We start from the raw sequence: 72,089 nt of genomic DNA, 5'->3' as shown, positions 1-72,089 counted from the left end.
AGCAAGTATGTTGATCAAAGAGAATAGGCCACTCATAACACCGAATCCCAAACCGGAAACAAAAGACAACATATGTTTGTTGTTGGACACCAATGAATGTACTACAAACCGTTTAAGTCCGCGTTCCGCTTTCCGCAATAGCAGATATAAAAAGTAACGGAAGAGTTCTTGTACTAATACAGATACGAGCACTCCAAACCAAACCTGTTGTTTGTTGGGGAAGACGAACCATACTATTGATGAAAGTAGTAGACTGAGCAGCCAGAAAAACGAGCTGGCTATCAATATGATGACACGTACAGGATCATTCATGATGGTCAAAATGAACATTGACAACGCTGGACCAAATGCAGTCAGCGCACAACCAGTAAACTCCAATAATGTCATTGTGGATTGGCGTAGCAGCTGAAGGTTCCGTAATAAATTAATTAATCAAAAAACGTCAACACTGAACAGTACGCGCGCACATTTCTTTGACAAAAGCGAACAATGATTAATATCTCTAATTGTAAATATTTTCGTTTATAGTCGATTGATCGTTAATAAAAAAAAGTCGTTTCGCACCAGAGTATAACAATAAAAGACGTAACATAAACTGCGGGTTTTTTTATTATTATAATAAAATATACGAGTTGTGTACAAAGTCTGGCTTACCGGTTTAATTTTGATTGTGCGGCTTACATCAAAGTTCACAGTTTCAAACAGCAAAAAAAAAAACAATCTATGACCGAAAGTGGATCCCGGTTGCAATGATATTGACGATATCCTTTTGTTTGGAGTGGGTGAGATATTATACTATATACGTTATTATAACTTGCAATCCGGTAATCGATGTCCGAGTATTCAATTTACACTTGACAATAGCAGAAAATCTGAACGGAGCACCATGTAAGTGTAATTAGACATAAATTACTGTTTAGTGTTTAGCTCATGTTTAAAGATTTTAATAAATATAAAATACAATAAATTTATTAACTATACATTTTTTATCATTAATCATGATCCAAAATCCAAGCGAATTTAACTTTTTACTGTACGGTACACAACTCGGTTAACCAGTAAGCTTCTTGAAACTGGTAAGTGATCAATGTAATACATAACCATGGTAGTGGAATCATTCTATAGTATAACAACTATGGTTAGACATTTGTTATAACTCGTCGCCGACGTTGCCAATAAGAATACTTTATAGTTTAAGTTTTAAATATTTTTCGCGCGTGATTCGTCGAATTTCGAAGACAGTAGTAATAACTAATTGTAGAATATAGTGTTAAGTCGATAACTACTAACTTGGAATAAGTGACAAGTATACAATATGCATTTTATTTTTATAATAATATATACCTATAAAAGTATTATAACGTGGTTAATAATTGTTACAGTATAAACTAAGTTAATATTTCTATAAAATTACAGAACACTTGAAACATTTAACGTATGTCGACATTTCGTATATTATTATATTTTATAGTTTATACACACAAATACATAATAACATTTTCTAATGCAATGTTTTCGGTAAAAATTAATTCAACACACCGTATAATTTATAGCGAAATAATTAAATTTAGTAAATATATAAATAGGTATATGATTAAATATACTTAGTAATACAGGAGAACAGACCGTCTGCTCAAAATTATTTTTTGAGTACATTATGTACAATGATTTATTATTGGATCCAAATTGAATACATACTTCATAGTAACTTGCATAATTATGAGGCACACTCTACTGGCCACTACGGCTTCTGTACAGCATAGCAGTTATCTACTTATTCTACTTACTCCCTTTTTTCCACCGACCCCTTCAATATAAAAATTATTTATCCCACTAGCTGGATTATACCTACTAAGTACATTATGTTAGTTGTTACTATTGTTAAACATACAATTTTTTGCTTGACTATTGATATCGACTTTTTGAAAATGCCAGAGGCAATGCAACATACAGTCTCTCAGTCTTTTTAGACCTAGCAAACAAATATAAGAACATTTTACATTTTTACGTATGTTAAATGTATGTATATACACCAACAAACGTATAGATTACGTACATAACGCATTTATTAGAGTAATATTTATCGTTTATTATTGGATCAAAAGATCACTATTTCACAAATATTCAACGAATAATAAAAAAATAAATATATACATCTTTCTCGTATAGAAAACGTTTAAATAAAGGATATTATGTGTATATTTTTGGTGTATGATTGACACATTTTACCTATATTTTTTGGCAACAATGATTATAATTCCATTGACTATCAATAGTATAGATCAGTAGTGCACAACTTACATGATACATACATGTATCAATGTATCTGTATGCAGTGTGGATACTCATTAGTTTTTATAATTATTTCTTTCAACCTTTGTTTTCATGCCTAAACAATTAATGTTCCTCACAGCTCACACTGTTAAAAAAATAAAATATTCATATAAATAATCAAAATGTATAAATATTAAATTATCAAATCAGGATTAATTGACCATGTGAAATGTGTATTGTGCATATGATGTGTAATTATTTGTAATAAACCATTTCAAACATGTAATGCCGGGTTAACTTCTCCATAGTTAAACTTTAAAATCAAAAAATGCTCACAAATAGAATGAATAAAAAGTAAATAAAAACAAGGTAAAATAATTTATTTTATTCTTTTATTGTAGTAAATAACAGAATATAATTATTAGATAAAAATGAAAATTACTAAAATTATAAGTTGTTATACAATTCAGTCAATTCAAAGTTCTAAAACTACTTGATTTGATTAAATCATTATTAAAAAATAAAAATACTTTTAAAATTAAATTTTAACTTAATTTAATATATAAATAGTTATAACTCATTAACTGTTTTAATGTTATTGAAAACAACAATTAAACATGTAATATTACAGTGAGAAAGAATTTCAGTACTTTAGTAGCTATCATACTTATGGCCCAACTCATGTTCAGTAGTAGGCTGTTATAAAGTAACTTTATATTTCAAATGATCCCATGGACAAATTAACATAAAATAACATGATTTAATTACAATAATTTCTGCGTTGAAAATAAATTTAATAAGGCGTTTTATAATTATAATATACATTGTTAAGAATATTAATTATTCACAGTTTATTTGGTTTTGTAAAGATATAAAACAATTTTTACCAGTTGTACAATATCTTTTGAAAACAAGTTATTTAACATGGCAATTATATACAATTTAAGATAAGAGCAGAAATACATTAGTTTAATCTAATGTTATAACACATAAAACTGATCTTGATTTATCTTTTTCTTGATGTCTATTACTTCTACTACTTCCAGAGCTACTTGCTACACTATTATTGGACCCTGGGATAGAAATACTTGGGAGATAACAATTATTTAACATACGGGATGATTCACTAAATGAATCAAGTTCATCACTTATTATAACTGGTTCATACTTTGAATCGGTTGAAGTTGATGGATTAGAATCGTCATTTAACGTAATAATTGGTTCATACTTAGAACTACTTGAAGCTGACAATGTTGAATTATTTTTAAGACTCAAATCTAATATAAGATCACTTTCAGAAGGACTTGTGATATTTTCAGTTTCATCAATATGCTCAGATTTTATTACAGATTCTTCAAATTTTGGTGAATTACATTTTAAACGTTTTGATTTTGGTAAAATCTCTTCATCATCATCATCATCATCATCAGAATCTGACAATGTAAACACTTCTATATTATTTGTAGATCGACAGTTGTTTGCTCTAGAATTGTTTGAAAATTCTTTATTTTTTCTCTCAGACCATGTCCCATCTTTTAATAAAATAACATTTTCACATTCTTCACTTAAATTTGGACTTTCAAGCATATTTAAAAAAAATTCATCAACTTCAATGTTTTCAAATTTAATCTTTTTCTTGCACAATGGGCATGTCCAGGTTTGCTTTTGTTCATTCATTTGTAAGAATTGTATTGCATCAAAACACTGTAAATGTATACAGTCTACACCTCGAGCAGGAAGTTTCATTCTTAGTTTAGTTAATGGATCCTTAACAGTAGCAAACATGGAATCTACGCCCATATCGGCATCATTTTCCATAGATTTTTTAATGAGTTCTTTAGTTTTATTAGAGGGACGTACTGGTCTTTTTTTAAGTTCAACAAGAAGATCATTCCAAGTTAGTTTTTGAGCCACATAAACACCAGCTAAATATTCGTGTGGTTCTTCTGACCATGTAATTTTTAATGTGTTCTGTAAACAGTTTCTTAAATCAGTTTGCTGAGTAATATCTATAGGAACATTGCATCGCCATGGTGTGATTCCAGCTTTTGTAGGGATGTTCAATGTAGGCAACTTACATTGACGATCATTTACAGAAACTGTAATATTGTAAGGTAAACGTTCAGTAACATTTTCATTAAGTCCAACTTGTACTAATCTTAAAATTATTTGGATTTTGTATTCTTGTCTGGAAATATTCCATGACTTAACAATAGAATGTCTTATATTATCAGTTAAATAAAATAGTCCAGTAAAATTAGCAGATTCAATATTAGTCTGGCAGTACATAGGCATTAATAATGTTTGTACTGTTTTAAAGAATGGTAAGTCTTCAAATTCTTGTTGTGGGATAGCTGGATTTGGAGCTTCGACAAAAGGTTGAACGGGATTTAGTCTCGGTGTTGTAAAAGATTGACTATGAGGCGTTTGCCGTGAAAACCGTTGAAATACATCATGCGGTTGTACAACTGGCGTCTGCGGAGATAATTGTGGTGGTCGATTTTGTTGTGGTCTAGAGTTGTAGACTTGTACAATTTTTTGTTTCAAAACTTTTGTTTTTGATGTAGGAGCAGTTAATAAGTTTAAAACACGCTTACGTAAAGATTGTTTGCTACCAGATTTGTTTTGCTTAACAGCTTCCAAAATTTGTTGTAATTCATTTAATTTTAAATCATATACCAACTGGTGAATATATTCAATATCTGCCTAAAGCCAAAAAAAACAAAACAAATTTTAATTTATTAAGCAGGTAATTAACTATGAAATAGTTGGTATAAACAATTAAACAGTTTGTTCAATAATTTGTTATGAAACAAGAGTTTGAAATATTAATTTATTATTTCATATTACTTATTATTTAATTACTTCTAATAAATTTCATACCTATTTTAAATAGGTAATACAAACAATAACATCAATTTGGCATTATGTCACTACACTATATTCTGTGTTCAAAATTTTCTTGTTGTTCATAATATGATTTATGGTTTATACAAAATACGGTGTTATTGAAAAATCGCAAATACATCAAATATACCTCCATTCATAATTTTTTATTAATTAATTTACAATAGGTATAATCTTTCAATCTTTATGAGTTCTTAGAAAGTATTTAAATATATAAATTTATTAACAAGTTAGCTTTTACTACAGTGGTGTCTAATCAATACTTGATAGAACCAGACCCCACCTGAATCACTGAGTTTAAATAAAATATAACAGCAATCAACAGCATGGGTACTTTTCGAAAAAACAGGCAATATGCTATCTTTTCTAAAAATTCTTATGCTATGTAGAAAAAGTTTACTAAGAATAAATGAGAATACATATATATTATATATTTATAATACATACATGTATAATTAATAAATGACCTAATATTTGATTTAATTCTTTTTTCTAAACATTACATTTGTACAATTATGTTTGAATTTCCGTTGACTATTAGCATGATAAATCAATAACAATAATTTTAATAGACTACATTAACATTAAACTTGTAGTAAAAATGATTTTGATAATTTAATTAAGTACTTAACACCTTAGATCACATATGATCCAAGCCTAACACCAACTAAATATTAGGTATGTGATGATTGCAGTGTATAATTGAACATAGTAGATATTGTATTTACAAGTTAAATTGAAAAAATTTGTTTGAGTTTAGTATGTATACCCTACAGATGTATAACAAGACTAACATTTTAACATCTACTGTAGTAGAATTAGTTTAGTGTACTTAATAGAATAAATAAAATAATATGGATAGATAATACTTACAATCAAATGACTTATCGATTTCGCCATTTTAGATGGATTTTTTCAATAATGATCAAGAACCTCTGATTATTTCATGTACAAATTTTCAATAAACAATCATCGAGTTGTTTTTTGTCTAAACCATCAATAAGTAAACAATTAGTAATGAATATTGAATAGTGTTAATTCAAAGACGGATGCTATAATTAAAATATTAATTATTAACCAACGTTTGTGATAAATAAGCGATCAGTATGAAAAAACCAAATGTCGCTGTTAAATTACTTAAATGTATAATTTCCATCTATAATACACTGATAACATAAAAAGTTTTGGATTTCTGTAGTTCTGCAATCGTATACAGTGTATACACTATATAGTTCAATAGTTGAAAAATAATGAGCGTATAATATAGTACATATATACTACTCTGATTCGGTTGTAGCCATTGTCGAGTGTTGAAAGCATCCGACAGTTCTTCCCAAAAGATAACAGTTCATGGCCCAGAAATAATCTCCTGGCAGAAACGACAAAATCAAGGCACATAAATCATAGATTATATAGAATATATTTAAAATTCATAATTTAGATTATGAACAACAGAAACAAAAAACTAAGACGAAGACACAAATATCTATATCTCTGATAGTAGTAGAGTTATGAGTAATATTTTCTTTTTTTTACAGCTTTAGTGCTATCCATTGATCGATGTCGGGAACGCTAGTGCTACGAAAAAGAAAAAAAACCTCCCGTAATTTTATCACTGTACACATTTTGAGAGAAATACTGTACAAAATTTAAGTGCCCACTGTCCAGCTACTTATATCGTACTCGTGTTCAGAAGTCATGGAAAATATTAAGATATGTATTATTTATGGGTCTTTTTTACGAGAAAAGTGTAAAGGTAAGCTTGAGTTCAGCTGAACTGCTGAACCTCGGTTATCAACTACTAACTCCTAGGTTAACTTATTGCCACTTGCCAGTATTACAAACGTCGATTTGGTTCAGTTCAGTTAAACTGTGGTTAACCGTTTATTTTTGCAATACGACTGGTACCACTGTTTCTCTGTACAATAAACAGAAAACCCAGGTAATTATGGTGTTTTTATAAGATAACTTATAATTTATTGGGCACATCACTCATGTAAACACACTTAACATTTTGCAAATTCATTGAAAACTATTTTGCTACTATATTACACTTATGTAAGTCGTAAATTCCCCTAATTTTCCAGTTTTATTGTTTAATATGCACTAATACTCTAATAATATATAATAATTTGACGTTACCATAATATGGTAAACGAACGATGTATACCTAGGTAATCTAAAAATCGAATGATGCGTAAATATTTTTTTGTTTTACAAATAAAGGTAGAAATGAATAATAATCGATGTGCATGTGCAAGTAATGTATGGTCTATATCCATAGGGGTAACTAGTCCTTTAAGTTAATAAATAATAAATTTAAACTTGAAAGAATATTTTACATTTTTAAGGACATGAAACATCGTTTATTGGGTATTTTAAAAGAATATTAAAAGAATATATTATCTATTTTAAACGACATAAAAATATCATATTTTAAGGATTTTAAGAGAAAATAAATTCTACTTCTAATCATAATTTATCGATCAAGCAGATTAAATAACCTTTGTTTAAGAAATTTGTATTTTCTATATGGCCTTTAAATGCAATTCCTTGACGAGATAATAGTAATATAATATCAATTAACTTTTTCATGTAAAAACGATTATTTTAAACATTTTGTTTGTAGGCAGTTGATAGCTGTTTAAATTACACTTCCTGTACTTTTAGTTGAATAATATCCAGTCATTTTTGATAAATTAGTAAGATGCTCTATACTTAGTGCATGACTAACAAGCTTGGATTGTTTACTATTAGAACCACTAATCTATAAATTATAATAAAATGTTTAAATAATATTGATACCGATCTAGTATAATGTGTAACAGTTTGTAACTATTATTTATTAAGCACATGCTTTTAAACCGAATTTTTTTCATTAAATTTAATATGTAATATATTATATTACTCAGTAAATTACTTGGCCACTTGTCCCCTTTCTAAGCCCACTAAATTTTTTAATATAAACTTTTTTTCCAGTTTTTAAATCCTAATTTTGTGAACACATCATCATTATTTTTTCCAAATAATCGACAGTAAAAGCAAAATATAGAATCTCATTTGACACTGTATTCCAACCATGTATAATGTACCTATTATATAGCTTAAAAAAAATTGATGAAAATGATCTATTTTGTTTACCAAATAAGGTTTTTGGATAATCCTTAAAATATTTGAAAAATTATTACAATAATAAATAATTATGTCTAAATTATTTAATTACTTATTTTATTTTATCATGATAATAATACCTAATAATATTTTAACTTTTTATTTAAAACATTACCTTTAAAATGAACTGGCATGGACCCAAAATAATATCTTCTAAGTCATCCAGTTCAACATTAACACAAATATCATTTTTTTGTATTTTAGATATATTATTACTACAATTGTTATTGAGTAAGCCAGGATCATCTTCTGTATCACTTGATGTAACATTGTTACAAGTATTAGGAGTTTTTTTATGTTGAAAATACTAAATACATTTTTTCTAAAAGAATCCATTATTATATTTAATTAGGTGCTTTTAAGTAAGAAATTATCAATTCTGAGTCTTCGACCTCTGGATTAAAGTAACGTTTTTTTTTACACTAACATTGACTAGTGACTACTATTCGTTATAAAATATACACAAATTGTTTCTCTGGGATTTTTATAGCTTTATAAATTAAATAATTATAAATCTAATGCCTACATTATCGTGTATATATATCTTATTATCATGGGTATAGTCTAAAAAAAATTTCTCTTCACACGTCTATTTAATAATGCATGTTTATAAACAGATTTAAATAAATAATGTAAATTCAATGTTTTAAAAATAAATCATAAATATATGTTTTATGTCTTATATAGTGTTATTGATAAAAATATAAGTGAACAAATATATTGAATGTTAAACCGATAATATAATAAATTAATAAATAACAATGACAACTAATAAACACAGAATTTAATATTACTTTTATTTTTATTAGATAATTATTCGTTTATATGAAACATTATATTTTTTTATATTGAGAATAAAAATAAAATTAATACTAATATATTTATAGGCATATGCATTTACTTAAAAATTCTGAAGGCCGAAGGGGCTTTAAAAAATTCTGGGGGGCTGAAGCCCACCTAATCCCCCCCTTAGTTACGCCTATATCTATATCAAATTTTAGTTCATTAATTTGTTCATGCTTATCTAAACTTTTAATATTTATAACAATTATAACATATAAATAACAACTCATTAAAAATGTGATTTTTATACTTTTTTAACTAATTATATATACCTATTTGACATTTTCATTTTTTTCTTAATCGATAATACATTTTTTACCCAGTCAAAAAGCTTAAAATTATAAGGTTTCTAATAATTTGTTAATATACCATTTAAATTTTTAAGGATACATAGGTATTAAGGTATTTAGTATTTTGTATATATAATTATTTCCATTTCAATTTTTAACGAAATTAGATATTTAAACAAAGAGTAATGATTATAGTCATTTTGTTATAAATTAAAAATATTATTTGTAAATACTAAGTAGGTACTTAAAACTTCAAACGTATATCATTCTTTTTTATAACTTGAAAACATTTATAAATGGAATATTTTCAGCAAAAATTAATATGACCTAATGTATTGTATTATTAATAGTAAAATAAATTCCTTAATAAATAAATAAATTACAGCATTTTAAATATATTATATAAGTATACAACTGTAATAACATTAATAACTAATAAAATAATTAATGATGACGTACATTAGTGAATTTGGCTCTTATTGATCTACTTTAGAATAGAACTAGGTACTTATATTATAGTACTTCCTCCTTTTTAACTAATAATTTTTAATAATTGATCTCTTTTTTTTTTAATTCTAATAAATACAATTAAGAGCATTTGAACATGTGTATAATACAAAAAGATAAATAATATTGTTTTCGATTAATGATCAAGAAATAAGAAATTCAGAATAAAGTTCTTCGAAAATTTTTTTTAGATAATTTGACATCATTACCTAGACAACAAAATTTTTGAAAAAAGTTATATTTTTTTTATCATTACAATTATTTTAAGTATTTTTGCTCTTTGAATGACAGCATAGTATACATTTTTAATTTTATAAATATAATTGAAATATTTGTCTGAGATTGTATTTTAGTACCTATATAGTATTTAATTAGCTATAAATAATAAATATTTATAATTAAAATGAGCTGATATATTAAAATAATTATATTTATAAATTATGGTTGAATATGTTACCATATTTTCAAAAAAATAATCGACGATTTTCGATTTAATAATATAAGGTAGTTTCTTATATTATAAAATTTGTAATTTTTATTTTGAAGACCTAAAAAGTGAATACAAAATTTAATAAATGTAAATGCAAGTCTGTTATTTTTTTGAAAATCGTTTAAACTTAAACTTAAAATTTTCTTTTTTATTTACTACTAATAATATAATTATAATTTTTAATATTATGTTAAAAATGACTATAAAAATAATAATAATAGTTTTATAAAATATCTAGAGATTTATATTGATTATAAATTCGAATGAAATATTTATATTAATCACATTATAGTGATAAAGTGCAAACATTTTTTTTTATATTTTTAGTATATTTAGAAATATTTTATTTCCAAAACCAAGAGTTATAAACTCATAATATTCATAACTTATATTTGTAAGATTCAATCAATTATTAGTTAGATTGATCCTTCTTAGGAGGTATCTTCAATAGACATACAAATGAATTAAATGCTACTATCAAGTATCAGTTAGTTTTTAAAATTAATATTTTTTAAGTCATAGTTCCAATATCTATAAAGATTATGATATAAATAATTTATATACATTATATTAAAAAAAAAAAATTATTTACATTTAATTTTAAAAATATTACTAAAATTTCTTCATATGGATATAATTTTAAAATATATTGTTCTCTAATCAAGAATTAGTTTCATTAAATTTTATGTATGGTTTATAATTTATATTTTGTAAAATTTATACTACACTAAAAAATAATTTATCTTTTTTTTTGATAATAATTCTTGACTTTATATTATTATATAAACGATTTTTTAATACTATACATTTTCTCTTTAAATATGTTTAATTTCGACCTTATGTTTTGTATTTAATAACACTTTTACTTTTATCATGATATTGTATTTTTCATTATGAACTCTTAGTTCCTACTCACATTCCAGCCATATAGGATTTAGTAAGTAGACCATTAGCATATTATTAATTGATATTTTAATTTTAAATCATTGTTATAATTGAATATTGGTGAAATAAAGTTATTTAATACTTTTTTCTAATATATATTGTTTTTAATTATATGCATTAAAAAAGCATATTATAATATATTATGATTGTAGTTTTTTTATAAATATAATATTATGTAATATCATATGCATTATTTATGAATCCGGTTGCGTTTTCCAGTTTCGATATCCACACGTATGGTCCAATATTGGAATTGAATTTCGATTTTTGAGTGGTCAAATATTCAGAAAATAAATGACTATATACATAAGCGAGTAGATAAGTTTATTATATTATATATTTATATATTATTATATTATTGTTTCACTTGTTCTAGTATTTTTCATGTTTTTACTTTATTGACCACAGTTGTTTTGAAGCGATTTTCATTGGTTTTTGTTGGATATTCCTGAGAAAATTAAATTACATTTCTTAGGAACGTAGTAGAGAGTGACAATACAAAAATGCAAAATATGAAATGCACACAAAAAATTATGTTATTTAAGTATTATAAATGTTTTTGACACATGCTTAGAATTACTTCTTACTAAGTAACACGACAAAAACATAAAACACTCAAATCTCAAAAAAAAAAAAAAAAATTAAATCTAAATAAAAGTAAGAAGAAATATTATGTTGTGTAACACTATTGTCTATTACAGTTGTATATTATAATATATATACAAATATTACAGTAACGTCAACGTGTGTCATCTTACATTGGTTCTTTATTATCACAGAGTTCTAATATATAGGTTTATAACTTTTTTGAATAACTTAATAAAATTTGTAATGACAATCCTTTATGAAATTTACGTGTACTCATCTTATTCATCGCTATCAGATCATCAGTAAATATTATGATACAGTTAATATTTATTAACGTTTTATTTCAATATTTATCTATGTATTACTTAGTAGGTATTATAATATCTAAGGTATAGTATTAGTACACAGTCATATTTTTATTTTCTTTCATATTTATCGATTTGATATTAATCTGTAACTGATACACTGTGTGACGATAATAGTGGAAATGGACAATATTATAATTGTTATGATACTATGTAAAAATATTAAGCCATTGTGAATATTGATAGGTTTTCTGTAAATGCGTTGATAAATCTACGATCGGAGTATGGCTTTCTAGTTTAGTGACTTTAAGCATGTTATAATGTGACTTGAAATATATTTACAAATTTAGTAGGTATACTTACACAGATCGATATAGATTATAGAATATTTAACACAAAATCATAATAATTTACCTATCATTAATAAAATTATTAAACATATTTGTACAGATAAATAAGTAACTACAATCTATAATATTTAACCGCATGTTTATATCAATTCAGTATTATATAATATATTACATTATTTTAGTTAGCAATTCGAATAAAATAAGATAAAAATAAATTACCGATATAAAACGTTTTTTAGCTACTTCATTCACGGCACAAACCGTATCAGCTGTGTTTTCGATTATTGTCAGTTAAAATTACGTATGGTACATCTGCTAACAGCAAACCACTTTCACCGGCCAAAAGAGAGTGTGTGGACTAGCGGCTCGCCTTTCGTCTTCACTTCCCGGTCGGTTGCAGTCGTCGTCGCCACCGCCGTCTTTATAGTGTTCCGATAACACACAGACCGGCAAAACGCCAAAAATCGTTCAGCATTAGTTTTGTTTTTAGTAATTTATTTCTTCTATCTGTGTATGAGTTTTTGTTTGAAAACATGTTATGCTGTTTTTTATTTTAAAGTTTCGAAATATTTTACGATAGATAACCAAAAATGTATTGGTATCTGCAGTGTGTGCGAAACATTTGGTGTTTCCATCAGCGGAAAGATCATCACCGGACTTGACAAAACTACAGGGTTGTATACAGATATCAAGTACGTGTTTCCTTCATTATTTTTTATACAGACCGTTGAATGTATACATTACCTAAGTACCAATTTGTACAAAATGCATTTTGTGTTTATATGCATAGTTTAAATAACTATACTACGAAATACTCAAATTACAAATATTTAATTAATAATATTTAAAGAAAACTATTCGTTGAACATAATAGTTAAAATACTTACATTAAATGGAAAATTATGTAAATGTATTTTATTGTATCATTATTCGTCGACCAGAGTTTGTTGTGACTCATATGTAATCGATTTAAATTCTATTTTATTTTTATACACAGAAAAAATGCTATTATTGTGTATATAAAACAAATGTGCATAGATATATAGATATAATGATTTAGATAGAAATGTTTATAAATTTAAATATATAAATATTACTTATTTATTATACGCGCGGTGTAGGTACTAGGTAGTATATGTACCTACCTACCAACTTATATTTGTTATTTAGACGCCTAACCAGAATTTTTTTTTTTTTTTTTGAGAGGGAAATTATGATAATTTGTTATATTGAAGAGGCTTAGCTATAATTACTCATAAATTTGTGAAGCTTATGTTGTAGATGTATAAAATTTTAGACTTTAACTGAAATTTTCTTATAAATTACAATTTAATTTAATATCTTTATGAATATAATTCTATTGTACATGTGTATGTCATTAAACTCTTTCCAAACGGCTGTACCGATTTTGATGAAATTTTGTGTGTGTTTAAGTGAGTCCCTGGATGGTTTTGATTCACAATTGGATCCGGTAGGTTTTGCTGCAATTGAATTCTAGCACATGTGAATCTTAGATACTAGTTATCTTGCAAATAACACATCCGACAGTTATGAATTTTTTTCAAATTAAAGAACATACTATGGAACAGATTTTAAGTGTAAGTTTATGGACCCAATTTCCATTTATGGAATATTGAGCGATAAAATATAAACATATTAGTGACGTCATCTGTCCAGAAGAATAAAATTTAAATTTCATATAAAAATGGTAAAATTATTCCTAGCAAAGTCAAGTTTAATACAACTAGAAAAATTGTTAATATTGTATGATCTTGAACTTTTACAGTTAATTTTAAAATAATAATTATAAAAATCTATTAAAACAATTAACAATTTGCCAATGAACTGATAGAAAACCGCGATACAGCGATGTAACACTGAGCTTTCGAGCAGGTGGAGAAGGTTTTAAGCCTATTTCCAATTTTTTAAGTGAATTAACAATCGAGTTATTAATTTTAAATATAAACAGCAAATACGCAGATAAAGATATGAAAGAAATGCCGTTTGTCTTTAAATGATGAATATATAAATAACAGATTGACAAAGTTTGAACCACATAAGAGATGTAATTTTGATGGGCAACAAAGTGCACGAAACAACTTTTTTTTAAAAACTTTTTTAAAAATTGATAAATAGAAATTTTGAAGAATACTTAAAACATATAAATATTTAATCTGACACCGACCACTCAAAAGAAAAATAATTTTTGAAAAATGTTGCTTTTAAATGATCAACAAATTTGCACGGGGGCAACGCCGAATGGGACAGTTATGTAAAATTGATATGTCAGAAATATCATTCATACACCAAATCAGAAAACTAAAAATATTATTTATCCACATGCGTTACGTTAAATGTTAGCATTAGGCAACCAAATTTATCACGGATGCATTTTTTATGGGAAAAGAAGTGCTCGGGACAATAATTAATCTTACATAATATATTCATAGAACATTGAGATCATATTTACATTTTCTTGAAATTTCGGTCCGATTGCAGTCACCTCAGTTCCACTGATAGCTACACCATTGCTATGTACAATATTATAGTAGTACAGTACAGTGTACACCTAGGTACTTCTTAATAGTAATATTATACATTTCATAGATTATATTATGTTTAATATTTTATACTGTATTTTTTTATTACAACGCACACTTAAAGAATTATTCATGACTACGTATTAAGTATAAACACAAATATATCACTGAAAATAATTTATAAAATAATATTGTAAGCGTGATGATAGAATATTGATTATAATAACTTATAAAAAATTATGACTATTAGACTCAATACTCGACAATATAATTAAAATTGATATTGAACTTTAAGAGTTTTAAATGTTATAACTTACTTCAGATGTTTTTAATGTTATTTTTACATGCGAATATGAATATGACGGATACACTAGTATATGAAACAACCATAGACCTTATTAGAGTATAAGGTCTATGGAAACAGCTCAAACAAAATATTTTTAAACTTAACTCGTTGTAGTACCTAATCTTATATAATAAAATAATTAAAACATCAATAATATTTAAATGTTCATATAAAAATACTTAAGTACACTTAAATAGTTTATTTTACACTTCATATTATATTATAAATTTATTATACCTATAGTTATGATTTTCAGTAGTATATACGAGTATAAAATCGGATTTTTTATGAGGATAAGATAAAACTTTTTTTAACGTTGTAATGTAAGCCGTCAAGGTAAATATTTAAATTATATAATATCTTAAAAATATGAGTACCTAATAAAATCGATGCATGAAGGGATTTAAAATCCATTAATCATCGTGTAAAAAATACATTTGGTACTTATAGCAATAATTATTTAATTAAATTTAGAATATTGTAGATACTAACCTATTAATAATATAATATAGTATATTAATAATAGGTACAAAATAATAATTATTAACTGTTGTTATTTTATCATTTTAATTTTGATATTTTTTTAGTAGTTTTATTTAGATAGGTACCGCAGAATACAACTTATCGATTATTCATAAAAACATATTAATATATTATTGTATACTTTCAAAAATACTTTTTACTGTCATTGAATCTTTAGTATTATTACAAATCTAAACATTTTAAACACAATTATTACGATTGCATGTACATTTATATTTCTTCGTAACTTGTTTCATGTTAACAAAATAAATCAAGGAAGTTAACAAAAATGATCAACTAATACGTTTTAATAACAGAATTATAACATTATAAAAAAAATTAAATATATTTTCAAAGTATTTACATAGCGTGTGTCTACAGCTGTTTAGCCGTCCTTCCCACGGGCGGTCTTACGTAAAAATCCTCGTTATATTTTTATGAGCCACCGAATAAGAGTTACGATTATTTATGATAATGTAAAATCTATTAAATTTCGTTCCTGATAAACGTAAAAATCCTAGTTTATACGAAACGAAACATTTTTAATACGAGGGCATAATGAATAATATAATACATCGAGTGTTTAGCCAAGCCCTTTGTTTCTTTTAATAACGAATTTATCCAAATTATAATTTTTAGAATTTATAAATATGTATACTTAAGGACCATATTTTTATACAATTTAATTGGAAAAGAGAAAATACTATTTGACAAGTAACTTTTAAATAAAACAAGTTCATATAATATTTATTAAAATATATAACCTAACTGTTACGTCTTTTGTGTCACGAATATTTATTACAAATATTTACCTACACATTTATGCAAAATCATTATAATATACTATACTATATTTTTAAATTATAAGATTTTTTTATACTTCTTAACTTTACTGTACGTTAGTGTACTGTGGAGATATCGAATTATTATTTTTTAATGAGATGTTTTTTTCAATTTTGATGTATCTATGAATTAAAATTCCAACGAGTGTTTTTAAGTTATTTAATTTGTGCCATTTGTGGTCTATGAATCATAAGAACAATAGGTCTAAAAATTAAAATGATAGGTTTGGATGATATTATGGCTAAGATGATTTGAAAATTATAGTAATTAATATTTATTTCTATTATTATTTTTTAATTATTAAAAATTGTCTAAGTATAACAAGTACTAGTTTAAAAAATATTAAAATCAAATCATTATTTGAATATATTAAATATTAAAGGGAATAATAATAATGGTGGTGAGTAATGAGTATGCTATTATATGAATCATTCTTTGTATTATTTATTATACGTGTTAGTAATTTACTTGCTTTCTCGAGAATACCGTTTAAAAGTATACATGTGTTGACTGTCAGTATTTTCTAATCTTTTTTTTTTAAATAAGTGATAAAAATTAGTATAAGATTACCTATTACGGAGCACTATTATAATATTATTAATTATTATGCATAATTCGTACCAAATTGTCGATAGAAGTTTATCGGACACAGCTGTGTACAATGATAATTGATCAATTTATTTTTAGTATAAAAGGTTTTTGATGTACCTATATAAAAAATAAAAAAATAAAAAATAATACATTAAATGAATTATAATAAAACAATGTAGAAATTTAGGCTTTTATTATTTTTCATTATTTATCCGATACATCGCTTGGCTGTGCACGACGCCGTTTAAGAGGGAATTCATGATTATACCTATTATTATATTCATGTGTTTTTAAAATACATTCGACCGCTAATGGACACTGGCTGCGCGGTGACGCATTTGCATAACAATTGCGAGTATATTTTGGAAGATACTCGGCTGCAGTTGCAGGTTCGTCGTGACGGACGCCGGAGGAACTTGTCGAAATAATACGGCCGTTTAAAATAGCGTGCTTCACGATTTTTCTATTGTCAAGTCACGTAATCGTTCGCAATCACTGCAGTGTACAACTACGACGGTGACGACGTGCATTATATATTATATATATATATACAATAATATAATATATAATGTATAACGGTTATTATTATATATATATATATATTTAATATTATTATTATAAAAGTGGACGGGTGTATATTTCGATCGGGGGATTTATCTCTTTAGAAATTTCGGCAAACTATTCCGACGACGGACGACAGTTACATTGATGTGCCGATGTTATATTATAAGACTTCACGACTTGCAGTTATTAAGACAGCTATATATCTATGTAATGCCAGCACGTCCCCTAAAGTACCGTATACCATTAATCAGTAAATCGTTCAGAGCGTATATTATCTGTAGAAAATTATTAGATTAATTAATTGTGGATTTTTCAACAGACATCCACTAAAAATGTTGATCATACGTCATAGTTAAGAAGAATATATTTTAGAGATACAGGCTCTTGCGGTATTACGAGAATTTTGGGACTGTAAGTACTGTTTTAATTACATAATCTAAATTATGTTATACATAAATAGAAAGATAGTTTTGTTGGAAGGTTTGTAAGTGAATTATAAACACGGGAAATATTTCTTTTTTAACTGCAGGTATACACGTGTATATTATGTTTGAAGAATACCAACAATAATGTGTAATAATATGTATATGCTGCATATAGAGCTTTGCGGCTTTCACGTGCTATTAAAATAATGATACGTTACAACGCCAAACAATAATTTATTATTTGTATTACGCCGTGGTGTACGATGATATACAAGTGTACGAAACAGCAGCAGCAGAGCACTGCAATGTTCTTTTACAAACAGACGTATTTCAATGGTCTTTTCGTTTTGCTTGCCAAAAATTGATTCGTGAGAAAGGTCATTATAATACCTATAATTAAATCTAATTCAATTCTCACTGCTCGTGACAGTGTATATAGTAGGTAGGAATATATAATATATACAACTATACAATTCATATAATATGTCATATATTATATGTGATATACATTTATGCATATTATTTTATAGTTTATATTCCATACTCGATACACGTGTGATATGATAGTACCTCATATCGTATATAATATATATTAACTATAAAGTATATCCTCAATACGTAGTGCATAAAATATACATTACTTATTGATAAAAACTGTATTGTTCATACTCGACATCTTTTTTAGCGGCTTACTGATAACAAATGCTTATTAACAATCAAAAACTATGTAGACACTATACGGTACTAAAGGTATAGACTAAAAGTTATTTTATAAATGTTTTATGTGACACAATCGGTTCATTAAAATTATTAGTAGAAACTGGAAGACGGTTTTTTTAATGTCCATTGTGTTTAAAGACTGCATATTTCAAACGGGTTATTTGTATTTATCACTGTATATAATACGTATTATATAATTTGCGCGGTCAGTCCATCGGATATAAATGTGGTATAATAATTCGCTTAGTATTTGGAAGTGGCAGACGAGACACTGAAAAGAAGGTGGACTGCAGTTATAAATTTTTTTTTTTTATTCGACTCTTGAAACTATATATGTTTGACTTTTTTATTTTTTTTATTAGTAATATTTTTTTTATCCAATGCTGCTGGTTTAATGGTTTTTGATATTTTCTATACACCACAATCCACAAACATATAATTTCATACAAAAGAAAAAAAAAATTACCCAGGTTCATTTCTTGCATCGTTTCCATCATAAACACACCACTGTTCTACGGTACAGTTTTATTTATTTCGGTTCGTATGATAGGTGCCTAACATGCGTCCTTTCGGCCGGCATAATTCGAGAGTCCATATTATATAATATGATATATACGAGTATAATTCCAGGTCGCATCGGCAGCTTCTCGTTGTTATAATATTCGACACATTTAAGACGCGTATCATCGTGTACCTATATATAATATGACGTATTATTATGTTTGATGTAAGTACAAAAAAAAAATTAAAAAAAATATCGAGACGAATTTCTGATTTGTTCCGGCGGAATACGATATGCAGGCATCTGGGATTCGATACACGCGGGATTCAATTTCGACTTGAACGCCGTCGCGTTCGCGCGAAGTTATAACAAAACATCGCACGCGCAATATTATTCAATATTTATACACATTTTAAGTATATTATTCTATTATTAGTATATTCTCCCAATTATGTGTAAACTATATAGAAATACGTATAATATTGTATTATATTATATAAAGCCATATAGGCACTATGTGATTCAGCATTTTCCTCCACACCGATGATCGATAGCTATCATTATTATTTACAATGGCATATTAGTCAACTGCGTGTGTAGTGTCATTGCATAAGTCATACGCATAATAAAACAAATATTTTATTGTTATAATTATTGTACATATATATGCATTGAAACTGGTTTGCATCGCCTATGTCGCATCACGGTTTCCAATAATGTGTTGTAATTTATAATAACACGCACAAGTTTATTTTTCTTTAACGTAAAACATTAAAACACTTCCTTTTATAAAATTTGAAGTAGCATGTATTATTAGTTATTACACTGATTTGACTTATGTAATATTTGCAACTATAAAATATATTTATTTTATTTTTTTAATTATGAAAATTTTTTAGAGTATCTAAACTTGAACTCCTGGTATAATATAAATGTGACAGGAGCGTCGTTTGGGAGGGGATCTGCAGGGTATGCGGTTGCATCCTTTACTTTTAAAATAGTACTAATACTACTAATTAGCCTGCGCCCTGCTGAGATAATGTTCAAAATTAAAACTTCTTAAGTGGTATTTTAATTTTAATTTTTACATTTATTAATATTGATTTAATGTCAATTATTATGATTGTTAAATATTTATTATATTTTAGTTTTTAAATTGATTTTTTCTATCTATATTGATGCAATAATTGGTTAATTGGTACACGCTATGAATGGAAATAAATAAAAATTGAAGCAGGATTATGTACAAATACACATATCTATTTTTAAATGGTCTGGTGAAATTTCAAAATGCCGTGTTTGAAACCTCGCACACCCCCCCAAAAAAAACCTGAAATGACGCTTTTTATAATATGTGTATACTGTATTTGAAGAAAATATTTATTTTTTAAATGTCGATGTATACAATGACGAATTTCGAACATCGAACCTATGCTTGTTTTATATTATGTTATAGTTTACGATGTTACCAAATACTTTATAAATATTTAAACGTTCTAATTAGTTAACCAGTGAATACATACCAAGAAATTCCTCCTCCCGTAAATTAAAAAGATACTAGTATTATCTCTTAAATCCTGACTTTATAAAATATTCTACAAAGTGTGATAGTTTCTATACATCTGTAGAATTATCTTCTCTTTTCATGTTTATCTTTGTTTTTTTTTTTATAGTATACTCGTAATTTAAAATATTATCTTACTAAAAAAATTATCTATTTTACTCATTGTATAAAAAAAATTACAGATTTTCCTATTTTTTTTTTTAAATAATAATAAAACAAAAAACTTAATAAAAAAAAAATAATAAGGAGCGATCGAATACTTTATTAGTAATAAGTAATAACTAATAACGAATAAACAATGAAAATTTTTCAATGTATTTTATCATGATAATCCAATTGACTTCCCAATTAAAAATTCTTTTTAGTAAAAAGAACAATAACCACGGGATCAATGCATAAGCATAATTTTAAAACAATGATTTTGCATGATTTAAAAAATATTTATATCAAAAACACAAAAATGTATTAAGAAATTGAGTATATAACGTAAAAAAAATCGCCTTGTTAACATGTACCTTTAAACATATAGATATGTAATAATGGTTCAATTGTTTTGTAGCTTTCGATAAGGTGTAAAAGGTGCGGCCTATACCTTCGCAAACTATAGCTGCTGTATAGTATCTCATCATTCTCAATTCTCATCGTATGTACTTTGGAGATCGTGACCAAAATAGTGATTTTAAAATTTTAGCATGCAAAGTTTATTAAAATTCGCATAATTTGTTATGTTTGCGTTCAACAGTAATTTCGAATATGCAATGTTGTTATATGTCACTAGTTGGAAGAACTTTTGTTACCGCAGCTACGTGAAACCAATTACGTGACAACGCGGTAAGCACGTATGGTTAAAACACATTTCAAAAACATTTGAAGCTATGACTGATATAAAATCAATGGTATTTAAAGTAAATTGACTCAAAATTTTTATTTCGTTTTGGCAAAATTTTTATAATAAACAAAATCTATCGCCGTTAAAAATATTTGACTAATTATATCATGTACGAATTCAGATATGATTTAGCTCAGAAATAATTGTTTTGAAAAATAATTCAATTACCGCGCTACACAGATCGCACAAATAATGAGTAGTATTATACTATTATACTATTTTATATAGCACTGTATAATATGACTGTAGTTTCGAATCATAAAATGATGCAAAAAATCAAAAGGCTCCGGGGAGATTCGAACTCCCGATCTCCTGTTTACTAGACAGGCGCTTTAACCAACTAAGCCACGGCGCCGGTTGTTTAACGCTAGTGAAATATTAACAATAAAAAGTGGGCAAGTAGGTGATCGTTCTGCTGTACATTAGTAGTGGAATATTTCATCACTATGTTGAACTAGTAGGTAATTAGCTATGAATGTGTTATATTTGAATTCAATGATAAATGATTACATAATTATTTATAAAAATATGAATTTTTTTTCAAAAATGTTTTGTAGTGAATTCATACTGTATAAAAAAAATACCTATTTTTAAATCGTTACTTTAAGAAGTATGTACATATTATGAATGTTTACTGCTAGTTGCTAAAAGAATCATCCAGTCAGGGATCGGTAAGATAATTAAAAAAATATATATAGGTACACAAATAGGTATTATGTCTATAGAATATTATAAATGGAAAGGTACCTACATCTATATTTACTAAATATAGACATAATAATAAGATACATTTAATATATTTTGTAATAGGATACACCGTTATTTTCGTAAAGATATGTCGTTGGGACCCATGTTCAATACAAAATGATATAAGTATCTGAACTCAGGAGCAATGATTGGTTACCATAACATGGATAAGGTACAAATGTGTGATTGATATAAACAAACACTAGGTATGTTATGAGTTATGACCGTATGGGAGGCACCTCTTGTATTATAAATTATAATCATTTATCAATATAATCTACATATAACTTGAATACTTGATTACCTCACAATCACGGTTCGCGGCCATCAAATTTACCGAGTTGAGAAATTATTATTTTACGACGACATACTTCACTACTTCGGCTAAATAATATCATTTACGATTATAATATTACATATTTCATAAATGGTACATGGTTTTACTGAGTTTTTATCAAATAGACGACCCTCGTCGTTGTCATTGGAATGTTAAAATTTTAAGAAAATAATTTGATTCCGTGACCCACTAAACAGCAGGATAAAACAAATATAATATTAATTATATATGTTATAGGCAATTTTAGGATTACTTTGACTTTATACACATTTGACATTACACTTACAAAGATTGAATATTTGAATGATTCATTTAAAAATACTCAACTATAAACATTAAGAATTGGCGATGGAGTCTTGCCGATATATTTGCGAAATAAATAATATTATAATATAATTGTTCATATATATATTTATATATATGTCTATCTTTTATTTGCATATTATTTTAGATGTAATGAAAACAAAGACAAATTTAATATAGTATGCAAGAGAAGAAAATTATTCGTAAATATTAACGTCTCTATCACGCTATAGTTTCGGTTGAATAAGTAAGTCGTTTATACTTTTTGAATAAACCAGTAAATTGTAATATGAGCCACCTTCTTCGTTTTTCGTTTATTAATAGGTAATTTATTTTTTATTTACATAGGCGTTGCAATTAAAAAAAATATGAATACTTCTGTAACAGCTCTCTTTTGCTAACTCTTTCGCCTGCATGTATTAAATTATATGTGGTATTGATTTTTAACACTCATATAATAGGTATACTTATTGAAACTTTTTACGCGCGTTTGATAAACATTTATTTTATTATATAACGTTTTATCAAAGCGAAAGTGCATTATTATATTGTATTGTTGTCGTGGAGTTTGAAAACAAAAAATAAAACAACATTTTCTATCGAACTGCTCGGACTGTGTATTGTGAAATGAAGGGGGAGAATTACAACATTATAGTTGTAGTTGGTTTCTTTATTCCTTAACGATAGAAGTACGATAGAACGAGTACTTGGAACTAGGATTTTGATAAATTTTTTTTTTTAAGAGCTATATATTTTTAATCAAAATCTAAATTTGTTTCGTTATATAACAGTTTAGAATGTGAAATTTTAATTTTGAATTTTCTTGCATTTTTTGCATTTTTTGTGATAAATGCATTTTATTGCATTTTTAATGTCATTTTTACAAATATTACGTTAATTTTGTGTATTTAAACTCATTTTTGTTTTTTTAAATATTTTTTAATATATTTTGTATAGATAATCCCAATTACCTATTCCAGTTCATTGATATTGAAAAAGTAATATAATTGTCAACTTAAGTTTGAATTATATTTGTTGAATTTACTTCTTATAATAAATTTTTACCTATTTTGTGTAATATAAAAAATGAATAAATAATAATTATTTTAAAATTAAATTTTTTTGCTATGTACATTTTATGGTCATTTTTAAGTTCATTTTTTAGAGTTTTTAGGTAATTTTTGCATTTTTTAGTGCATTTATATGCATTTTTTAGGTCATTAAAATCCTAGCTCTAACAATAAGTTTTCCGTAGTTGGGGTATTGAGAATTTTTTAAGAGGATTTTATCAATAAAAAATAAAAATAGACACGTTCATATAATTCTAATATTAAGTATACATTTCTTTAGTATGTATAATGTATGGTTTGAAGCCGGTTATTAAAAAAAAAAGTAGTGATTGGTTTTTTAATACAAATATTGAACAAACTGCTGTGTGTCACTTTAGTATGTTATATTATTATTATATAACAGTTTATTGGATGGAGTCGAAAAGTGTCTAGAGGTGTTGCATTGGTCAATCATAAAGTGTGAAGTTTTTAATTTTTATAGTAGGATGTAATGAATGTTACAACTTATGATTGTAGAAGACATTATTTAAGCCACAAGTACACACAAACACACATACTCACACACAGACATACACTCGCGCGTGCGTAAATATTTATTCCGTATATATATATATATATATATATATGTATGTGTGTGTGTGTGTTATACGATCACGCGATCTAATTTCTTCCCAATCGTTTTTTACGCGTTTTGACACGAATTAAATACACGTATTATGTATTATATAAAGCGAATCGTTTTCTTTGTGCGCGCAAACCTCCTGTCACGTTTTCCCATTTCGTAAATCTCGTTTTAAAGAGTTAATTGCGTTTGGGTGTATTATGCAAAAAAAAAAACATTACTCCCTTTCCAGCCTATAATGTACACACACACACACACACATATATATATTCTATTTATGATGTTATTACGAGTTTATTCGTTGTGATGGGGGTCAGTCCTTCACCCGACGTCGGTGGCAGTGGCGACGAATCGGGCCGATGTGTGCGATGCTACAGGTACGCTACATAATATAATAAATATACTACCGCAGGAAATCTAATCGACCTTGACGTTCTTGTACAACAGTCGTTTACTGTTATTATTACTATTTATATCGCACATTATAAGATTTATACCTAAGTTGTGATATGTTTATATAGGAGTTACTTATGTATACACAGTTTTTTTTTTGATTTTTTACCTGTGTTTTTTTAATTTTTATTATTTATTAATTTTTTTCACAGACGATAGATGCAACGTCGTCCGTGTCCAAGGATGATGTTGAGATATCGCAATACTGTATTTTTTAAATTTACCTATAATTTTATTTTATTGAAAAATCGCAAACGTGCCTTCTATGTTGTATTTGTATATTATAAATATATTTAAGGATTTACTTTACATATTGTTTATACACTAATAATTTGACTTACAGTGTACATTTTTTAATTGTACTTAAACCACTTGATTTCTCGGTTTATTTTCGTGTTATCGAAAAAATATCAGTTTTTACTTTAAACTACAAAATTCGAAATATACAATAATAAAAGTATATTAAACCTAACCTAATTGTGTTTTTAGTTTCGAAATCTAATTTATAAATATTGAGTATAAAAAAGTTTTTTCGTTTTAACAATATTCATTGTTTTAAATAATCGTAAAAAAAGATTGGTTGAGATATTGAGTGGTTTGCATCAAATGAATCACTACGCTGTATAATATGTTTGTATGCTATGTGCAATACGCGGCGCACGCTGCAAGACAATAATGTAATAATATAATATCATATCATAATGTACGATATCATGTAATGTGGGCAACGGGCATCATCATAATCCCACTTCCACCTCCGCCAAAAGGAATTTCGTCGGCGGACACAAGCGACTACGTTGGACTCTCGAAGGCAAAACTATTTTATGGACGCGCGATTAGGATCGCGGCCGTCAGTCTGTCTTCGTTTTGGACGAGTCGTCGTCGTCGCCGTGGCGCAACGGTCAATGACAATAATATAATAATAATACTAATAAATATCTAATAAAAAAAAAATAATACCGACCGCCACACTGATACGCCGATATTACGCTTGATAGGTAAAATAATAATAGTATATAATATTATATAATCATAAGGTATATCGAGATAATTACGCAGAGATAACGGAGCGCGTATAATAATATAATATATGCAAGAAACGGTATTATTGTGCAAACGCGTGCGGCTGTGTTACGTCAAAAATAATACATGGCTAGGCAACTAGACAGCTAGATAGGTATATAGCGCGCACGCGTGTGTGTGTGTGTATGCATTTATCAGCATATGACGAAAAAAATAATTATAAAATTGGTAATATCATATTGTTATTACAAAAAAAAAAAAAACTTTTTGAACCGTCTTCGACTGCTGCGTGCACTATACTATCTACAGGCACGTGTACATTATACAGGATCGAATTATAGATATACAGACATAATATATAATTACCTGAATTGCTGAATTACAAAACTATATTATAATATACGTACGTACATTATGTTATATTTATGTACAGCGCGCGCACACGCGATTGGCACATATCGAAGACGCGTGAAATCGTACAATATAAAATGTACATACAAACGGATAGGTATCGTATACTACTTGTCGTAGTTGATATATGTGTGTATGTGTGTGTGTGTATATATTATATACATAAATCGCATCGCTGGTTTATAACTTAACCCGGCCCTAACCTATACCGGCCGTATACCGTTTACCGAATGTCATTAACAGTAATAACATACATTATAACATACATAGGCGCAATATATAATAACCGGATGGCTATGGTTATAAAATATTATTATGCATAATATTGTTCACCTCATCACCCGGCCGTACAGTGTATCTTACGACTTACACGGTTGACCGAGACACGCAACTAATGTTTCACGATTTCGCGATTAAATTAAATACATTAGCCGGAGCACACAAAACATTATTAATAATATTGAAACATTGATAGTACTCTAGGTACCTACTATACACAATATTTTGTATAATACGAGAGTGTGAGTAGTGTGACAATAAAACGAAGACGACAATTATTATTGCGAGCTTTAAATGGCGTATACAGATTATAATATTAATTATTTAAATCCGGCTCTCATCTTTTAAAATATATTTAACGTTTTTCAAGTATATTTAAGTAAAAATTGTGATATCGGTAGGAGCGAAGATTCAATACTTCTTGCGGTACTAATAATTTTAATAAATATAGTGCACATTTAATTCATTTAAGTTAGGTACTATTTATTGGAAATTTTATTATTCTGAATGTCGTTAAATGTCCTTAAATATAAAGGTTGGCTTTTATATAAGTACCTACTAAATGTTATTTTTGTATAGGTAATAGAAAATGGAAATAGCTAAGTAATTGTTTATAAGAGTAAATCGGAAACTTTTCACACATTTATACATATATTAAGTTAAGTAATTTATTAGTATATATTGTAGTGTGTTTAGTAAAACTACGCTGTGTAGTGTGTCATGTGCAACATTTCGTGCAACTCGAAGTTTAAATTTGTATTGTTTTCAAAACAATAAAATTAAATTAATCATGTCAAATAGAGGGAAAATATATGTTGTAAAGCAAGGTCAATAGATATTATAGACGTGTACACGAATGTATTGTATATTTAAGTTGTTCATTACACATTAGATAGGACTTCAGAAAAAATGAAGATTGTAAAATGATACAAATTCGTATTATAATTTATAACCAATAAAAATAAATACTGAACACAAAACATAATATTTTCCACGTCAAAATTAAGAGAAATGTAAGTTTGATGTTATCTTTTGATGTTTGATGAAAACCTCTTATATTTGTTGTGATAATTATTTTCATTACTATTTTATGTAGACAATCACTTGTTTTTATTCGTATTTATTGATATTGAAATTATTTTAGATTAGTTTAAATGTTGCAGTTTCACCGGAACTATTAACTTTACTAAATAATACATAATATTATATATTCATATAGTATTTAGTAATAAATTAACATAAATCAAATAATATTTTACAATCATCCATTCCTCGGAATTTGGTGTTACTGTAATCAAATTTTTAAAATATTCCACCCTACACTATTCAATTAATTTCATAAGAAGCTATTTTTTTCGTCGGATTATATTAGATTAGTTAAAATTCTGAAAAATGGGAGACTTTAAGAAATTGTAAAAATAAATTGTTTAAAATATTAAAGATCCAAGAAGCGTATCGTTAAAATTTAGTTTTAGTGAGGCCAGGGTAACGTTACCATTGAGTAGGTACCGCTATTGGGAAACTTTAAATTTTGAGTAAAATGGATGATTGTGAAAAATATGTAGACTATAAAATGTCTATGTAGAATAAAGTGGATAATATTGTATTACTGTGCTGTTTTTATATAAGGACATTTGAAACTTTGTAATGATGATGTATTAAAACTGACGTTACATTTTTCCATCAATGGAATTTTTTGAAATATTGATAACAATCTCAATGGGTATTAAAAATTAGTATGTATTATAATATGTTTACATGTCAATATCTATTGATGTATGCGTATTATAGGTTTATAGCCTAGAGATATTATTGTATTAAGTAATAAAAACTCATCGTTTAGTATTGAAAATTTGTTATACCCACAAACTAATCTTATTTCTTTTCTCTGAAGCTCTATATTTTTATACGTTAATTTTTTTATTTTCGGTTAATAAACGAATTACACACTGTCGTACCATTTGGCATTTAGTAAAAGATAATATCACGTGGATACCTCTCGAAGGGATAATAGTGATAATACCATTGAATTTACCATATATTTTGTACATTATCAATAGACGATAATAATATTACGCATACGATTCTCAGTAAGCGTACAAGACGTTGACCAACACGAAACCGCCTTCATAATATTGGTGTTAATTATACTATTATTATCATCGTTAACAACATTTGTTTTCAGAAATCGAGTGTTTTAAATGCTGTAATTTATTATTGGATTAATTAATAGTGAGCATAAAATTATTTGTCGATAATTATAGTTCCTCGTAGCATTATACGAGTGTATTTATAACGTGTAGGTGTTCACAGTGCAGTTATCGTGTCGACCAATAATATGTTTATACATGCAAATATTTGTAGAGTCGGACGGTGCATGTTACAAAACGCTTGACCAGTGTCCACTATATAATAATAGTACTCAATACCAATGTAGTATAAAAGACATGACGTATTAAAATAGTTATTAGCAATACAAATATTGGAATATGGCACACACACGTAGGTGTAGCTAGTGTAGGTATAGCTTACGCCTAGTATGAGTAAAAAGTAAAAATACTTTTGTAAAGTTGCTTAATACTCAGTCGATAGGTACTCGTTATATTATGTACCCATTAGAAATAGTTCAACCAATGAACTCGATCTGATATTGTTTGTTCAGCACAGCATAAAATGCATAATATACATTATAAATGCTGTTTTATACAACCATACCATTATAAACCATATAAAATGGTATTTTCAAACGGTTATAATATGTAAGCGGTAACGTATATGAATACATTTAATAGCTAATGTCCGAGTATTTGTAGAGAGTATAACCTATTAATTATTAAAACGAGTTTAAAATGGCGATATCGTGAAAAATCAAAATAATTATTAGGTTTAAATTTTTACATCTTAATTGCAAACTTTGGTTTGAAGGTGAAATATATAGAATTTATTATTGTTTCCTTGGGGTATAATATAAAATTTAGACGAGTTGTTAAAGATGAATTTTAAAAGATCACAATTTGAAATCAAGAATAGGTAATATTATATTAATTGTGAGGGGTGGCAGGGATGGCCAAACTTTTATTTTGATAAAGACCTACAGTAAATATATGTATTTTTTTTCCTCCGTGGAGTCATAAACATACATACAACTATTGCCAATAACAATCACCGGAGTTTTTTATGAGATGGTTACTAAATGTATAATAATAAATTATGATAAAGAGTTGGAGTCGATTTTAAAATTGTCCAAGATCAATCGTTTGACCGTTCATAATATACGATACATCGTATGATTAAATAGGTAGATAGTAGGTAATCAGTAGGTAATAGGTGTAATGTATGTATTATGTGTAACACGACTAACACGATGTGTAAGTTGTACTGTAGTGGTAGTAAAGCATATTTTATTTTCTTGTTATTATATTTCATCACGAATGTTAATAAAATAAATCTAATGGTACCTTTACTTTAGAAAATTATAGTCTAATGAAATACGAACAATAGGGACAATAACTTACGAGTGAGCGAAGAATAATTTTAGAAGTTATTTTAATTTTAGACGAATTCAATTTACGGTTCAAATAAAAGTCCTTGAAAATAGGGATTTTCAACTTACCAGTATAGATCTATCGTAATGAATAGATATAAGATAGTGGATATAGGTATAAATAAGTTTGCCGAGGCATATGAATGAAAATGTTAAGATTGTAGTTTTCAATCAGCAGTAGAGTTGGTTATTTTATTTTCGGTCGAGTTGATTACCCACTGTGTTCACCCATTACGACTTTTTTTGTCGTGGTTCTGTGAATTTTATGTATTTATAATATACCTATTAATATACTACTGTTGATTTTACTTAAAAATTATTCAAAATTTCGTTTTGTATGATAAAAATGTTTATTATTCATACATCCTACAACAAAATTTTGATTTATAATATATAATATAATATATATTGGAGCAATTCTAATTGGAACTATACTCTTAAAAAAAAAAAAAAAAAAAAAGTAATTTATCAATAATAATTCGTATGAAATGTATATAGTTTTATTATAGATGTACAGATTATATAAATTGTAATTATATTAATTTTACTTAGATTTACAATATGAATGTACGTATTATAACATCGATTAAAATTTAAAAATTAAAAGTATCATTTATGAGACATTCATAATTTGCCAAATTTTAATTTTTCACACAAAATGTAATTTATTTATTACCTATAACTTATATTGTTTATGATATAGTTTTAACATTACAATATTTTTCAATGAACATAAGCTTATATACATACATACAGTCGCATATAGGATATTATAGCTGGCATATGGCTGGTATAACACTATCAATATTTATTTTCCTAGTGCATTTTATTATTTTATTTTAATAAAACGATAAGCGTTTGTTTTCATTACAGGAGTTCTAAAATGGGTTTAAAATTTATATAAACTATTATTATGGTATGCCAGATGCACTTACGTATAGCGTTCCAGCATTTGACATTGAAATAAATCCTTGTGTTATCTCTCTCTCTCTATATATATATACCTATATATTTACTTAGTTACGCATTATATAATATATAGAATTGAATCAACTTTGATGTCGATAAAAACCTTATGATATTGCCGTAGTGCCTTTTTCCAATATTTATTAGACTAATTACGGCGGTTATTTTATCCTGTGGACGACTACAGCCGCCTACAGTATTATAGTTTCTATACAAGTCATACTGCAGTCAGTTTTTATACGGCCCAGTGACTAATGAATATTATTAATACTTGTGTAGTTGTGTATGAAAAAATATGTATTTTTTCGTTTATAAAATAGATCCATGAACTCGAACAGATAAAATAAAGTATGAAGGTCGGCAATAAAAATGTATATTTTTAAATTCAACTGCACTGTAAAAATCTAAAATCTAATCATAAAATAATATCTATTTGTGTTGGCTATAATAATTATTATGTCACGCGTTGGGCGAATACAAGGGTAATAACTCGGTAAATAATTACTAATATCTACCTATATTATGTTATGGTCGGTTAAAAGATTTACACGAAACACTTAAGGTTTTAAAAGAATACCATACGTAACGCGTCCATCGTATTTATTGTCTACATAATTAAAAAAAAAAAAATGTCGTAAACCCACTAAATGTACACTTCCACATGAAGTTATTTATATATTGTTATTATTTATAGGTGTATACATATCATAATAAATTTGTTGAGATTTGTAGGAAATTGGAATAGTTAATACTTAATACTTACTATTTTGTGTCAGGGTTGAAAATGTCCAAGCTCGTGTTATCAATAATAAAAATACACTTGTTTTATTATAATAATAATTTATAAACCGTTTATTCGATAACTATGTATTGCATCCATTTTTTTTTAAATATTGTAAATATAATACAACGTTAGAATATCGATAACTCAATAAGTAAAAAGAAAAAATAATGAACCTCGGCGAAATACCTATCATATACCAATTTACGCACATAAATAGATGTGTCCTTTTTTTGATAAATTATTTTTTCTCTTCCCCTAGGGCTTCAATAGTCATTCAGATTTTACTGTTTGTTATTTTCACCGATGAAAGATATTACTTAATAAATAATATTATAGTTACTATAATTGTAAGCATAAAATATTCATATGTATTTATATTCTATGCGAGTTGTGTTTAAATTACTTAAGTTAACTGTACTTTTACCTGTTAATTTTACACGTAAATCGCTTGTAGACATTTATTTCGATGTGAATACTGTTTATTATTATCTTACAGGAAAATTATTTTGTAGTAGTTTATAGAGAAATAATCGAAAGTTATGTGTCGTCTATTATAATAGGATTTAACCATGTAGTTGTAAATAGATAGGTACTCGTAAGTCGTATTATTTGTCATGTATCTTAATATTCGTATAGTAAATCATAATATTAAATAGGTAATAATAGTCATTATTAAGATTAATAAGATGTCGCGCATTATTTTTGTTCTCTCTCTGAAGCATATGCAACATGGTGCAAGATTAATCTATTTGTATATAGTTTATGAAAAATCATTTTTTTTAAATTATTATCCTTCAATACGGAACACTCTTAATAAATGGTGTGTCTCCTTAATTCTTTATAAATGATATAAAAAAAATTTAAACTACTGAAATTAATTAAAGTGTACTTAAAATTTAAAAATTCCGAAAATCTGAATTTTTATAAGTTTTTTATTAAAACGGGAGTGAGTATATTCAAGAAATCATCCTGTATTTATAAATCTAAAAGTGTATAATCACTTTTTAAGTATTGTTATAACACCAAAATGTTTGTATTTTGTGCTCGTTAGTCGTTATAATAGGTACCTAATAATTATATATAATATACATAGTCTTATATTTTGTGAGCGATTGAGGATATTTTTCGGTTAAATCGTCTTTTATGCTCATCATTCAGACCTCGTTACTTAAATTTACGAACACCTATTTTATTATAATGATCTTTTTTAAATCTAGATTTGGAGGCTATCGTCGTTAAGTAAAATATTTATGACTCTGCTGTGCCACATAAGTCATAATAATTTATACAGATAAATGTCTACTTTTTTTATTAATATTCGAAAATGTAATTATTACATAAACACAAATAATTTATTTATTAGTAAAAATAAAATAATAACACATAAATTTATCGTGTCTATTAAAATAATAATTTTTTTATCAATTTTATGTATTTAACTGTTAACAAGTCGTTGGAATTAAAATGTAAATAAAATATAAATAAGTATACCTACCATAAAATGTTTTGAAATAACAAAACATAAAAACATTTTTACTCAAAAAAAATTAATTATATAAAAACCGTAATATCACATCTGCAGTATCTAATATTTTTTGTTCTAATTTGAATATTTTATCTTTAAATTTTCAATGATTGCTTCAAAATTGTTTAGAATTTTGGCGTACAGTCGACACATGGCCACTAATAATTTAAGAGGTCTGATAGGAGGTACTTCGATAGTTTGACCAATATTTAGGGATCTGGGATATTAAGTATACGTATATTATAATCATGAAAATAATTATCATTAAAAAAAATAAATGTTTATTAGGTCTAAAATGTAACCCTGTATAGTGTATACGCCTAATTCCAAATCAAATGATACCATAAGTCCATATCATTACTATAGTATTGAATTTGCGTGATCATACTGTGCATATTATATTTTACGTGTAGGTACACCTATATATATATACCTTTATGTATATACGATTTTTTTAATGCATGAAAAATAATATGTTTTATTATGAAAGATATTTGAGACTTCAGTAAAGGACTATTCATGTTTCAGTATTTTCCGCGTGTACTTGGAGAATGGTGTAGATATAAGTATATTATGGCCTTGTTTCTGCCTAATGTTTAGTGGAATTTTACCTACACATCTTGTTTCGTCATTTTACGACCTTAATCAAATAATTATATCATTTTCAAATATTAAACAAAAAGTTAATTTAAAAAATAAATATATTTAATATGCGTACAAGTTGAGTACGATTCCATACTAAATTTGTTATGATGAGAGCATTTTTTCATAAGCATATTCTTTATAATTTTATAAATATCCACTTTAAAAATTCACTATGGTTTAGCTATAGGAAAAAAAATATACTTGTAATATGCATTACCTATACTCATACATTTCAGACAAAACCAATTAATCTGTCAAACATCTAAGTACTAGAGTTACCATTTATTAAAAACGACAAACCAAAATACGTTTTGCAATACAAACATTTAAAAAAATTGAATAAAAAAATAAAATGTTTTTATTAATATAAGTTATAACATATAATAATAATTAATAGGTAATAATATTCTTCTATACATTATAATACATCATACTTGTGATGTCTGTATAAAATGTTATAATGCAGTAAGATAATCCCCATTAATAGTTATGTCATTTTTTTCATGAACGTTAACAATTTTATATATTATGAAATTTCGCGTTAGTAAATTTTTTTTGGATTAAATTTTATCACATTAATTTTTTACGATTTTGGTAATTTATTTTGGTGTGTTTCTCTTAATATAATTTGCATAATATTTTGCATTATTATAATACTTGAAATTTCACCATACTACGTAACTCTTAATCTACAGATTCATAAATATTTACTAAATTCAATATATTACGAAATTCTTAAGTAGTAATTTTTAAGTCACAAAATCTTAAATACATATACATTCTATATAGTCTACAAATTACGATTCCACAACTCATAATTTTTCAAATGCATTAATAGAATGCTTTATATTCCCTATTCTTATACTTAAAAGTTTTATGACTATTGGGACGTTATTATTATTGCGTTAAAAATAAAAATAATAATACAGGACTGTGGACGACCGGCCATTTTTATGAAATTTTTAGATCTTGAGCCAGCTCGAAACCACCTAAACATGTATATATTATATGTACAAATTAGTGTTATGCAATAATGATGTAATTTATTTTTTTGAAAATAACATTTCTGGTAGTAAATAAAGATTCCAACAATTTTCCATATAACTGCAGTGTACACTGTGTAGTACTAATTTTGTTTTTTACATTATATATTTATATAATTATTGAAAATATAAAACATGTACGGGAATTTAAAAAAAATTGGCAATATTGTTTTTGAGTAAAAGTTGTAAAAAAAAAATGTTTTTAAAACATGCCAATAAACATTTTACGCGTTTAATACGTTATTTAACACGCCTTTAAATATTTTTATGATGATCTAAAATAATATTTATTTTTTTAAGTAGCCAGTTAAGCTAGTTTAAATTCGGGGTTAATTAAAAAAAAAAAACAAATCATCTATACATAAGATTTTATAGTTAATTATGTGAACTTATAATCTTTTATTCTCATTGGATCTGCCATGAAAATATTTGAAGTATCTCGTACAATGAAACAAATCACGCTATTCATTTTTCATTCAATGTTCATGTATACGTCGTTCGTAAATAATAATTTTTGGGTTTTCACACTTTTACTTTGGGGTTTTACGCGTTCGACGTGTATATGTTTATTATATATTATTTATCATTATCTATGTATGAAAATATCATGGCTGCTGCAAGTTAATATGTATTGTACGTACGCAAATACTGATAACCTTCATACATTTAAACATTGAAGATATATTTTGTACAATACCTACCTATACTCATTTATGTAAATAATTAAGATATATTGACTTGATCATATTTTATTTTTTTATTAAAATTAAAACTATACTTGATGCTTATTATGCTTATCGGTAATTATCAATTGTCTTTTATTTTGTATACAATCGAATCGTATAAATGCCATAGTCTATAAATAAAATATTCTTAAAAAGTTTCAGTTACATACCTACTATATTAAATTTATGATTTATGATAAATTAGAGAAAATATTGATGATGCCAGAACAATGTCTTGAAATATATAGTATAACTAATTGAAATCGATAAATGTAAATCGATCTGTAAATTTTTAAACAGGATTTTAGGAAAACATAAGAATTACATTTTATATAATTTTGATGCTAACGTGAATTAAATATTTTGTTCTTATTATTGACAATGTATTCTATTAATATCAATCTTTTTTAAATCTAATTTAAATAAAACTCCTTGAAAAAACGCATTTATACCATTGCAGGTTTACGTTTCGTTGTTCATATCCACCGTATAATATTAATGGATAATAATCGTGACCAATTGGCAAAACCGTGCCTCCATTTGAGTCTTCTGAACTAAAATCTTTTCATTTCAATGTTTAGGTGATAAATGTATCTTATTTAAAAATACATTCTCGAATTCTTCGGTTTTATCTCAAGTTGTTCAAGGACCAATTCAAATCGAAAATTGATTTAAAAAATAGATAAAAGTCATAGTATAAATACATAAAATATAGTATTTAGCAATATTTTTATCACAATCACTTTTTTTTTTTTAAGAATTAATTGATTATTATCGATGTTATTAATTTTAAATGTAATCGGATGCCTGATACTAATGATTATATATTGATGATAACTACACTAACGTATATATAGACTATTAACTATCAAAAGTGAAATACGACAACATGATTAAAATATTAACTAGAAATACATCAATATTTAATCATTTAGTGATAAGATATAAAATACATATGATATTAGTTGTTTATAAAAATATACTACATAATATATATACATATACATAAACATAATGTATGCACATACATTATATACATATACTAATTAATAATTATCAGTTAAAATCTGATACATTGATATAATTAACATCAAAATTACATAAATATGAATTTGAAATTAAAAAAGAGAAATTAATACTTTTTAACAAGTATTAAAGAAAACGAGTTCGTACAATATAAATATGTAGTTACATGTTACAGATATTTATAACAAAAACATAGATCATCCATCTACATTTATGCAAAATTGTCTATTATAATTTTTATGATAATAATATGAAAATAATACATAATATTAATATATTATTGGTACAAAAACAAAAGGATGAAAATAATATCGCCGCGAGTCAATACATCATTGAATTTTTCTAGGTGAATTTTGTAATTTTTTAGTTATATAATATACTGCGTGAACACTGTGAAACTTTATAAAGTTCTACTATAAGTCTGTAACACTCAGGTTGATATATAATTATAAATTAACATTTTACAAAAATTATTTATAATTACAAATTATTGCGTTTTGTTTTTAAATGACACAACGTCAATACTTATCAGCTAATAATCGTTTAAAATGTTCAAAACGCTCAACACGAAAAAATTCTGATTTTTAAACTTTAATATGGTGTTCTAAAACCATGTTTTCAAGTATTTAGATATTTACTATTTGATACAATTTAAGAAGTATTAAAAAAAGCTCCAATTTTTACAGTAAATTGTTATTTAAATAATTTATTTTTTAAAAATGTTGATACACTTATTAAGTTAACTTAAAAGATACCAAAAACTTCATAATATTTTATAAATGTATTTTAAGGAAAACGTGAGGGTTAAGATGTTTGGTGAATCACCCCGCATAGCTGTATAATATACACTAACACTCACTATGATATAATATTACGTTTGGAATAATACTCATCAGGTCACACAGATTTATACATTTTTACTAATAAATAGCAAATTTAATCGTATCGCGTGCTTGTCTAGCTATAATGTTTATGTACGTTACGCGTATTTTAAACTGTAGCCACCTCTATAGTGTAAGAATGCCAGAACACGCGCAGATCTAGGAAAACATATTTGCAGGTACATATAATATATAGTAAATAGGTGTAATCAAAACACGTTTATTCTATTTCATGTAGATTTATATTATTATATTAGATATAATGCAATAACTGTATTGAACCTGCAGAATGTTGCAGCTGTTGTGCATGCAAATTTACACAATCAGTAATCACAATATATATGTTATATGTGTACAAAATATATCGTCAGTGTATTTAATGTTAGTAATTTACATTAATAATATTATGACTGCACTGCTATGCAAGAAATAATGACAATAATAGTCAATATAGGTATATTAGTATATATTATTATGATTAGTGATTACTGATTATATTTAAACGTGTGCATACATATTGAATACCAAACTAGTAGTACAGTTAATAATTAATATATTAGTTATAAATTAATAACTTTACATTATGAGCGTTTGAATTGTAAATCAGTGAAATAGAGTAGCACGAGGTTACCATGTGGACTCATCTATAAGCTTTAAATACTAGTAAAACTATAATCATCAACCATGCATACTTGTTAGAATTTCAATATTTCTGTAAACCGAAATCTTCAAAAAAAATTTCTCCTTTAAAATATTGAATCAAAAATGTATATTATCATTAAAAAAGTAAATAACAAAAAAAACAATAAGAATAAAAAAATAATATATATCTTTTTTAAACTGTAGTATTACTAGTATTGAAAAGACATGTAGATAGTACGAGTATTTAGAATGAAAAATGTTTTAAAAAAATTTACCGGGAGAATTATTACAGTAAAGTTTATTTTGATAAAAGAATCACCTTGTATCTACATTGGCGAATGATCGGTCATTACGTTATAAATTATTGTGTTATATGGAATGCGATCGCCTGCAACATTATAGAGTACCTAATTACCTTCCTATATATAGCTTTCTTGTACAGCGAACAAACGTGCGGCGCGGGAGACTCAACGTCGTTCGTTTTACTTCCTGATGTCGGCCGACGCGTTTCCTCGTCCGCGTGAAAATAATAGTAGGTAAATAATAATAGTAATAATAACGACGACGATTGAAATTAATAAATCGTTACGCGTACCAGTTTATAAATTATAATGACACGTTGATCGAATCCGGTCGACCTTGCTCCTATACGCAAACGTATAGTCGTTTATAATAATATAAAAAAAAATTAATAATAATAATGTACATAAATACGATATACCTACGTGTCGCGAACAATAATATTAATAACGATGATAATAATAATTTAATTCGTATTAGTCGACCAACAAAGCGGGCTCCAAGTTTCAACGCACGCGGTTCCGGTGAAAGCTCGGAAGTGTAAACTGTTTTAATACCCCCCCCCCCCTCTCCACCAGATGAGTGTGCAAGCGAAAAATAAATTTCAACAAAATATAATCGTATTGTACACATTTTATGTTATTACTTATTATCATTATTAGAGGCCAACGGCGGAGACCTTGTCTCATCCCACTCTAGAAAAAAAAAAAACCTAAGTAAAATCGTAAAATAATATATTATAATATCGTTCCTGAATAATATCCGCCGTCGCGCGCGCACATTGTTTCGCCGCGGTCTCGTCCGTTACCGCCGCCGACGACGACGTCGTTTCGTTAAGTATATATTAATAATAGTCTCCACGCTGCAGCTCACCGACTCCACGCACCGGAGTTATTGTTATTATCATTGTCGTCACCGCGCATAATTTGTCGTCGTTATATTGTTGTGATAACAAAGTGAATAATATATAACAATACGGTGGCGCACGCGACCGACAAACCGCGTCCGGCAGTCGACGACGCCGCATCTCCGACATCAGTATCCGTCTGGTTATCGGTCCGTTAGCACGCGCTCCCGGTCCGGCGACTCGCCAATACTGTCGTCATTGCATTGCGTCCGCGAGACGGTTAAATTTTTTTTTTTTTTTGGAAAAAAAATTCGTTTTATTTTTCCCACCGGCACACCATGTCCAGCAGGACGCGTTCGCTGTGAACCGCCGCACGCGGTAGCGTTTATCATATTTTTATAGTAACTTGTGTGATATATTATGTGCGTGTAATATTGCGCGTGTTTTCGAATTCGATTTCGACCCCCCCGCGTCTTACCGTTTTTGCTTTCTTTTGTTTTACCAATGTGCGGCAACCATTCATAATACGTAATATTAATATTAAACCGTACCTACTGATCTCCGGAACGCGCCCACCGCATCGCACAAACATCATTATATTATAGTATTATAATATAAAATTGTCTCACATTTTCGGACGAAACATTTCCACCCGCCGACAGTAACAGGTTCGTCATTTAAACGTATTATATTGTACAATGCTATGTGCAGACGAGTTCTCTTGTTCACACATATATCTAATATAGATGTATATACATAATTATAATAATATTATGCTCGAGTGTTGGTATACAGTGATTTAACTTAAATAATGAACTTATCATAATTCTGTTTTTTGGAAATTTTTTACTATACTTAAAGATCATATTTTCAAATTCTTTATATTTTTTTTACTATTTAATGAGTAAAGCCTAACTTTTATTTTACAAATGAAAATCCCTCCACCTATTTTTTACTGTAAATTGCTTAGTGGATATTTTTTTTTTTTTTGAAAATTTCAATATAAGCATTTAATTTAAATGTGAACAAATAGTTTTTCAGTTATTAAAATGATTTTACTAAGAATAACAGTCCTTAAAAATGGTTTGACGAAAATATAAAACTAATGTAACATCGGATCTAATATTTATTATAATTTGACCGTTTATACAAATTAAAAATGTTGATAGATAAATATTGCATGATTATTAAAACTTTTTAATAATCATATTTCCCAAATTATCTTCCAAATACATTGTCATATTATGGACCTATCATCCTTCGAAAACAGTTAAATAAATTACAAACTACTGAGAATTTTAATTTTGATACATTAACGTTTTTAGAAATATAATTCCAAATCTGCTGAATAATTTACAGTAGAAAAGGGGGGTTCTTTTTGAAAAATAAAATATTCTTAACTAATACATAAATATGGAATAGAATTTAAGTATATATAAAAATTTCAAACATCAGATATTGAATAACTGCATTATTGAAGAGAAAAAGAGGTGAGCATACTTGACAAATAACTTCGTATATCATAATATATGCCATTGAATGAATAAAAATGTCTTTGATAAACACGTGCGTTGTAATTCAAAAATAAAATTCTCAGTTTTGATGAAAAATTAACTTGTTTTTAAATTTTAATAACTGAACTACTTAATGAATATGCTCATGAAATGTTACATATTGGCTGTAGCATGTTTCTATAGAATATTAAAGTATAAATGATATTATTATTATTATGTGATAGGGTAGAATTTAACTTTAATTATAATCATTTTAGCGTGAATTAGGTAAACTCATTTTTGCTAACTATTTCAAAAGTTAAATATCCTTTTATAATAAGTTACTATTACTCAATATACAATATTTATCGATAAAATGTTAATAATGTTATTTCATTTAATCATTTAGATGCATGAATGCATACTTGAAAAAACGAAGAAGCTGCAATTACAATATATAATAACATATTTAAAAATAATATTTAAATAATATAATATACGTATAACTAATAAATAGTATAACCATATAATACATGTTTTGACAAGGTTTTCATTTACGAACAAGGAATTACAGAAATTTTGGAATGATTTATATACAAATGTTTATATTTTTAATGTATAAATTAAATTGTTTATAAATCGAAAATATAATTAACACAATATAATATGTAATTCATCTTCTATAAAATATTTTAGATTTTGTAATATTCTTCAAAAATGTCTATGATATGTTATTTTAAATTTAAGAATTGTGATGTTACGGTATTATTAAAATTAACTATAGGTTAAAATATATTTAAAACCTTATAAATATATTTTAAATTAAATTAATTATCTATAAATTGCAATAAAAAAAAAAAAAAAAAAAAATAGATAACTATGTATAGTATTTAAGCACGTAACATTTTTTTTAAATAACCATCTAAATTCTATCATACAATATAATACATATTTTTATGTCATTAAAAATTAAAATATATCGTAATTTGTATTTTATACTAAACAATAACTAGTTAAATGCTTACATAAGAAGGTGCGATAATATCAAAATTTGCTACGTTGTTATGATGACTTGACGCAATTTTAATACCACTGCAATAATTAGGTATATCTACTATCTTGAAAAATACTAATGATACCAAAATTCAAATAGAAGAAGGTGTTAAGATATTATCTTAAGAGTTACTAGGGCGTTTTTCAATTTTAATTTTGATAACATGACATATTCACTTTTGAAGAAACAAATTGTAATTTTTTAACTTATTATTACAAAATGTTGTAGGAAATTCACTTGAAAAATAAAACTTGCAGATAACTAACATTAACTGGACAATATAAATTTAAATATTATGTGATTATCATTATTTGTTTTGTTTTACGATTGTGAGAATTCAGAATATAGTATTAATTCGTTTTTGTTTAATTATTTTTACAATTTTCAACCATTAAAAAAATAAAAGTATGTCGTAATGTATCGTCGTTTTGCTCAGCATTCAAAATCGACAATATCGTTTTATTTATTATGAAAAACTACGTCAGATATCTAAACATATAACTCGAACGTATCGTGCAGAATCCCGGATCTGGGTTTTATACCATTAATATTGGATATAAAAATAATTAAATCATGGTTCAATATTTTACAATATATTAAAACCTATAAAAAAAAATTACCTGTGGGCTAAGACTTATTTATATAGCTACGATAAACTGATTTCAGTATACTACGAATTTATCCCGGTTATTATAAATTATAATACATTTATAATAAATTCGATAATCGCGTTATGTTTTAACAATTGAATTATTCTTTGAAGTGTTTGAACACTATTATTATATAATAAAAATAATATTACCTTTCATCAGGAAAGTATTACCAAAGTGATTTTTTTTTCATTAATTTTTTGTATGACTGTTAATTAAACTTATATTAAGATTAAAGATGAAAGATTAAAGACTATTACCCATAGTTAAACGATATAGCGTTGTTTATATTTTCAAATTCTTACAAGAGTGAATCTATACAGTGTTTATATCGTCTTATAATATATTATGCAAACAAAATGATGCATCTTTCATCATTTTAAAATTTATTATTATTATCAAATATTATGTAATAATATATTGAGAGTTTTATTTATCATACTATTTTAAAGGTTTATTTTTTATTTTGATATATTTGAAACTTTTAATTATGACTGTACATATTGTTATGATACTTATTATTTAATATATATATATATATTTTAATATTTTTGTTAGCTTGTATTATTTAATGTTTTGGAAAGAAAAATAATGTTTGATAAATCATAATACGTCAATTTAATATTATTTCTTTAGTTACAAACGTGAATCTTCTTTTAACTGATTGCGGAAGTTTATAATATTTTTCTTGAGTCAGGAATTTACAGGATAAATTATTTATTTATAAATTATTTACCTTATCGTGTTGTTATTTTTTTCAATGGTTCAGTAGTGCATGTACTAAACGACAGGTCATTGAGTCATTCATACGACATTCGCCTTGATGTTTGGAACATTCTGTCCGGAAGTCTGAATGAAGTGAATGTTCGAAATGTTCAAGTATAATATAAATATAATATATGTACAAGATAAAAGTTGTGAATTGTTTTATTTTAAAATGAATTTTAGTAAATATAAAAATCTAATACCTACATAACTTTACTTTTTTACTCATAATCAAACATAAGTTAATAACGCGTATTTGTAGTTATCATAACTGAATATATTTTTATATATTTTTTAATTGTCAATACATCTATTGATATTGTCAATGTTATAATTTATGATTAAATTTAATCGTGCAAATACGTGTCAACATAAGAGATATTGGTACTTCAGCAAGTTAAAAAAGTAAATATTGTTAGATACGTTATTTGATTTATCAATAAATGTGTGAAAAATAAACATTTCCAATTTTGGAACACTAAAACAAATTATCACAGTGAAAGGATTGAACACATATGGTGTATAAATCTTTGTTATTAATTCATATTTTTTTCACAACGTTGAAATTTAAATAGTTATTAATAGTTTACGTTTAAGTATTTTAAAGTTTTATATATTATTAAACTTTATTAGTTTAATAGCTTTTAGGTTTAATATCGATACGATTACTATAAATATTTAACGTAGGTATTTGATCAAATCTTTCTTTTGAAATAATAATTTACTAATTTTATTATCACTGTATCATCGCCACTCACTATCATAATATATTCTCATGTAACAAATTTAATTTATACTCGTTTATTGTGTTATTTCGCTATTAAATGTTTTTTTAATTGTGTATATATTATATTATTGTCAAATGTGATGGTGTAGTTTTACCCGACTTAAGATATTAGGTATAGGGTTTATCTAAACAGTATATTATATTATTATTATTTAATTTACAAGTTTGATTTAAACAATCCAAGTTGCATCTGAAAATTTAAAAGAAAATATAATATTATTAACCTGGATTCTGTGTAAACATAATATTTAAACATTTTAGATCCTAAGCGAAGCAATTGATTTTAGAATTATGTGTTGTTTTTTTTTTGTGTATTATTACACGATAAGTTTTCGATAAAATGCTTAGACTTTAAACTTTGAAGTAGGTTTTGGTTAGAAAATTTAATTTAATTTGCACTTTAGGTAGAATAAAATTAAAAATTCCAGTATTTTTTTTCATAATAAAGAAAAACCAATGAACAATTAAGGAAAAACAAACAAAAAATTTAAAAAAAACAGGAGTTTTTACCAGATTTTGACTAATTTAATTTCTTTATTTTGTTATAATTTAGAAATAAATAATTACAGATACTTAAAATTTCCCCAAAATGTTTATTATTTAATAATTTTTATTATACGATCAAACTTTCCAATTTTTTAAAATTCATTTCGAGCTATTTATAGGCACTAAATATTTTTGAGAATCAAATCTAATTAGAACCACTTTTTTAAAATAAATTTTTTTTAAGACGAATTTGTTGTTGTTGTCTATGAGACTGAAAAATATGAGAGTTTCGCTATATTTAATAGAATATCTAAAGTATGGGTTCTAATGAAGTTAAATAAATCTACTTATTAATAGGGCACATGCAACATTATGCAACACAAAAAAATCGAGCAATCGTGTGAGTGTCTATATATTATATTTAATTTGATATTCTATTTAAAATAATCAAGTTAATTTTTATTTTTACTACTATTTAAACAATCATTGAAGAATTCAAAACAATTTTTGGTGAAAAATTTAAATTTAAAGCGTCTTGCAAATATTATCTTGAAAATACTTAACTGATAGGTTATAAGTATTTGCATGTAATCATCGCAAGATAATTGGTCTAGTGGCATACTAGTATTTAAATAACCTATATGTATAGTATAAGTTTTTAAATAGATTAGTTCAATAGAAATCACGATTTTGTTTTCTTAGCGTTCAAGAGTTACTTAAACGGTAAACACTGTACATAATATTATTATACTACATTGCATATAGTTTGGACGAAATGTGTATGTAATTCTGACGGTTGCATGCGGCCTATACAAATATTTAGCTTTCTATAATACAGTCTTGTGATATTTCCAGTGGAAAAAAAAAATATTCATAATAACTAATAAGTAATAACATAATATTAAATATCAATAATATTAAAATGATTTGTCGCCACATTGTCGCTAACAAAAGAATTGGAGCAAAAATAAGTTGCATGTCAAAGATCAACTTTAATACAGCAGCCAGCTACAAACACGAGCATAAAAGCTACTTTGCCCTGACCTTGGTCACACCCAGGACTGGTTTTGCGGATCTGCTGATCAAAATTAACATGCCACAACTATATAATGGTGAATTTTCAACTAAATTGTATTAATACCTACCGAATTCTTCGATGAACGTTACGCGCTACGTTAATTTCAGCCGTGACCATAATGCCTACTTATCTGAAACACAAGACACAACAGTACAATGTCGCTGTGGTTGAAAATAATCGACATTGATTACTGAGATATCGAAGAGTTGTATATTTATTATCTATGCTTAGCTAACTTATTTATTTACTAGAAACTACGATTTCAATGACAGTAAAAAATATTGTAGTGTTTTTTTATTGTATACCTTTATCGCGGATCTATGAATATAATAATATAATAGAGCTGTCGTTGAGTTATTACTTATTATGTATAAATAAAGTGTATTAGTGATAAATAATAAAGTATTAAAAGGATGATGTTCCTGCTTAGGTTAAATCAGATAAGTGCTAGAAGAAATATAGTTAGACCTTAGACGTAGATTCTACGTATCGTTATATTTGCAACGATAATTTCAGGCATAGTAGTCAATACTTAATACCATCGTTATGCGCGTGTTACTATACATATCCTCAAATATTGTTTATTCTTCATGTGTAACGTATATAGGCTACATATAGCCATATAGGCATTCAGGTTTAAACAATTAAATGGAATACGTTTATACCTATTATACCTACTAATAAAAAGATTTTTTATTTTTTTTTTAATAATTGTATAACAATAAAATATTTTAAGTATATTAAAATATTATCGTTTTATTAAGTAGGTATGACATAATATTGGCGTACAAAAAATTTGGTGAAGTTCTTCCTTCGTTGAATTTTTATTCTACATAAGTATCAATCTGTTATCACCTGTGTAGTCTTAATTTTATGAACAAATGAATTTGACAAAATAAACTAATTAACGGGATCTATATTAATTATAAATTTGTAATAATTTTGATTTTAATTTTGAATTTGGTTTTGTTTTACAGTATGAAGTGGCTCAGGAGTGACGGAGGACCAATGTTTTACGGTTATAGCAACCGTACGCCGGTCACAGGTGATGTACAAATGATTACGACCTGTCTGGTTTTCGGAACGATTTTCACAGCATTTCTTATAATCTTCCCCGGAGTTCGTAAAGAAGTAAGTAATTTATACCTGTATGTTCACTTTAATTATTTATAAAAGTTATAAAACAGTAATATTGTTACTATAATAAAACAATTTTCTTAAGTTTTATAATTAAATCATAAACTTTTATACTCAAATAATTATCATAGTTCTATTTATTGTTTGCAATTTGAAAATGCACAATATTTCTATGCAAGCTAAACGTAAATTATTTAATTATATTAAGTTGTAAATTTTTTTTTTTTTTAATATCATAATCTATACAAATTGTTATTTCGATTTTCTAAATAACAACAATAATGTAATAATAATATTCAAAAACTATGTTTATTAAAGATGAATTACATTTATTTACGGGGGAACACAGCAAACACGTGTAGTGAGACGCTCTGTGTTTAATGTAATATATGCTTCTACAGTCACGTCTTATTTCTTCCGGAATGAAAGTTTAAACCTTGTCAAATAAATACCTACTCTTACACAAGTTACACGCCTACCAAGTAGATGGTAATGAATTTTTTTTTTCAGAGGTTCACCACCTTCACAACTGTCACCTTGAGTCTGTTCGTCGGAAACGTCATATTATGTAAGTTTTAAGTTTTGACAATGTTATGATTAATCAATTGAGTTATAAATCGTTATAAGATTCTAAAGTATTAGTTATTATTATTTATCGTTTTTAAAAATCGATAGTTATTCTATCCGCCATAATTATGTAGTGATTTAATAAATAAATTACAATATTAAAAATTAATTAAAAATCAAACGAGCCAGTGTGGTGATTCATATTGACAACCTCATAGTAAAATAAGAGGTCATCGTTGTTCATGTAGCTGCTAATAACAACTTAAGATAAATTAATTTATCTTCTTTACATTGAGGTGTTAAAAAGGCCAGGCTTATTTAACTTAATCACGAATACATTTAAACAAATATAAGACAGTATTACGCACGTAGGAGTAAGAATCTAATCTAATTATCAGATTTTGGGGTACACGAACTTCAATAATCGTGCTGGCTTATATATTTGATCAAGTGTATGTATATATTATAATAATAACAGTCACTCATGACTAGACAAATACGTTAGCAACTATGTACAATATGTACATACTTAAGTGTATAGTCTTTACACATCAGTTGCAATTCATGGATCTTGACCATGAAACACGATCTTTCAGCCTTGTTGCGTTTACTAAAAATTTCCTTAGGCGTTTACTAAAAAAAAATCATATTAATTATATAGGTATACAGCGGTGAATAATATAATGTTGATTTTGCATACCTAGTTATAGTTTTTTTTTTAAATTTTAAATTTATATAGGTAATGTCTTATTTCAACAAATTGGTTTTAAAATATTTTCGTAATATGTAATTGTAAAAAATACATTATTAATTAATTTACATAATATATAAATAGAAATGTATAGCCAATAATTATTGCTATTCTACCGTTCGGGTGTATAAATAAACATAATTAAATGAGGTGTTATAATAATATGTAAAACGTTTTAATGCATAATAGTATACCGATAAGATATTTTATTTTACATAATTCAGCTGAAAATAGATAATTATTATATTCGTATACAGTATCTTTTATTGACGAAATTGCAACTATATCAACCATTAAACCTAGAATTATTTCCGAACGGAAATTTTAAACTTTAAATGTTATAATTTCTCAAAAAAATTCTATTTACATAAAAACACAAAAATTCTGTTTATTATTTAAACCAATTTCAAATTTAAACTATAGATGAACTACAGCAATGCAGCATTATTGTATGAAATATACATTTCTTGTATCTAATTAAAAATTATATTATTATACCTACTTTACTATACTTACCCTTTTAATATTTAAATTCAAATAGTGCATCAATTACCTTAATGAACATATTGAGTTTGAAGCTTTGAAGTTTCTAGTGGTATGAAACCATAATTAAAATGAATGTATACTAAATTGGTTTTCATTGAATTATTTATGTGATATTATTATACATTGAGCTTTACTAAATAGAGACAGTATCAATTAAGTTTAATTATTGTGTTACTTTTCTTACTTTTGAAAAATGTTAGTATTAGTATAAAACGCTGAATTCATATTCTCCATCTAGTTATTATTGGCTCAGAAATCAAAAGGTTAATTGGAGTCTCCTATTTTTTAAACAGAAAAATACGGGAAGGAAATTTTATATAAGTATGTTTGTTTGACGTTGCTTATCGACGGAAAACACCATCGTTAAATTAAGATCAAGAATTTTTTACATTGACTGATTTAAATTGATCGATTTTCGGTATTTCAATGTACAAAAAAAGATCTGAAAAAGTAATTATAACGATCTACTAAAAGTCGCAAATTAGATTTTGCTAGTTGGTACTGTATTTGCATAACTTCTTTTATTTCTGATTGATGGTAACGTCGATTGCTGTTTATTGAAGGACAAGTTTTTATTAACTTAAATGCAAATCGGCGTGCTTTAAGAATATTTTGATAAATACATATATATATATATATATTTGTATACGGCTACGTTTACTTAATTTTTGTAATGATATATATGTAAATATATTTAACAATTACCTATTAATTTTATTGAAATTTAAAAAAAAGTATTTAAATTAACAGTTTTTTTAACGAAACACGTTTAAGCAATGAATATAAAATCTAAAAAATGAGTAAATGTAAATGCAATAACTTCACTGTCCTAATTACATAATATTCCAATTTATAAGTAATACGATTTATAACTGATTTTTATTTTATCAACTATAGATATAATATGTTGTAATATTAATTGATATATATTTTTGATAGATAGTGATAAGTCGGAATTATAACTTTAAAGATTATAACAAGTAACAGTGATATCGACGGGGTGCATACACCCAAACATTGGAAAGCTTCGCTATGACTTATGAGTATTTATTGTTTTATTATACATGGATTTTCTATCCTTTCTGTATTATTAATTTTTATAATAATAATCTATCTCGAATGTAGGGTTTTTATAATGTCTATACGTAGATTTAACACAGTTCAATTTAGACATTTTATCATTACTACAAATTTTTTCGGTTGTGGTAGAAGGAACGCGTGAATATATCATTAGCCAAGCAATATATCTTCGGGTATTATGTGTGTGTGTGTGTGTAAATATGTATGTTTATAATTGTATATATAATGATATGATCATTCATCCGGAATTAACCACAATTATCGTTACTAAAAGTCAAGGAAATTTCAGTTCGATCACCTTGACAGTCCGGATATTAGACCAATCTTTGTACTTCCTATTCAGCGTTTAAACAACATGTGTATATTAATGTAACATACCTATAATATTACTTATATTGCATTCCTCTACTGCGCCAAAACCATTAGTCGACCTTGCCTAAAATGCGCAATCGTTGAATCACATAAACATATTATACAATATGCATATCTGCCACCGACCTTCTCGATTGTCGATTGCACAAAATGTCGCGTTTATATCTTACTTATTTGTATTGTCGTATAAATTCTGATAAAGCATATTATATTAATAATATAATATTATGCGGACTCTTAGAAGTACTACAGAACTTTTGTTGGAGCTCTTCCTGAACAATCATCACGATTTTATCATTATAAGTACTTAATTGTGTTTGGAGACTTAGAGTTATGGAAAAATATGCGATTGTCGTAGAACACTTGATCGACCTTTGGTCATTATTTCCGCTTCAAACTGGCGTTTTCACTAATTTTTACAAAAAATAAATGAAATAAAAATGATTATTCTGGTTATGCATTTACTATTCATAACAAGTGGATTTTGGTTTGGTTCATTAGTCATTTGGCCTAGCGCTATTAATTTTGTCCCATTCATTTGTCAAATTATATTTTCTTCTGTCATTTTGTTCGATTTGTCCTTCACAAACATACTAAACTAACTAAAGTAAAAGAAACGGGTCATATCTTATTGAGAAAAATATTCAATAATCTGTATTTGAAAATCGTAATAAAAGATTTATTAGTATAATTTATATTACCTTCAAGATTGAGGAAAAATCGCGAACATTTTAACTGTATTCGAAGGACTTTAATGAAATCAATATTTTAAAACAAGTGTTTTTATCTAAGTGTACTTAGGTTTTATAGTATATAATATTTAGCATCACATTGTAGTGAACTCTTATACTTATATTACTATAATATCCTGTAAAGATTTTTTAAATTTACATTTTTATTAGATATATTATTTTAGTTATATTATAATTGTGTAAATTGTTAAATGATTATTCGACGTTATAATACCATTAACAACATGTAGATAAAAATGTTGGTATAAGAAAAATATTCAAAAATCAAAAGTTAGAAATTCGATTTTTTCTTGATGTAAAAGTTACGTAATTAAAACGTTCACGTATATAGGTAATATTTATTCAAAAAACACATTATTTTTAAATTATTTGTTAAATATTTAATCAATTTTTTTCCAGTCATTAGTATCATTATTCATTATAGTAAATTCACAAGATATTCCATGTTATATTGTTATGTAACAACTATTATTGTAACACATTTCGTATTATTATAACTAGTTTTTATAACGAATAATAATTATCATTTATCGCGTAATATCATGGTTATATAGGGCATTACCTGGAATTACACTAATCAGAATATAGGTGTACAAACATTGTTGTCAGTCATTCATTACAAAATGTTTGTAATACAAAGTATATGAATTATATATTTTATAATAATATATATGTAGATTTCTTTAGTTGATTTGTCTACTAATATAGTTTGAATAATGTAATAATTTAAAAAGTATTTTATTTCTCAAATGTTATCATTTTATGAAACTATTAATTCCTTATTTAGTATAATCATTTTGATTGTATTTATTTAATAAAAATAAATTATAGGTTATGTTTTATAGAAGAAAAAACTGCCAAATACTAATTCTAGCATTATAGCCATAAATGCTCGTTTAGTGGTTTGTTTTTTTTTTTTTTTTTTTTTTTTTTATTTTGATGCGTCACAATTAACGTGTTCGTTAAGTCAATTATTAAAGCATCAAACGGAGCTTGCCTTTACCTGCAAAATATGGTATGGATTTTACTAAAAATGTTCGTGGGTATTTTACGATTCAACATCACCTTTTCTTAAATTTTTTTCGAAAATTAGTGTTTAATTTAAATTGTATCTTAATTAATTTTACGAGTTAAAGTAATCTATATACTTCAAATCTTTTTAGGCATTGTAAAACACCTGAGCTTTTTACTGGCCAAATAAGTGTTTTTTAAAAAATTATCACACGCCTCTTTTTAAAATCAATGTATAATTAATTCTCGTCTATAGCTCGGCTTTGGAACTATATACCTACCATCATTAATGCATATAAATAGGTACATAAATCGTTTCATGATTGGCGTTTATAATTATTATAATTGTGTATTTATATATCCACAGTATAGTTATTACTATACAATTACGCGTTGAGTTAGAATATACATTAGCATATTATGCAATTATTATTATTTATTCTGTAAAACTTAACTTTATTCAACTTGTCACTTTTTTGTAGTGGCAAAAAATTGTAAAAAAACAAATGCATTTTTGTTTGTCACGTTCAGATTCGGGCGATTCGGCTGTAGTTTATATAAATATAAAATATTTTCACCGGCAATTGCATGTAATTACGCTTATGAAACTACTTATAAATGTATGTGTGTGTGTGTGTGTATGTATCTGTGCTGATTATCGCGAACAATAGCAAAAGAAACAATATTGTTTTTTCCCGTCAATCTTCAAGGATACATTAGTGTATTAGTCTCAAGGATTGAAAATAATTGTATCGTTAGTTATTCAGAAAAATAATGAAATTAATTAAACGTATGTATATTATAATAAATATATAACACATAATAATATATGTGTATAATGCGTGTATACTGCATGGTACAAGTGTATTTGTTATTTTTATACCCACATGCAGTCGAAGAAATCTAAGTGAAAAGTCATTGCGAAAATTGTATTTAATGCGTACGAGTGACCTTAGAACTGCTGACCGGATCGAAAAGATCGTGTTTACACTTTGTATGTTTCTCTATTTCAATTTCGGTTTCCACTATATGTATGGATATATAGGTACAAGTTGAAGCATAATATATCATATAAGTATACAACAAGTGTTGTATACGCACATAACATCAATCGCATAATATTATACGTAAATTAATCGTAGCGAAAATATAACATAATATAGTAAACACGAATGGTGAACATATAACCGGAACACGGTAAAAGCATTTAACGCTATACAATAAAAACATATCCCACCTTACTCTACCTGTAATAATATGTTCAAATTAAAATCATCATAACTAATATTAAAATTAATCTGTGATTAAATGCGTTTCGCAAGTGTCGGTATTAAAATTAAAACTGCCGCAAATTATGAATTATATACTAGGTACCTAATATCTACCAATCACCTTAGTCCTTACGTAACTGACACTTAACTATCGAAGTAATTTATGTACCAGAACGGATCAAGATACTATTATTATAATGCATCATCATAATAGCACACGAGTATAGTGCATAATATATTATATTTTTCAGCGCCAACTTATTCTATATATATAACCTCTGCGGTGTACATGTGATATAGGTACTTATGTGTTTGAATTCGCAACTCATTTGTATACGAGATGATTTACTAAGTATGAATCAATCTACCCTCCTTCTTTTATCCTTTAATAATGCATTTATTCAATTTTTTAAAAACGGTTTTATGTATTTAATATGTTTATATAATATGACATAGATTATAAGCTTTTAAAACATAATTCATAATTTTAATGGCATGTTTAAATTATTTACTCATATTTTGTAATTTATTTTGCATGTGTTAAATTTTTTGAAGTAGAGAGAAATTTTACAAATAGAAAATCATAATCTTGGAACAGGGACGATGCTAGTTTTTGCGGAGCCTCGGGGAAAATTAATTAAAACTTATGAGGGACTTCTGAATCCAAAGGGCATTCTAGTACAAAGACTTTGACAATAGGAAAAAATTTGATTTCAATGTTTACAATTTTCAAATTAAGTGAAATATCTTCATTATATTTCTTAACTGTTGTTCAGCCTATTGCCCTATTGTTCGTATGCACTAATAATAACTGTTTAAAAGTTTTTAATATCATTATTCTGCGGTCAATTATCATAACAAAATAATTTAAAAAACACAGACTATAAGTATTTATTTCGTATATTATGATATTTGTTTTGTATTATCGTAATGCTGTGCTCAGCGGAATTCTAATATCTCTCCCCTTTTGGATCTACTACCGATTCTTGCGCTTTTAACTTATAATAGTAGATTTTCGTGTATACACATTGTAACACAATATAATGTTGTAGCTGTTCTCGTCTGCAGTCGTCGTCATCTCTAGCAAACCGATCGCGATTATAGTCATATTCACATTATATTATACGTCGCGAGATCTCAGTTTCACTTTTAGCCGTGTATGTAGTAAGCATATACCTACATATAAATATGTATAGGTAATAATACGCGAACAGTGTATACGCGCACGTAAGACTTCGCGCGCGTCATGACGATTATTATAAATGCGTCCCGGAGGGTCATCGCGATTATCCGGGCCTAGAGAGCGAGAGTTTCATCACATGCGCTCTCAGGTAAATATATCTCGAAATCGTTATTATGTTGACGGTTTTTTTTTTCGCAACAATACATCATAATATGCACATACATGTGTAATATGCGTACAAAATAATAATAATATTATTGTCGTCAACGCCACCGATCGATTGACTACAGTCTACAACGACGATTATGACGACGACTGCGACGACATCACACGACGCTGCAGCGGAACGTCGATCGTGTTTTTTCGTCCTCTTGTTTTATGATCTCTTCGCTTTCACACTCCCGCAAATAACCGGCGATTCTATATTATTATGTATTACAATAAAGATAATCGAAACATATTCGCCTTTAAGCGAAATATAATAATAATAAGCACGTATTACGCGACATCGCGCGAGCTTAATAGGTCGATTCGCGATTTACGCTTATAATAATAATGATAATAATATATAAAAGCGAATGAGAAATATTACTCTCACATGTTAATGTAGTACCTATACGAGTCTGTCGTGTTTTTGCGTTTTTTATTTTTATTTTACCGCCGTACCGACTCATCCAACCGTGACCGCTACAACGACGGAAAAACATTACATACGCATTATATACCATTGGCCTCATTTGCGCCGCGATCGCACACACGCATAACACTCATAATATATTATTGCGTTTGTATATACACACAGAGTATATACATATAGGTGTAGAGCATGTAATAATATAGAACATTATCGTTCTGATTCTTAGTTCTTTTTTTTTTTTGGTTCTCACGTGGACGCCACGACTTATTATTGTTATTTTAAAAGGAAAAATAATTCAACTATGGCTGACAGTAACAGGGTATCTGTAGAGTTGCAATAATACGTATATTATTCAAGTTGTTATAATATGTAGATATTAGCTAGATACCTATCGCCGTGTCGATGACATCTGCCACCAACGTTTCGTAAATCGTATACACCTGGTAAATAGTAGATACATAGCCGCAGTACTGTAATCACCACGAGCCCATAGACGGATTTGTTTGGCCGTCGCATAAGAATATTTACGACGTTTCATTTTATAAAAAAAAAGTATTTTAACGGTCTTACCTTTTTTGGTACAATGCGCAATGTCGCGATAGTCGAGTGTTACATTATACACGGTAATATTAAAATAATAATATATTAAAAATATACCTATAACACATAAATATATTTATATATATATATTTATGTGTTATAGGATAACTCACAGTCTCACAATAAAGCTCGCACATTCGCCCCCATTATTTCATAATAAATATTGTATTCAAATTATTCTGAATTTTTGAATTTTTGAGTATAATTGAGGATCATTTTTTAAATTATTCACGTTTTTAATACTACTCAAATGAGAAACTTTTTGTACAAACAATAAAATATTAGTATGAGATGATTTTTGAATTCAAAGTTTGAACAAGTAGTTTTTGAGCATGTTAGGTGATTCATCCTGTATTGTTTATAGACATATGGCATATATTATGGAAGTCGAACACGTAACTATAAATACAATGCTTGCAAATTTTATGTCTTATGAATGTGTTTATGTTTGTATGCAGGCGTATGGTTATTATTACTAGTGGCTTGCCTACACGTATAGAATATAATTGGATACCTACTGCAAACGCGATAATGAGACTATATCGTGCGTTATTTAAATGTAAAAACATATAACTACGATACTATAAATTTGTAGAGTTATTTTGAACTGTGGAATTGCTGATACAAGCTGCTGGTTCGTACTAGGAAATCCTCGTAAATGATTAAAAGTGCACAGCGTACATCTGATTTTTTTTAATAATTATTAGTATTTGATGATTCAGTATAGTTGGCTGGTTAAATGAATAAGCTGTTGTAATTAAAGTAACTTTTTAATGCATATATAACACGTACGTACCTATATACATTTTTAATTTAAATTTTAAAGGACTTACAAAAAGTATGTTCATGACTTTTCACATCACAATATTTATTTAGTATCCCAATTCGTTTGATTTCCGTAACAATCACTAATTACATTTTAAAACTGGACCAAGTAATCCCGAGTTTGAAAAAATTTTTAAGCTCTTTTTGATAAATTGTTCAGTATATTTTGGACTGATAGAATTACTGTTTCGAAAGTCACGATAAGTGGATTTACCGTGTAAATGTTGATTATTATAATATTATTGTAGAAACTAGAAGCGTTCTATCGCAAACACGCCCCAGCTGTGTAGAATAAAGGTATGTATTTAAAGCGATTTTTTTTTTCTAAACGTGCTTCGTTGTTAACTTGCGTCACTTGAATTACGATTACGAAAAATAGATGGTGTATGTTATTAAAATATAAATTGTCGAAATTAAGAAATTATACGATTTTTACGTTTATATATTTGTACGATTAATACTAGATTATTGGAAATATGTATATGCCGCATCCACATAGTGAAACCACTCATTTCATGAACTGAATATTCAGATTGTAAAATTCGTCCAAATTGAGAATTTTGATTATCGATAATACCTGTTCGTATATTACTGGATTTGCATTGAATAAAATAGTTTGTAATGAAATCGACTTGAAAATATTATTTATTATACAACTAGGACGGTCGGAACTAAAATAGGAAATACGATAAGCGAGCTTATGTGTATATTAGTAATGACGCATATTGCATTTGCCCTCCTTGAAACGTAATCATTTCTATGGATAGGCTACTATATGAGGTATGACTGCAGCAGTCTAACTGTATATACAGGGCAATTGAACATACGTTTTTCTTTTATTCATATATAAAAGTATTAAAAATACATAGTCACAATTTTTTATTTATGCATTTATGCAAGAATTTTGTTAAAATTCGTCAAAATTTTTAAAAATTGTAAGATATTTTGTAGTTAGAAATTCATAAAAACTTTTCTTTTTAAATCTAAATTTTGAAAAATAAACACATGATTCTTCATACCAAAGTTATTCATAATGGATCCATAAAATTTAAAAAATATTTAAACAATTTTTTTTCATTAACATTTTGAGTTCAAATGACAAAATTGAACGAAATTACTTATTTAAACAATAAATATAAGTTCATATTTTATTATGATTTAAAAAAAATTATTCACGGGAACTAAAACTTTTACGTATATTACCTATATTATGAATTTTACTATATAGGTACAATGGCATTTTTGATTTGTTTTAAAATATTATTTATTTAAACTATAGGTGTTTTAAGATGTTATTAAATTTTAAATTTCACAATAAGTTATTATAATTTTGTAAAAATATATATTATTATAATAATTAAATATTAGATAATAATATAATAAATGCAATATTTTCGAAAAAAATGTAATAACCTACTGTTATACTAAAATTAAAATAAATGACTTTAATAATAGCTATAGTTACTAAAAATACATAATTATGATAAAATATATTTAGTAATATAAATTATTATTGAATTAAAATTTAACACACCATAATTATTATTAGGTACTACTATTTATAGTGATACACCTGACACCTAGTATGCAGCAGACTGCAAAGTGCTACCCATTAACCTGCCTTTTTTTTTAAGTTTATCTGTAAGTACAAATAAATAAAATTTAAGTTTATCTGGTATACTAATTTTTGAAACAGCTGGACCGATTTTAATTGTATTTTCATTGGCGTTTTGTTCGTAAGATACAAAAATTAAATTTCTGATTTATTTCTAGTTGCTATTGATAATACATAAGACAAAAGACCGTTATTTATTATTGTATACCTAATTGAGTTTTTACGGACAAGAAAGTCTTCTTTTAAAAATATTATTCTGTTCGTTTATTATTATTTTTTTCCCGTGCAAAATCCGGTAAAATTAATTTTGTTTCTTAAACACTTATAGATGTGTAACTGTTCCGTATTTAATATTATGAAAAATAACTGAACTACCTATATGTCTATTATAGTATTATACTATAATATGCTTTAAATGTAAAGTAGTTTGAAGTTTGAAGTATACAAACAAATGTATTATAAAAATATTGCCTATATACAAAGGTTATTATAAAATAAATTTTTATCTTGCTCTATAACTTTTACTATACGTATTAAAAAATTAACATCCAAATTTAAATGCATAAACATTAACTCTTTAATAAAATAATGATATTAAGTTGTTGTGGTTTCATGAGCAATCAAGCTGCAGTTCTGGATAGACGCATTTATATTGATTTTAGCGTGCTTTTTTTTTACCTGAATAAATATCAAATTATATGCATTAATCATACAACTCTTTTTTCTAAGCACAAAATAATTTTTTTATTTTCTTTTTACATTGTTTTCCAGTACTATACTTTAAATAGGTATATAGTAATTAAGAAGATATCGAATCAACAATAAATATTGCAACATTATTAAATAAATATAAAATGTTATTTAAAAAAATAAAAATGTTTTGAGAGTACAAAATCGTGATGCATCATTTTCTTAGGTGATAATAGCTATGATACCTATAAAAATTGTCTTATTAAATATAACATAATTATAATATTAAAATGTAATTATTTATAAATAATTTATATATAAGCTATTAATAAATACTATTTTTTCATTTATGTTTTTTACAATAAATTTAGAAACTATTTTACAGGTATTACTTATTTTTCTACTTGTCCGACCTCCACGAGCAAAATGTATTTATTTATAGTTTTTTATTTCAACGTACACTGATGGTAAAAATTTTCATTTCTTTATTGTACACGATTGTACAGACACATAGTTTCAAATAACAAATGTATACTTATTTTTTTTAATATGAGTAATACCATTGAGTATGTATACTATATATATTCAATGGTAATACACATATTTCGTTAGTACACGACTTTTTGTATTCTTTATTTATTATTCATAATCTTTTTTTAATTAAATAATATCATAAATTCATAAACATTTATCACCATTACCATTGACTAATCAGCATAGTCAGTAACCTTAATGAAAATTATTTTGTTATAATATAATAACGTGTCTTCTTTAAACGTGTTAAATAATTATAGTAAGTATATAATATACATTTTTATATTGACTTTATTGGATTCATTTTTCTAGTCTTTATATTTGTTCTAAGCTACATATTAAAACAATGAAAACATCCACATTACATTTTGAAATAAACCATGAATCCAATAATAATTAATTCTTTTATTAACTGTTTATTAATTACTTTTTACGAATTCTAAAACAGATATTAACTGATACCCTATAATGCTATAATTGTTCACAAATTTAAACATAGAATATTATATAAATGATTATATTTTATTTATTTTTTTTGTAATTTTTCATTATCAATTCTACAAGTTTATTATGTTATATCAATATTACATCTAAAACTTTCTCAAATTACTTAAAACTTATAATTATTTATTATGCATATTGTGCATTGTATTTTTTTATTATATCAATGTAATGTTTTTATATTCTTAAATAAAAAGTAAAATAATCATAAAATGTAATTACAATTTACTAAATGCTTATAATGCTCACTAATAAATGTATTTTACATTAACCACAAATCACAATAATATCAATGTAAACTGCGTCTAACTACCAAATGTATACTGAAACCTTCAATCTAAGAAACTATTTAAAATATATTAATTGATCTATGGCGTTTTTATGTAAATTTAAATATTTTGAAATATGTATTTTGATGATCATTATTCAATAGGAGAACAATTTTTTTATTGAGAATATTATATAATTAGAATAAAGAATATATTTACTAAAAACAAAGTATATAAATATTTGTTTATAAAATTAATTTAAAAATATACATTATTCAAGGATAGTAAGAACCGTTAAAACTCCTTAATTATAATAGTAAATAATTTACAAGTTCTCGAGGTTAGATTTTTGATTATTCAAAGATTTTTAATTATCTATAAAAGTATTAAAATATGTTTCTTTTTAAATTTGGCTAATTAATTTTTATATATCTTCCAGGATTAAATTATACTTAATGCTTTGATCTAACTTATAAGTTATAATATTAATTTATATTTTAACAATGGTTTTAGTTATTTTCTGATTAATCGAAATGAAATGAAAAGACTAAATATTAAATATCTAAGTATTATGTGACCTAAACATTGTTGTTTTTTATATGCTTATGTACAAAATATAAATTAATTATTTATTCATAGTATTGTGTCAAAAAGAAAGAAAAATTGCTTACTTGTAGTAAAATTACTAATTACTAGTTTTATGATAAATTCCAAACAATTTTCATTGAATACCAAAACAAAATTAACAATATTTCATAAAACTATTTTTATTGTACCTTCAACTAGGTGAAAATATAAGGTACATTATTAAATAATGCAAGTGTCCGTCATCACGATAAATCTACCAACATGATAATTGATAAGTCGATAAGAAATGTGTGATGAATGTGAAAAATATTATACCTATAATGTTTTTGTTGTTATATATTGAGTACATCTGTCATTACTAAGATTAGAATTTTAATGGAAAAAAAACTCATAAAAGAAAATCACCATATAATGTTTTAAAAATAGTCAAGTGTGGAAAAAAATATTTGTTATTGGAATATTATAATTTTTTGGCAGTATTGAATATTTTAAAAGTCCGATGATGACTCAACTAGTACAAAAAGAACATTGTTTTAAAATAACCAGAGTTCCAGAACTGTATAATTTAGTACGTTTTTGTACACTGATTTACTTATTTATTGTATTTAACTATCGTCGAACTAACTGTAATAGTATTTAGTATGTTACTTATGATAATATTTTAATAATATGTGCTTGCTACGAATCATAATATACATATTTTATACATAATATGTTATCATACTTCACGACTATATAGTATAATATTGTACACTATGTAGAATAAAAATAAATTAATCTTTTCTTCAATTGTCCACCCACTTCTAAATGCATCTATCGTATAATTCATATTCGGTCGTAAATCACAGTAATAAATAATAATAGGTCTTGCTAATTTCGTTTACATAGTTTTGCCCGCATCAAATGGTTACTTGAATACAATTACCAAGTACCCACCTGGCACCTACTATACCATAATATTATCATTTTCAGTTTTTACTTTTTAAACCAAACTTATTCATAGGAATGTATATTATATAGACGCTCGTCGCACATTTTGTAATACAAATTAACGAATCAAAATTATTTTTCACGCATTTTTTACAAACTACAGGCATTTTAAATGGTAATATTTTTAAATTTCGTTAAATCTTTAAACATGTTTTATTTCCTACTAAAATTTTTAAGTTTAAGACTTAAATTGAAGTGGTGTCACCGGAACGCCCATCTTTCTTTCAAGTCTACATGTCTTTTGTTTTCTTTTTAAGCCCTTCATAATTTGCTTATCATATAATAATGTATACAGATTGTAAATATTCTTTTAATAAAAATAAAAAAGTTTAAGACTTTTCATGAATTTAGTCGTGTCTTCTAAAAAGTATTCGTTTTTTACTCTAAAAATGAAAAACAATTTTAAGATGAGCACCAGAAATCTTATTTAGTAATGAGTTCGACAAATACATCACAATTATTAGACAATGATTTTGTATTTTTGATAGTTTTAATATTAATTATTAACCTTGCAATTTATCATAAATATCGTGATTGTATACAAGCAAGTCTTTATTCATTTGGTTTAAATTTCATTTTGTTTTAAATAAATAAAAAATGTTTACTTTTGTAATTTTATTGCATTTCTAATTTTTATTCCGTATTTAAGTAAATAAATAATAATATAGGAATATGTATGCTTTGATTTTTATGTTGGGTACGTTTAATGATTGTACTAATATTATATGGTGATTTACACTATATACGTATACTTCTATATGCTTAAGCCCAGATTTAATCAATAGAACTCGAGATCGTACCCCCTTGACATCCCTTAATCCACCTCGTACATATTTTTATTCTTTTCATTTTTACGTTATAAAATTAATCATTTGTATAATTTATATAGTAATGATCACATAGGGTGATGATACAACTGTAGTATATAATATTATTAATAGATAAATAAATGCACAAATTGTTTTAACAAATTACGGAAGTATTTTGAGTAATTTTATTATATAAAAGTAAAATTATAGCTACAAAAAATAAAATGATGGATTCAATCATCATTTCGAATTGTTAAAAAATTGCAGTAGACAGGTACCTATAATAGCTATAATATAGCTATTGTAAATTCGTTAAATATATTATTTTTTTTTTTATGAAAAATAATATTATAATACAACTAATTAGGTTAAATGATGGCCTCAGGGCCATGACAAGGTTTGTTGAGGAACCATCAAATTCAGCACATTTACCGCGGTTCGGCGATTTTACGACCTACTGAATTTTGGGACGCGCTTTCGCTTTTTCGAGGTCTCCATGGGAAAACTAGATTATATAATTTATTTATATCGATTATACATCATTTTCATTTCTACATAATTAATATGTCTCGAAAAATTATCGTTACAGTGTCAATACTGGGCTCCAGTTGGCATGTGGCTGAAACAGTGATCACAAGCGCTTATCGAGCTCTTTCTAAAGAACTGATTACTGCGGAACTCGGTGCTTACGTCGGACTAGGTCATATCAACATAACTCTGTGTGGTAAGGAGGGATATTGTAAATATTTTTAAATTTATTTCACGTTGTTGAAGAGACAAGTCGCTTATGGTATTGCATAATTGATATATCATAAAAATTCTCAACAATAGTATAACGTACGATATATATCTGTAATTTCTGTTATACTTAATTATGTTTTTTGTATGTTACAGCTATACCATCTGACAATTCTTCGATGCCCTTAGAAGACATTAGTTTCAACGAACGTTTTTCTTGGCTGGGAGCTCATGAGATGGGCGAAAGCTATCAAGCTGCCTTGTACCGGGGCATGCCCTTTCCTATCCTAACCGTAGCTGAATATTTTAGTCTGGGCCAAGAAGGGTTTGCTTGGGGAGGTCAATACAGAGCCGCGGGCTACTACGGGAGTATATTTTTATGGTAAATATATTATAATGTATAATACGTGTGAAATAGTTCAGAAAAAATTTCAAACGAGATGGGTTTTAGACTTTAGTTAGGTCTTAGGTATATGACATTTTATCGTATATATAAAATATATAGACGTAGATAGGACCAAAATGTATATTGTTCGAGTTCTCTAGATTTTTTAATCTAAGAAAATTATAACAACTTATGAGACTTCTCGTCACAATTTTATAAGATTCGATTAGATGTCATACCTAATTTTAATACAAAGCAAAATTTATTTAATATTGATCGATACGTATTTTATATTGACTGCAAAATATTTATATATTGTTATATTGTATTGTTAGTATTAACCATTTAGTCCTATGAAACAATTATTTGGATCATCATGACTACATTGAAAAATTGCCATAAAAAATTTCAAAATAATTTTTTTCTGAAAATTGCTATTTGCAACGTTATCTTAGTGCAGCGCTAAGTTGTCTTTACATATGCAATAATACGTTTATCAACAGGGTTCAAAATGACTAAGTCCTCTAAGGTATAATCCCTTCAATTACGTAATTACATCTGTGTTGCGTAAGACACAGTATATCAAAAGATTAATTTCTGCACATGACGTGTTCGTGTACATAATGATGTATCATGTTTATGTTAACAGGACTGCGTTTGTGTTATGGTTCCTGATGAACATATTGCTGATAGTCGTTCCGCGGTACGGAGCGTACACGATGATAGGCATGGGAAGTTTTATGGTCGGAGCAACAATCGCCTATCACTGCATGCTTCCGTCGTCGCCTCTAGTCATACGTTTTCAGGACGACAAGTTTTTACTGTTCAGGCTGGGCTGGTGTTTCTGGCTAACACTGTTCACTGGTTTGTTTTCCCTGCGCGTAATATAATATATATATTTATCTAGATGATTATATTGCTAAGTGTAAATTTTGCCCAACGAAGGGGGAAAAATTCTAAATTGCAACTAATACATTTAAGAAATAAATTACCGTGTAGTAAATTGAGTATGGAAATTTTTTAAGTAAGATTATTTATTTGTTGGCCATTTTATGACACATACAATCTGTCATAGTGATTTTTGCACACATCAATGATCAATTTCATGGTTATTGTTTAAATTGTATTTTAGTATTATTATAATTTATACTCCAAACGTTTTGAAAAATAATTTATATGTTTTAGACTACATAGCCACTTTGTTTCACTTAAAGCCAATTCGTCTTTTTATTTTAAAAATTTGGCATTTTCTTAATAATGTAATCCTCGGTGTTTCACAGACAACTGTCTGGTAAAATCATTGATTAATGATAATAAACGATTATAAAGATAAAGTTTGAATTTTACATAGATAAAATGTGTACAACGGTATTTAATACCCAAGTACTTCGATGAAATTCAAGGATAATTATATACTAGGGGTACGAGCGCAAATTACTATATTTACCCGTTTTAGAAATTCAAAAATATCATGCGTAATTTGTTTAACTCTTTTTACTACTTGTTACTATACCTATTCATTGTAGGTATAATTTACGCTCATCTATTGTTTCATTTACCTATATACACTTAGGTCATCGCGTATAATGTTTTAATAATCAAAATAAGTGCAATATATAATAAGAGCCCGAAATTATAAGCACTATAAAAACATACAAACTATATATACACATTTATGCATGAATTATCATTCTATATTAAAATCATTGTGTAAATTAAAAACCAATTAGGTTAAAAAGTATTTAAAGGGTCATATAACTACTAAATAGTAAATTCAAAATTAACAAAATTAATTTTAAAAGAGTATAATTTTTTAATAGTTAGTACCTATATATTTTTTATTTTTTAGCTATTTAAGGAATGACAGTTAATGACGGATATGCTTTGAAATATAAACATATTTTTTAATTAAATGTAATGTATGCAATACAAATTGTATGCATCGTGCATTTTTTATACGAATTTAATATTTTTAATAATTATAAATGTTCAAAAATACAAAAAAAATATGAGGTAAAATATTAATTACAGAACTATTATGCTTGGATTCAAATTTGTAGCTTACGCCTAGCTATATTTTTAAACAATTAATAAATATATGTACAGATGCGCACCCCAGTAACAGTTATCATGTAATCATGTATACCTATTATTTTTACCTTATGTATACCTACAACACTTTCATAAAAATGTTGAGTTATATAATATTTGATGGAATTTTTTCAACACTTATAATAATTTATCAATATATACATATTGATACGATCCCCGCCTATAATTTTAATAACTTTGTTAAATTATAATGTGTTATATAATGCCAATTGCCAGTGCGATGAGTACTATTATACATGCAAAATTATAAGTTATAATTTAACAAATAATATAGGTTTTAATTTATACCCTACATTATTTGTTAACTATAATTCTTCACATCGTTACTATTTCGTCCTTTATAGGTCTGTTGTGCATTTCTGTTGGGTTAATAATCGTGGCCATTGACTGCGTGTACCCGCACAAATTCTCCACCATTCTCGAAGTGGACTTCGACACGCCGTATGACCGACACATCATCATCGAAGATAGCATACACCGAAAAAAACGCGTCGGCAACAAGAGTCTGGAAGAACCCGAGGGCCTTGGTCGCAGAATATTAAGGTTGTCAAATGTTTTATCATATTGTTACAAGTTACAATCTATATTATAATAAAGTAAACGCATGGGGTGTTTTTGATACATATGTTCCCTTAATTATATATTATGATTAATGCGCCATCTTATCTCATAGGCGACTTTCGTCCAAGAAAGATGATGACGTCAACAACCACATGAAACTCGCTGGAACGGACAACCGTGGCTTTGAGTTAGACCCAGCTCCGCCAAATTCTCCATGGAGGTTTCCATACAATAGGCCCGCAGTCCAGGGAATTAAGTTCAATAGGACTATATCGCAAGACTCGATGACTAGTCAAACGTCCAATTTGGCAGTCTCTTTCAACAACCGCGACAAGAGGAGGCTGTCCATATTAAAAACGTCTTTGCCTCCCACAAGGTGATCATATATGTTAATATAAAATAATACCCAAAGGTAGATGGATAAATTCAACATGAGTAAGTTAAATCAATGTCAATTATGCTAAGTTATACATTGGTATAATTAATAAAAACAACATATTTAATTCTAAAAGTCTAGGGATAGTATGGAAAAAAAAATAATAAATTTAACTCTATTAAAAAAAGTTAATTAATATATTGAATAACCAACTGAGTCAAATAATAAAGTGACGTAAATTACGATTGTGTAATAATAAATAGTCATTTCATTAAACATTTATCCAAATATTTTCCATTTAATTGTTATTTTACTGTTATGTTAGACAATCATATAAAATTGAGTCTTATCTATAAATTATTAAATCAAGAAATATTTTTATTTAAGACCATTGAAAACAGCATGATCAAACAAAAAAATATATTAGGTATAATCAATGATATGTTTATACTATATGTATTATTATTTTGACTTAACGAATTATTTTTTTAAATTAAATTAAAAAACTAATATACTAAATTAAAACTTAAAACACTAAAGTTAAAAAGGTAAAAAATATTAACTTTTTAACCATTAAACTTTTAATAATTATCCCTGCTACCTGTATATAATAATTTATTATTATCAATTATCATAAACTTTACATGCAAGATGATCGTATCAATAAATACGTATGTCCCTGGGGTTGTAACTATTATGAGATATTAACATAATTATAGCAATAGTTTTTAAGTCAGAGAATTAGTCACCCTCAATTTTTAAAATGAACATATAGAAAATGTTAATAAATATTCACCAAGTTGAATTGATTGCCATAGAAATTAATACATTTTGAACAAAAAATGTTTAATATTGGTCTATTGAATGTTCCGGGAAATCTAAAATAACCACCGAATATTTAAAATGTAATGTTCTAACTGTTCTGTAGTGTAATTAACGATAAATTTCTGTTTCGGAAACAGTGGAAATTAATTTTTTTATTGCATTTTAGTTCATATACATCTTGTAAAAAATTGTGTTATTTATTTTATTGTATATTTATATTTAACCAAAATTTGTTTTTTTTAGACCGGCGCCGGGACAAGCAATAGTGGTTGATAGAGCCAAAGAAGTATCCATGTGGTGAAACTTCATAAAATAATATAATTTTAAATGTGCCAAGCAAAACAATTTGTGAACATTTTTTTGAAGTCTGATCGTATAGACATATAGATATATACATATTATGTACCATATTATATATATTACAAAACGACAGTCATATAAAATTATAATTAGTTTCTATCATATTTATTACTATTGATTTTATTAAGTGGAACTAATGAAACGAAAAGCTTAAAATTTTAGATGTTAAACATTAATTAACTTAAAGTCCATTAATATTTATACCACAATGATCAAAAACATGTAAAAAATAGGGTTAAGAGTATATCAAGGAGATGTGAATATAATTATTGTAATGTTACCTACATTTATTTATTAATATTATTATAAATTTAATGTTTATAATCATTTAATTATGCTAATTTTTAAATCAAAAACTTTTTTATTGTATAAATTATTATTTTTGACAAGTACCTATGTGTATTTTTATTTATTTTATATTTCATTATAAACAAATTGTAATATTCTTGCATATTCTTTAACAAATTTGATAAAAAATAAAAATCGAATAATGCGAAGGACAGCAGCGGCTGTTTTAAGGGAAATAGTGTCCATACCCCCCTTCCAGATCTGTAATATTTAAAAAAAATATACTATTTATAAAAAAAAAAAACGATATAATAAACATCATAAATATTAAATCATTTTTAAATGTTGGATAATAGTTTGTATTTATTAATATATGTACGCCGTACGGAAATAAACAAGGTAATACCTATGTTTGAAAATACCATGAATAGACACGTTGAATTAATTGTAGAGTAAATAGGTAGTTTTTTTTTTTTTTTTATAAATTTTAGTTAAGTTTTTTAATATATGTGACTCCCCTTTCAAATGAATGTTTTGAAGCACCTTTAGCAGAGGACTACCAATTCTGAAATAATATAACAACTTAGTGGAAAAAAAAATTAGTAATAAAAATCTACATTTCTACATGGATAAAAATATAATATCTGTGTAATTAGTCTTATAATTCAGTTGAATGACAATATAAATAATATTTTTATGTTTCTATAAATAAAAATTATTAATAAATAATAATTTCCACAGTCATGTAAATGTTTTATATGATATATAAACTTGTTATCCGCTCGTGTTTTTTCATTAACTATACGTTAATAGCGGCTATTGTAAATACATAATACTCATAATTTTATGTCGAGCCAAATTTGAGATACGCATTGGCATCACGGGTCATAATTTTTTATAGGAATAGAGAGAGAGGTAATGAAATTGAAAAATAAATAAGATTTATTTAGAAAAATGTATATTTGTTTATACTTAAATTTTATTTTTATAATTCAAAATTTATTTTATTGTGATACGAGTTTTTTTTTTTTTTGTTTATTCAGTAAGACATTTCTAGCCAAGTAGGCTATCTACATCTACTGATATATAAAAATAAGTTTATGACAATTTTAAGCAAGTGATACGAGTAAGTTAGGAAGTTTTTATCCATCATAAATATTAATTTCTGAACGGAAATAAAAATATCTTTTCAAAACATTATCTCGATTGAGCCAACGGACTTCATATCGATAGATAATATTTGGGTACTCGCTTTCAATTCATAACGATTACACTATAATTTAATCGGTTATATTATAATGTTATTGAACATAGAATTGTTTAATTGTATACCATAATGACATATTGTTATGTGTATACACTACTACACTAGTCATAATAACGATTTAAATGTATTATTTATATATATGTACTTAATAAAATATTTTTTAGACATACGTCATTTCTTATATGGTTCTAAAATATAAACAATAATTATGTTAGTATTAATGTTTGATTATTACGTTTTTTTGCATTTTAACTTCGTAACACTTTCAGTTTGTTATATTTTTATGACTGAAGTTAACGTTATTTTTTATTATATGTAAGCGATTCTTTAAAAAATGTTATTGTACAAGCAAATCAAGCTCTATCTCTGTTCTATGGTCCTATCCAAAACGTGTTTAAAAAAAATCGTTTTTAAGGAGTTTTATATATGCAATACCAAGAGAAATGAGTATGACTGATTGTATTCGCAGTTTTAATTTTCAGTATTGTGTGTTAAATGTGCCATGTACCCTATCATAATATTTTAATAATATTCATAAATCATAATGCAAAACTTCCATATGCCCGGTCACTACTGTAGAGATTCCCAAATGATTTACTTGATGGCGAGCTTAGTTATTTTATAGATTACTTTTTAAGATTTTTCCATGCTTGATATTTTATTTCTAGCGGGAAATTCTTTACATTACGGAAATGTCGCAAATGTAGAAGAATGATTTTTTTTCCTAAAAATTTGTACTTTTATCTATCTCTGATTTATCTATACATGATTGAGGAATACATTCAGTAAGATTTTAAAACTGAATAGAATTCGTTATTAGCTTTACTTAGAACGAATTCATAGTTTTCTTTTATTATAATTACACATAAAAAATATTATTATGCACTTTATAAAGCATAGCTGTTTTAAGGTACGTACCACAGTTATATGGGTTAAACTGTAAGTGTTAATACTGTTCTAATATCGATCTAAAGTTATTATATTAAAGTTGTACTTTTAATAATATCAAATCACTTTCAGAAATGTTATTGATGTATACGGTGAAATGTCCAAAGAGAGGAAAGTATTACTGGTATAACCATAAATAATAAACAAAAGTATATAATTCCTCTCGATTAAAATTTTTTTTTTTAGATAACTTATCTTTATATTAGAATTGCTATTACCTATTATTAACTTTTTTGCTTTTGAAAAATAAAAATTACATATAAAGAAGTCAAGAATACGTATTTCCAGCCATATTCGAGTAAAAATTAAGATTTTCAAAAAAAAAAACATTTTTACGAGAATAGTGTACGCCATGCTCGTAAACATGTAAGCTTATTTTTGAAATTCACACAATAATCTTTCCCTCACAAAACTATGAAAATGAAAAATACATTGAAACAGTCAAAAACAGATTTCTTCAATCCCATAGGCCATAACAATAATAGAAATTAATTTTTTTGAAATCCTTGGCATGTCATTGAATATATTTATCTGACGGTGATCTTATTTAATTGGTGTAATGAACAAAAGATGGGTAAAAATGTGTTGGGTATGACAAAATATCTGTTTGAAGTTCTCTCAATAAAATTCTTGGTTAATTGTCTATTCTTAAGCTACAACTAAAATTAAATAGTTATATTTGTTAGTGTTTAGTGTCAGTATATAATATATATATATATAACTGTGTATCTATTGTAATGTTAATAAATAAATAATTATATTTATGAAATATTATGATCGTATGAATCAGCATTATAGTAACTAAATAAAATTAAGTAGGTTAAATAGATTAGTGGAAT

The 72,089-nt window shown here is 26.3% G+C and overlaps 4 protein-coding genes and 1 non-coding gene across 7 annotated transcripts in view; 1 reads left to right on the top strand and 4 right to left on the bottom strand.

The window, feature by feature from the left end:
• LOC112602623 (gamma-secretase subunit Aph-1) overlaps positions 1 to 741 on the bottom strand; it is a 1,128-nt gene extending 387 nt beyond the window's left edge. The window contains exons 1-2 of the mRNA XM_025350800.1: positions 655 to 741; positions 1 to 405 (exon numbers count right to left, since the gene is read on the bottom strand). The exon at positions 1 to 405 is cut by the window's left edge and continues 387 nt beyond it. Of these exons, the coding sequence (XP_025206585.1) occupies positions 1 to 387 (387 nt within the window). The 5' untranslated portion in view covers positions 388 to 405; positions 655 to 741. The remainder of the gene's footprint in view (positions 406 to 654) is intronic.
• LOC112602638 (protein lin-52 homolog) overlaps positions 1 to 744 on the bottom strand; it is a 2,747-nt gene extending 2,003 nt beyond the window's left edge. The window contains exon 1 of the mRNA XM_025350826.1: positions 655 to 744. The gene's annotated coding sequence lies outside the window, so the exon portion shown is untranslated. The remainder of the gene's footprint in view (positions 1 to 654) is intronic.
• A 2,343-nt stretch (positions 745 to 3,087) lies between these two features.
• Positions 3,088 to 6,507, bottom strand: LOC112603299 (E3 SUMO-protein ligase PIAS1-like). The gene is made up of 3 exons (XM_025351806.1): positions 6,264 to 6,507; positions 6,055 to 6,169; positions 3,088 to 4,980 (listed from the first exon to the last, which is right to left on the bottom strand). The coding sequence occupies exons 2-3, from the start codon at positions 6,079 to 6,081 to the stop codon at positions 3,244 to 3,246; spliced, it is 1,764 nt and encodes a 587-aa protein (XP_025207591.1). The 5' UTR covers positions 6,082 to 6,169; positions 6,264 to 6,507; the 3' UTR covers positions 3,088 to 3,243.
• A 6,557-nt stretch (positions 6,508 to 13,064) lies between these two features.
• Positions 13,065 to 68,766, top strand: LOC112603298 (dual oxidase maturation factor 1). Of its 3 annotated transcripts, none has more exons than XR_003115159.1 (9): positions 13,065 to 13,362; positions 47,640 to 47,793; positions 48,310 to 48,367; positions 63,980 to 64,114; positions 64,285 to 64,510; positions 65,163 to 65,377; positions 66,970 to 67,168; positions 67,299 to 67,621; positions 68,631 to 68,720. XR_003115159.1 is itself a non-coding variant. In XM_025351804.1 (9 exons), the coding sequence occupies exons 1-9, from the start codon at positions 13,184 to 13,186 to the stop codon at positions 68,686 to 68,688; spliced, it is 1,488 nt and encodes a 495-aa protein (XP_025207589.1). In that variant the 5' UTR covers positions 13,065 to 13,183; the 3' UTR covers positions 68,689 to 68,766. The 3 variants fall into 3 exon arrangements, 2 of the variants coding, with proteins under 2 accessions (XP_025207589.1, XP_025207590.1); XM_025351804.1 differs by having other exon boundaries at positions 67,299 to 67,562; positions 68,631 to 68,766; XM_025351805.1 differs by lacking the exon at positions 13,065 to 13,362 and adding an exon at positions 40,284 to 41,017 and having other exon boundaries at positions 67,299 to 67,562; positions 68,631 to 68,766.
• Positions 22,458 to 22,531, bottom strand: Trnat-agu. The gene has a single exon. It is a non-coding gene; the product is annotated as a tRNA-Thr (tRNA).
• Positions 68,767 to 72,089: the final 3,323 nt, after the last annotated feature.

The sequence above is a fragment of the Melanaphis sacchari genome, unplaced genomic scaffold, assembly GCF_002803265.2.
Source record: "Melanaphis sacchari strain LSU unplaced genomic scaffold, SCAv2.0 Contig105_pilon_pilon, whole genome shotgun sequence".
NCBI lineage: Eukaryota > Metazoa > Arthropoda > Insecta > Hemiptera > Aphididae > Melanaphis > Melanaphis sacchari.
Note: the sequence above shows the minus strand (reverse complement) of the source record. Positions and strands in the feature narration are given on the sequence as shown.

Bases quoted from the DNA above. Each gene is read 5' to 3' on its own strand.
- LOC112603299 (XM_025351806.1), bottom strand. From the start codon at position 6,081: ATGGCGAAATCGATAAGTCATTTGATT. The intron at 4,981-6,054 runs GTAAGTATTATC...TTTTGGCTTTAG, and splicing joins AATCGATAAGTCATTTGATT to GCAGATATTGAATATATTCA.
- LOC112603298 (XM_025351804.1), top strand. From the start codon at position 13,184: ATGAGTTTTTGTTTGAAAACATGTTATGCTGTTTTTTATTTTAAAGTT. The intron at 64,115-64,284 runs GTAAGGAGGGAT...TGTATGTTACAG, and splicing joins TATCAACATAACTCTGTGTG to CTATACCATCTGACAATTCT. The intron at 67,563-68,630 runs GTGATCATATAT...TGTTTTTTTTAG, and splicing joins ACGTCTTTGCCTCCCACAAG to ACCGGCGCCGGGACAAGCAA.